Source organism: Malaclemys terrapin, chromosome 12 (assembly GCF_027887155.1).
Source record: "Malaclemys terrapin pileata isolate rMalTer1 chromosome 12, rMalTer1.hap1, whole genome shotgun sequence".
NCBI lineage: Eukaryota > Metazoa > Chordata > Testudines > Emydidae > Malaclemys > Malaclemys terrapin.
Genome location: NC_071516.1, coordinates 36283708 through 36355796, shown reverse-complemented (window position 1 = coordinate 36355796; position 72089 = coordinate 36283708). Strand labels below are relative to the sequence as shown.

At 43.4% G+C, this 72089-nt stretch overlaps 3 protein-coding genes and 4 pseudogenes across 3 annotated transcripts; 1 reads left to right on the top strand and 6 right to left on the bottom strand.

Moving 5' to 3' along the window:
• Positions 1–1426: 1426 nt before the first annotated feature.
• On the bottom strand, positions 1427–2371 carry LOC128846844 (olfactory receptor 1009-like; annotated as a pseudogene).
• Positions 2372–14735: 12364 nt separating this feature from the next.
• Positions 14736–15680, bottom strand: LOC128846695 (olfactory receptor 12-like; annotated as a pseudogene).
• A 12003-nt stretch (positions 15681–27683) lies between these two features.
• Positions 27684–28621, bottom strand: LOC128846606 (olfactory receptor 12-like; annotated as a pseudogene).
• Positions 28622–36760: 8139 nt separating this feature from the next.
• Positions 36761–37530, top strand: LOC128846605 (olfactory receptor 12-like; annotated as a pseudogene).
• Positions 37531–39909: 2379 nt separating this feature from the next.
• Positions 39910–41177, bottom strand: LOC128846604 (olfactory receptor 12-like). The gene is made up of 2 exons (XM_054045829.1): positions 41168–41177; positions 39910–40844 (listed from the first exon to the last, which is right to left on the bottom strand). The coding sequence occupies exons 1-2, from the start codon at positions 41175–41177 to the stop codon at positions 39910–39912; spliced, it is 945 nt and encodes a 314-aa protein (XP_053901804.1).
• Positions 41178–46285: 5108 nt separating this feature from the next.
• On the bottom strand, positions 46286–47233 carry LOC128846824 (olfactory receptor 6Y1-like). Its single transcript, XM_054046062.1, has one exon. It carries the CDS (start codon positions 47231–47233, stop codon positions 46286–46288), a length of 948 nt encoding a protein of 315 aa, XP_053902037.1.
• A 10469-nt stretch (positions 47234–57702) lies between these two features.
• On the bottom strand, positions 57703–58662 carry LOC128846823 (olfactory receptor 6A2-like). Its single transcript, XM_054046060.1, has one exon. It carries the CDS (start codon positions 58657–58659, stop codon positions 57703–57705), a length of 957 nt encoding a protein of 318 aa, XP_053902035.1. The 5' UTR covers positions 58660–58662.
• Positions 58663–72089: the final 13427 nt, after the last annotated feature.

Sequence of the window (72089 nt, the reverse complement as noted above, 5' to 3'; positions counted from 1 at the left end):
ACGGAGACTTGGGAGCTGTCACCTAGGACTGACAAACAAAGAGACAGGGGCAGAGCCAAGATGGATTCTCCAGCAGCTTGGCTTGCGGGGAGCCCTGGTGTTGGCCTGTCTGAACTCTGAACCACCAAGGGACTGTTTAAAAGCAGATCTATGACAGAATCACTGGGACAGGCCCAACTGAATGGTTATTTGGCCTATTAATGCCCTAGGATTCCCACCAAATAAACCACGGTAGAAGTAGCAAGATGGCCATTAGATGCTGTGGTTGATCTCTCGTTCAACTGTTATCAGACCTCTTCTTCTGCAGGTGCACCGGCTACTGACTACAGTGAGAGCAAATAGTTTTCAGAACCACTGAGGGCGAGAACAGTAGTTCACACTTGTACTATGCCTTCTATTTCTGAAATACCCACGTATGTAGCTGTGAAAATAACCAACTTTTCTACTCACTGGCTAAATTGAAAATATGAAAGTAAGTGTTTTAGATGATGATGATGATGATGATGATGATTCAGTGAACCAAACAAGTTGAAAACAAAAAGTTTAGTCAGATTTCCCAAACACAATATTTTGCTTTTCTCATTTTGAAGTTCTTAATCACTCTTAAAAAAAAAGAAAATTGCAGTAAAATTCTAAATGAAAAAAACACATTTTTTGAATGAAACAATTGAAATATTTCTTTTAAAAAAGGTTGAAAGGAACAGTTTTGATTTAAAAACAAATCTGGTTTATTTTCTGTCCAACTGATAAAAATTTGGCAAACTCAACTCCAATTTGCCAAATGTTTTCTTCAACCTAAATCTGATTTTTTTATCCCCAAATGTTTTGTCATTAACTGCAACACGCAGTGCTTCAGAAAATCCTAAATTACCTCCTTTGACAAATAGCATGGATATTATTCACTGGGGTCAGCCAGTAAAGTGTGATATAACCACACACACACACACACACACACACACACACACACACACACACACACACACACACACACACACACACACACACACACATAAAGCCAGAGGACTATACTTGAATTCCAGTGTTTGGATCAGCAATGATAGACCAGTGGTGAAATTCTGACACAGATCTCCAACACTCCCTAAGGTACATGAACAGATAACAATGTGAAAAAATGTAACATAGATACACAGAGGGTTGATCAATTTATATTTAAATCACTCTTATAATGGCATACTCCAGTGTTGGGAGTGGTATACAAATTTAGAGAGAGAGATGGGTACAAATGGGAACTGCTAGTTTAGCTACCTAGCTAGATAAGATAGATAGATAGATAGATAGATAGATAGATAGATAGATAGATAGATAGATAGATAGATAGATAGATAGATAGATAGATTATGACTGTAACAGTACTGGTCTTTCCATAATCCAAAGGATTATTTAGCTCAGTGTTCAAAGAGAAGGTTCATTTTGGAAATACTGAGCTGATGGTTCTTCCAAAAGCTTCTTTCACATCCTTGTGCCTCATGCTGTAGATGAGGGGATTCAACATAGAGATGACCAGGGTATAAAACACAGACACCACTTTGCTTTGAGCTGGAGCAGATAGTGAACTGGGCTGGGCATACATGAAGGTAAGAGTCCCATAAAATAAACTCACGGACATCATGTGGGAGGTGCAGGTGGAGAAGGCTCTGCGTCTGCCCTCAGCAGAGCGAATCCTGAGGATGGCAGAGATGATGTAGGCATAGGAGACGAGAATGACTATGGAGGTGCTCATGATGATGAAGCTGGATAAAGTGAACAGCACCAGTTCATTGATGTCTGTGTTGGTGCATGAAAGGCTTAGCAAGGGCTCAATGTCACAGAAGAAGTGATCTATCTCATTGGACCCACAGAAACACAGTGTAAAGGTGAAGACTGTTTACACCATGGAATTTACACCACCGCAAACATAGGAACCCACCAGCAGTTGAACACAGACCTGCCTGGACATGGCGATGTGATACAGGAGCGGGTTGCAGATGGCGATACATCGATCATACGCCATGGCTGCCAGGATGAACGCCTCGGTAGCGGCAAAGAGACCGAAGAAGAAGAATTGGGTGGCACATCCGAGGAAGGAAATGCTTTTGTTGCTTACTAGGAAACTCGCCATGGCTTTGGGGGCAATGGTGGAGGAGTAGCAGAGGTCTAAGAGCGACAGATTCATGAGGAAGAAGTACATGGGGGTGTGCAGGCAAGAGTTGGTGCTAATGAGGAAGACCATGATGGTGTTTACCAGCACAGTTGTCATGTAAATCACCAGAAATACCACAAAGGGGCCCACCATGAGCCCCAGATCACTTCCAAAGCCCAGCAGGATAAATTCTGTCAGTGCTGTGTGGTTTCTCTCTTTCATTGTCTCCATCTCCTTGGGAAAAGGAATGAGATAAGCATTAAAAAAATGCTAAGGATAATGCATCAGGCTACAGGCCCCACTTGTAGCTCACATTCATTGAAAATGAAGGCACATCTCCCGTTGGCTTTGATAAAAGTTGACTGAATCCTTAGAAACATCATTAAATTTCTTCTTAATAAATCTCCAGAAGTTATGTTAGAAATTTTGACTTTACTACAATAGAGCACATATTTATTAACTTTCCCATATAACAATTATTTACAAGAGGGGAATTTTCTCATAGAGTGCAAGATTCTGCTGCTCTTATCTTGATCTTACTCACTGAGATCCATGGGACTCCCCTTGGAGTGAAGGAGTACTCAACATGAGCTAGTTTGGTGAAATGTGGCCCTCAGTGCACACAGCCCTTTATTTTAAGGCTAGAAGGCAGCAAGATGAGGATTTAGTGTGCATCAAGCCCAAGAGTTTGTGACTGAACTAGAGCATAACTCTGTCTCTCTCAAAGTTAGGAAATGCCGGGATTAAAGTTGGCAATGTAACTTTCATTCACTGACCTGTACGTACATTATAATTGGACTTGGACAGATTAGATTTTTTGAGGTACTTGACAGCAAATATACGCATTGATGAAAAATCGTTTCCATCAATAATCATTGAAATTTACAGACAGCTAAATTAAGTCAGAAAAATGCTGCTTGAGAACCTACTAGAATTTAATTTAAGGATGTTTATTTTGTACATGTTGACATGTGACGCAATTTCTGTTGTAGTGGTTATAAAGCTTTACATTTTTATATCTCAATGTGTACTGTCATTAAATAATTAGAATCTAACCCCCTTTCTTTGAGCCCCCCTTAATTACCTGATCATACATTATTATTTCCACAGTACCCCATCTCATCCAGTGCACAGGATGGATGGGATTCACCTACTGAAGAAAAAGAACAGGAGTACTGGTACTATAGTACCTTACTATATGTTCTATTCTATGCATCTGATGAAGTGGGCTATAGCCCACGAAAGCTTATGCGCAAATAAATTTGTTAGTCTCTAAGGTGCCACAAGTACTCCTGTTCTTTTTGCGGATACGGACTAGCATGGCTGCTACTCTGAAACCTACTGAACAGCTATTCAATATTTTGTTTTGTCTTCACTGTTCAGTGGGTGACCACAAGACTTACTTATTTCACACTATTCAAACCCTGCTCTGGAGAGAGAATTAATTCCCCCAGGGGCTTTCCTATAATGCCCATCACTATAGTATCTGAGCGCTTCACAAACGTCAGTGAATTTGTTTCCACAGCACTGGGGATGAGGGATTTTTATTCTGCCCCAACCTTTCCCTGTCCCAGTCCTGGCTCTTCCTTGGCTGGCTCCTTGTCTCATCCTAGTATCCTCTCCGAGCTAAGCTAAGTCCCCTCTCCTCAGGCTTCCCATATCAGTCACAGTCTCCTTATATCAGTCACAGTCTCCTTCAACATCCAGTTTCACTCACTATTTTGTCTAACTTCCCCTTTCCCACTGGCTTCCAGACCCAGTCTCCCTCTCTAGGCTTCTCATCCAATTTCAGTTCCTTCTCCTAGTCTCTTTGCCCAGACAGTGCTGGTTCTGCTGGTTCATCTGGTTCTGCCCCTTCATCCTCATCAGATTTGTCTACCATGCCTCTTCACCTCCACTCTATTCTACTAGTTCTCACCCCCTGCACAGTCGGTCCCAGTATGCCTTCCCCAGCTCCGCATCTGATCTCAGTCTCCCCCTCACCTAATCAACACTCCACCCCGCTCCATGTCCCTTCCTAGCCTCCAGTCTTAGTCTCCTTGCCCATGTAGTCTCCCTCCCAACTCTCAGCACTAGTTTTATTGCCCAGTTAGTCCCAGTTTACCTCCCAGTTTCATTGTCCAATCTCCCCTCTAGGCCATTTTCCAGTTTTTCTCCCCTAGCCTTAATAAAAAAAAATCCCCCTTGATTTCATCAGGAGACCTTTCTTTCTTATCTTCATGCAGAGCCTAGCACAATGTGACCCTGAACCTTGATTCCGGTGCTATTGTAACAATTGTAATAATTAAGGCCAGTTATCATTTTTTTTTCAGCAGAATAGTGGACTTTCAATTAAATGAAAATGTTCACATTAAGTGTCTGCTTTACTCAAAACATCTTTTTTTTAAATCATTCTCCCTCCCCTGGTTTTCAATTAAGTTTTCAACTGCACATTTTCAGATTTTCAATGAAAACTGAAAACTTCTGGTAGGTGAAAAAGCAGCACTTATAATAACAAAACCAAACAAAAATTAGGTTTAATGACACTTCAGGTTGTATCAGGGTGCTCCCCACCAACCAAAACCTAAAAGCATTGAAATCAGAATTAAAAGAAAAGTCTCCTACATTCCTCGCCACTATCATATTATAGAAAACACTGTTGATAATTCACTGTGAAATTCCGTAAGGCTTTCAGATCGATCTCCAACAGAAGCCTGAAATCAATACATACCCCAGCTTCATTCAACTTGCAGAAACTTAGTAGTTACCTCATGCTCTCTTCTGTCAATGGATCAGCACAGCTGCATATAACACAGCTCAAGTACTTCCAAAGTTCATCTGCTTTAACGTTGCTGAGAGCTGGAATTTGAAAATATTGTCCCAGACTCAAGGCCAAGACTATTGCGGCTGTTAGGGTTCTATCAACAGCCAGAAAAGTCACTTTTACCACCAGCAATATCTCCTCCTCACTGATCTCTCAACGATGAGCACTGACCTCATTGATGAGTCTTTCTGCTTCATTTCAGGACCCGCTGGGACAGGGCTGGCTCTAACTTTTTTGCCGCCCCAGGCAAAAAAAAAGAGCGCCGCCCTGCTGTAACACCCCCCCACGAGCGCGGTGCCACCAAAACCCCGCCCCTCCTCCCAAGTGCCGGGCCGGGCCGCCGAAACCCCCACACCCCCACTGAGCGCCGGGCCGGGCCGCCAAACCCCCCACCTTCCCCGAGTGCCACGCCGGGCCATCGAAACCCCCACCCCCCCTGAGTGCCACGCCACACCGCACCGCCAAAACCCCTGCCCGCCCCTCAAACGCTGAACCGCCCAAACCCCTGCCCTCCCCGAGCGCCGCACTATGCCGTCCAAACCCCCGCTGAGCGCCCCTCCCAGTGACACGCCGCTGAAACAAAAACAAACAAACAAAAAACCTCGAGCGCCGCCCCACCGAACCAAAAAAACCCCGAGCGTCCCCTGCCACCCCAATATTGGCCGCCCCTTCCAAGGTGCCGCCCCAAGCATGTGCTTGGTCGGCTGGTGCCTGGAGCCGGCCCTGCACTGGGACATGGCCCCCAAGTGCTTCATAAAGTTCAAACCTTCATGCAAGATTTTTTTTTTTATGTTGCTTTGTTTTGGGATTACAGTGATTTCCCAGACTGATATATTGGGCTCACATGAACTAAGTGTGTTTTTAGTCTTCTTTCCATAAAGACGCTGGCTACCCTCCTCAAATTAACACGCCCAGTGAAGCCAACTGTGTAACCAGTTCCACGACCCTTACTCTCATTGAGTAGCACTTACTGATGCAAGTTGTTTTGATGAGTAAGGTGTGTGGAATTGGATCCAATCTGAATAACAATTCCTTTTTTCTTTCTTCTTCTTCTTCTTCTATTTTAGAATTTCCCATGGAAAGGGAATTTGAGTTCTAAGACAGCTCTACCACGGACAAAACTAATTCAACAGAGTACATTCATATTCAGTCAACTGTGCTGATGCATTGTGTACACACAACATGAGGATGTATCAGGAAAAGATGTGTTGTACTCTGGGTAGGAATTCCAGTGTCCCCTATTGGAACCTTCTAGCATGTTACCTTGTGGGAGATTTTCACAGTGCATTGTGGAATACCCTTATGTCTCTCAGAAACTTGAAGGAATCCAGGGGAAAATGTTGACAATTCCCTCTGTGCCATAAAATAGCCTGCTGCTCTCAAGCCCTGTGTATGAATTGTCCACTGCAAAGGTGCACGCAGCGCAGAGAAACACAGCAGTCTTCTCCATTTATGTATAGAGAAAACAATCCTGTTTTATTTGCAAGGCCCTTTTGCTCAGACAGAGTCACCTGAGGATGAGGGAACAGACAGTCCGGTGGATACACCCATACAACTTTCCAAGACCAGGTGCACCCAGTAGAGAGGTGGTTGGGGCCATCCAATGATCACCAAGTGCAGGGACTTGGTTATGATGCAAACCTGGGATGACCAGCAGTGGCTCCAGGACGTTCAGGTGTAGAAGGCCACATTCCCGGAGTTGAGGGCCAAGCTCACCCAAACCCTGCAGTGCACAGACACTGAGATGAGCACTATCTCGACAGTGGAAAAAAGAATGCACATTGCCACGTGGAATCATGCAACCTCATATTGCTACTGGCCAGTGGGGACCAATTTAACGCTGGAAAATCAGTTATGGGGTTGGTCATCATGCAGGTATGCAAGGTGCGAAATAATGTCTTGCTGTTCTGGGAAATAATAGATGAATTCAATGACTTTCCTAATAATGCTGAGTCCTTATTGTGTGCCATTTTCCCCAGCTAGACTTTCAGTACATAAACCAGAAGGGTTACTGCTTCACAGTACAGAGGCTTTGGTGAACCCTAGTGGGTGATTTACTGACATGAATGTTGGCTGGTTGGGAAAAGTCCACACCCCTCAAACTTTTAGAAATGTAGGGCTTTTTGCCCATCTGAAAGCTAGGGTGTTCTCCCCAGACTGTCCAACTGACCTTAACAGGGTTTCTGTGCCAGCTCTGCCTCTCTCTTGGTGACTTGGCCCATCCTTTCCTTCTCTGCAAGCCGTACATCAACAACCTGGAAAGAAGCAACGAGAGGTTTAGCAATCACCTGGGCAGGTTCAGGAGTGGACTTTGAAGGGCAGGTGAAAGTGTGTCATCAAAAGGATCAATCTCTGAGGAAGAAAACATTCCAGCAGCCACTGATGCATGCTGTGCAGTGCATAATATCTGTGAGACCAATGGTGAAACCCAACTACTAGGCTGGATGAGTGAGGTAGACAGACTAGAGCTGTAAAAGTGTTTCTTGTCGTAGGCCTACAGTTGCAGTAGCATTCCGACTCTGTTCAATGGCAAGAGAAGAGAGGGTAGAAGTTGATAAAGTACAGTTTGGAGTGGAAGAGAAATGGTCAAATGAAAAAAAGTCCCATTAGAATCATAGAATCATAGAAGAATAGGGTTGGAAGAGATCTCAGGAGACCATCTAGTCCAAGTCCTTGCTCAAAGCAGGAAAAACCCAACTAAATCATCCGAGCCAGGGCTTTATCAAGCCGGGCCTTAAAAACTTCTAAGGATGGAGATTCCACCACCTTGCTAGGTAACTGTAGTGGGATGGTCATCCGCTTCTGCCTGGAAGGGCTTAAAACAGCCCTGGGAGAGGGCTGGGGCAGGGGGAAAAGCTGGGCTGATTGGGAAAGAGCCTCAGCTGTGGCCATGCCCCAAACAGACCCAGCTGGCCCTATAAAGACCACGGAAGCCAGGAGCAGAGAGACTATGGCCTGGTCCCCACTAAGTCCCCACTTCGGACTAAGGTACGCAAATTCAGCTACGTTAATAACGTAGCTGAATTCAAAGTACCTTAGTCCGAACTTACCGTGGTCCAGACGCGGCAGGAAGTCTCCCCCAGTCGATGCCGCGTACTCCTCTCGGCGAGCTGGAGTACCGGCGCCGACTGTGAGCACTTCCGGGATCGATCCGGGATCGATTTATCGCATCTTAACCAGACGCGATAAATCGATCCCAGAACATAGATTGCGTGCCGCCGGACCCTCCGGTAAGTGAAGACAAGGCCTCTCTCTCTCTAGCTTTGAGAGGGAGGGGCCTGGCTGCAGGGAGCTAGAGGAGGTGCCTGGAGTGGAGCAGGGCTGGAGGAAGGCCAAAGAAGCTGGGAGCTCTGGCCTGGAAACCCCCAGGCTGTGGCCTAGTATAAGGCCAAATATGTACTGGGGTTGCAGGGGACAGCCCAAGGCTAGGCAGAGGTAGCAAGTCCAAATCCAACCTTGCCTGTGATGAGTGGATTATACTGCAGTCTGCCCCAGGGAGCGGGAGCTAGTTGGTGACTGGCAGTAGCCTATGACTGAGGCAAGGTGGGTATAGGGGATGGGGATTCCCTGGGGAGGGGAGATCCTGCGACTGAGGTGTGTACTGCCTGGGGGCAGCACCCCAGATAATGGGTCACTGGAGTCCAGAGAGAGACCCGGAGGCCAAGCAGCAGCGGGGCACTGGCCTGCAGAGGGCGCTCTAATGGCTGAAGAGCTAATTCCCGGACGATACTGGCAGGAGGCGCTGCAGGGGTGAGTCCTGCCTTGTTACAGTAATCCATTCAAGTGCTTTAAATTGCATCACGTGAAGGCAGACAACTAAATATTGAGCCATTTTATAAGTGCTTGTACACAAATACGAGAAGTCAAAATACTAAGATGGGTGAGCTTGAGGGGCTGATATTAAAGAAGGATATTGACATAATAAGCATCACAGAAACTTGGTGGAATGATGATAATCAATGGGACATGGTAACACCAGGCACAGAATATATAGGAACGACAGAATAGATCATGCTGTTGGGGGATAGGAACTATTGTGAAAGAAGGCAGAGATTCAAATATAGCTGGGAATGAACAACAAAAAGGATGGATCACTCATTAATTGCTCTGTTCTCTTCATTTCCTTTGATGATCTGGCACTGGCCACTGTCTGAAGACAGGACATTGGCTACAGAAACCATTGGTCTGACCCAGTACGGCCATTTCTGTATTCTTATAGAAATGAAAATCACAGTTTGAAATGCATTTGCCAAACAAGACAATCCAACCCATAATCTTCTCTGGACATTTAAAGCTGGACAGAAAAGGTGTTCTTCCCACCTCCTAGAAAATGGTGAATGTTCATTGAAAAACTGAAAGCCAATCTTTTCAGCTTAAGACTACTGAAAAGTGAAATGCATTTTTTTTAAATCTTCAACTTTTCCATGAAAAATAATATTTTTTTATTGCCCCCAATTTTCAGAGAATATGAGATCATGCTCAAGGGAGATAAGGAAGACAAATGGTCAAACCCAACAGCTAATTCTCAGAGTTAAATTCATCCATTCTGGGAATAGAGAAACCATACTATGTGCCAGGTTACAGAGTGGTAGCTGTGTTAGTCTGTATCAGCAAAAACAACGAGGAGTCCTTGTGTCACCTTAGAGACTAACAAATTTATTTGGGCATTCACTTTTGTGGGCTAAAACCCACTTCATCAGATGCACGGAGTGAAAAATACAGTAAGAAGAATATATATTATAGCACATAAAAAGATGGGAGTTGCCTTTCCAAGTGGGGGGTCAGTGCTAACGAGCCAATTCAATTAAGGTGGAAGTGGCCTATTCTCAACAGTTGACAAGAACGGTTGAATACCAAGGGAGGGAAAATTACTTTTGTAGTGCTAACGATGCCAATGCAATCAAGGTGGCTCATTTCCAGCAGTTGACAGGAAGGTGTGAGTATCAGCAGAAGGAAATTTACTTTTTGTAGTGACCCATACACTACCAGTCTTTATTCAGGCCTAATTTGATGGTGTCCAGAGTGCAAATTAATTACAGTTTTGCAGTTTCTTGTTGGAGTCTGTTTTTGAAGATCTTTTGTTGAAGAATTGCCACTTTTAAGTCTGGTATTGAATGTCCAGGGAGAGTGAAGTGTTCTCCTACTGGTTTTTGAATGTTACAATTCTTGATGTCTGATTTGTGTCCATTTACTGTTTTGCATAGAGAATGTCCAGTTTGGTCAATGTACATAACAGAGGGGCATTGATGGCACATGATATATATCACATTGGTAGATGTGCAGGTGAACGAGCCCCAGATAGTGTGGCTGATGTGGTTAGGTTCTATGATGGTGTCCCTTGAATAGATATGAGGACAGAGTTGGCAACGGTTTTTTTTCAGGGATTGATTCCTGGGTTAGTGCTTTTGTTGTGTGCTGTGTAGTTGCTGGTGAGTATTTGCTTCAGGTTGGGGGCTGTCTCTAAGCGAGGACTGGCCTGTCTCCCAAGGTCTGCGAGAGTGAGGGATCATCCTTCAGGATAGGTTGTAGATCCTTGATGATGCACTGGAGAGGTTTTAGTTAGGGGCTGTACTGACGGCTAGTAGCGTTTTGTTACTTTCTTTGTTGGGCCTGTCCTGTAGTAGGTGACTTCTGGGTACCCTTCTGGCTCTGTCACTCTGTTTCTTCATACAATGTGTATTAGAATACCAATTAATCTAATTTCACAAACACCCTCAGAGAGTGTCTCAGGGTCAAGCTGCAGACTGAGTGTCTGATTCTTCTCTGATGGGTGTAAACCACTCTCCAAGCCTCCTGATTTTTCTACAAGTCTGAATCTAACCCTGTTGATTGCAAAGCCCAGTGACTCTGGGGGAATGCTTAGTTTGGATTTGTCCTGAGGCTCCTGGGTGCAGACATGGGAGGGAGGGGAAATCAAAGACAGTGGACTTTAAGAAGCCTTGTTAGGGATGAGACACTGCACTATGCTACTACACCGTTGTCTGCAGAAGTCACGGGACTGGATGAAAGAGCACTTCTCCTTCCCCAGCAGCCAGCCACCAGTGGAACTGATGGACCCCAGAGACATCAGCAACAGCTAACAATTGCCACAGTCTAGCGGATCATCACTCAGGAGACAAGCCAGCTAGTGAAAGAAGCAGCAGAGATAAAACCACCATCATTGATGGCAAATAACATTCAGAAACACTGTAAGAATCAAAAAGTTAGAAAGACTTTCTTACATGTCAAACCTTTCTTTCATTTAGTTCTTAATTCTTTGCCAGTGGGATTAAATATTGGAGCAATTTGCTGCAGGGTGTAGTGGATTCTCTGGCAATTTTTTTAAAATCAAGATCAGATGTTTTTCTAAAAGATCTGCTCTAGGAATTATTTTGAGGGCAGTCATTTGACTTGTGTTCTACAGGAGATCAGTCTAGATGGTCACAGTAGTCCCTTCTGCCCTTGGAATCTGTGAATCTAAGAAATTAAATTACTCTCTGCTGTAACAAAACCACAGAGATTCATAGTTTTCAAGGCCAGCATGGATCATTTGCTCTTCTAACCTGACCTCCTGTACAATGTCAGCCAGAGAATTTCACCCTGTTAACTCTGTTCTGTTCCCAATAACTTGTGTTTTATTAAAGCATCTTCCAGAAAGGCACTCTGTCTTTATTTAGACAAAAAGAACAGGAGTACTTGTGGCACCTTAGAGACTAACACATTTATTTGAGCGTAAGCTTTCGTGGGCTACAGCCCACTTCTTCGGATGCATAGAATGGAACATATATTGAAGAGATATATATACACATACAGATAGCATGAAAAGGTGGGAGTTGTCTTACCAACTCTGAAAGGCCAATTCTGTAAGAGAAAAAAACTTTTTAAGTTATATATCTAGGTTTATTCAATTTGTCAGTGACTCTGGGTCTCCAACCAGATATCTCTGTGAGTCCAACATCTCATCCCTTCCCTTTAGACTTACGACCTATCTACACTTCAAATGATGCACTTATGCAGCTGCATCACTGTAGCACTTTAATGAAGATGCTCTGTGTGAATAGGAATGATGAAATTATTACTAAAATCCCCACATTTTTCTCAGCATTTACTATTATTAGTGTTGAGTAGTACCTAGAAGCATCCCCTGAGCTTGGGGTTCCAAAATTCTAGCTGTTGGGCAAGACATGAAAAAAATATGTAACCCCCATTTGGTAAAGAGAGCTATGCAATGGTAACTCCTGGCCTTATAATCTCAGAATTGCTATGTTGGGGAAAGGTTTCAGAGTGGTAGCCGTGCTAGTCTGTATCAGCAAAAAGAATGAGGAGTACTTGTGGCCACAAATACTCCTTGTTCTTTATGTTGGGGAAACAGCAATTGCGGTAAAGGTTGTTCAGGCACTGTGTTGAATTTGATGAATTGCTCCATGATGCTGGCTATGGTGATGCTGCCTAGGGTGACCAACAGAACCTCACTGATGTATTTTTGGTGATTCAGTGATCAGGGCTTCCGTATCCATGCTGGGGTCATAGATGGGGCCCGTATCCTCAATCTGTGCCACCCATGCACTCAACTAGCCTCAGAAGGACTGCTTGCCCTAGTCTGGCAGGCTTGTGACTTACTGAAGCTAATCTTGGCTGTTGGGAAAAGTCCATGGTGCTCAGATTTTTAGAAATACAGTACTTTTCAACAGGCTATTTTGACAGGTCTATCCCTGTCTCTGCCATTAGTTTGGCTTGTGTCCTCGGGCAAGTCGCTTCTCCTTTCCGTGTCTCTGTGTCATCTTCCACCTCTTGTTTATTCAGATTGGGGCAGGAACTATCTTCTACCCCGTGTCTTGCCCAACAGCTAGAATTTTGGAACCCCAAGCTCTGGGGATGCTTCTAGGTACTACTCAATGCTAATAATAGTAAATGCTGAGAAAAATGATGGGATTTTAGTAATAATTTTATCATTCCTATGCACACTTCTGTTTCCCTCTATGCTCTGTACTGCTTTACACTTAGGTCTGGCCTATACTACAGGCCTATATCGATATAACTATGTCTCTTGGAGGGGGTAAAAAATCCAGTTACATCAACCTAACGCCCCATGTAGACAGCACTATGTCGATAGGAGAGCTTCTCACACCAACATAGCTACCGCCTCTCACCATAGAGCATCTTCCCATCGCCACAGAGCATCTTCATTAAAGTGCTACAGTGATGCAGCTGCATCAGTGCATCATTTGAAGTGTAGATAAGTCGTAAGTCTAAAGGGAAGGGATGAGATGTTGGACTCACAGAGATATCTGGTTGAAGACCCAGAGTCACTGACAAATTGAATAAACCTAGATATATAAATGGCAGTTCTGAAAGAGGCAATGGAAACACCTAGCACAGCAAAGGCCCTGAGCTGGGGAACAAAGGAGAAAGGTGTCCAGCGATGGCTGTGATAAGAAGTGGGCTCATGGAGACTCAGGAGCAGTCACCTAGGACTGACAGACAAAGAAATGGGGCAGAGCCAAGATGGATTCTCCATCAGATTGGCTTGGAGGGAGCCCCGGCGTTGGCCTGTCTGAACTCTGAACCACCAAGGGATTGTTTAAAAGCAGATCTATGACAGAATCACTGGGACAGGCCCAGAATGGTTATTTGGCCTATTAACGCCCTAGGATTCCCACCAAATAAACCAGGGTAGAAGCAGCAAGATGGCCATTAGATGCTGTGGCTGATCTCCCATACAACTGTTATCAGACCTCTTCTTCTGCAGGTGCACCGGCTACTGACTTCAGTGAGAGGAAATGGTTTTCAGCACCACTGAGGGTGAGAACAGTAGTTCACACTTGTACTATGCCTTCTGTGTCTGAAATACCCACATATGTAGCTGTGAAAATAACCAACTTTTCTACTCACTGGCTAAATTGAAAATATGAAAGTAAATGTTTTAGACGATGATGATTCAGTGAACCAAACAAGTTGAAAAAAATATTTTGGGTTGAACAAAAAGTTTTGGCAGATTCCCCAAACACAATATTTTGCTTTTCTTATTTTGGAGTTTCTAACCATTCTTCAGAAAATAAAATTGCTGTAAAATTTTAAATGAAAAAGCATTTTTTGACTCAAACAATTAAAATGTTTTCTTTAACAAATGTTGAAAGGAAAAGTTTTGATTTCAAAACAAATCTGTTGTTTTTTTTCTCTCCAACTGACAAACATTTGGAAAACTCAATTCAAATTTGCCAAAGCTTTTGGACAAACTAAATCTGAATTTTTCATCCACAAAATGTTTTGTTGCTGACTGCAATTCTGTGTGATTCGGAAAATGGTAATTTACCTCCTTTGGCCAATAGCATGGAGATTAGTAACTGGGGTCAGCCAGTAAAGTGTGATATAACCACAAACACACACACACATATATTAAGCCAAGGGACTATTTTTGAGTTCCAGTGTGTGGATCAGCATTGATAGACCAGTGGTGAAATTCCGACACATAGCTAAAACACTCCCCAATGTTGAGGGGTGTTTGAATCCTTCTTTCCAGACCAGATGCATTTCTAAGTTACATGAAGATATAACAATGTGAAAAAATGTAACATAGATACACAGAGGGGTGCTTGATTTATTTTTAAATCACTCTTATAATGGCATACACCAGTGTTGGGAGTGGCATACAAATTTAGAGAGTGAGATGAGTACAAATGGGAACTGCAAGTTTAGATAGATAGATAGATAGATAGATAGATAGATAGATAGATAGATAGAAATTTTGACAGTTACTGTACTGGTCTTACCATAACCCAAAGGATTATCTAAATCAATATTCATAGAGAAGGTTCATTTTAAAATCACTGAGCTGATGGTCCTTCCCAAAGCTTCTTTCACATCCTTGTTCCTCAGGCTGTAGATGAGGGGATTCAACATAGGAATGACCAGGGTATAAAACACAGACACCACTTTGCTCTGAGCTGGAGCAGATAGTGAACTGGGCTGGGCATACATGAAGGTAAGAGTCCCATAAAATAAACTCACGGACATCATGTGGGAGGTGCAGGTGGAGAAGGCTCTGCGTCTGCCCTCAGCAGAGCGAATCCTGAGGATGGCAGAGATGATGTAGGCATAGGAGACGAGAATGACCATGGAGGTGCTCACAATGATGAAGCTGGATAAAGTGAACAGCACCAGTTCATTGATGTCTGTGTTGGTGCATGAAAGGCTTAGCAAGGGTGTAATGTCACAGAAGAAGTGATCTATCTCATTGGACCCACAGAAACACAGTATAAAGGTGAAGACTGTTTGCACCATGGAGTTTACACCATCGCAAACATAGGAACCCACCAGCAGCTGAACACAGACCTGCTTGGACATGGTGATGGGATACAGGAGCGGGTTACAGATAGCGGTGTATCGATCATATGCCATGGCTGCCAGGATGAATGTCTCAGTGGTGACAAAGACACAGAAGAAGAAGAATTAGGTGGCACATCCAATGAAGGAAATGGTTTTGCTGCCTGTTAGGAAGCTTGCCATGGCTTTCGGGGCGATGGTGGAGGAGTAGCAGAGGTCTAAGAGTGACAAGTTCATGAGGAAGAAATACATGGGGGTGTGCAGGCGAGAGCTGGCTCTAATGAGAAAGACCATGATGGTGTTCCCCAGCACAGTTGTCAAGTAAATTGCTAGAAACACCACAAAGGGGCCCACCTTGAGCCCTGGATCACTTCCAAACCCCAGCAGGATGAAGTCTATCGGTGCTGTGTGGTTTCTCTCTTTTATTGTCTCCATTTCCTTGGGAAAAGGAATGAGATAAGCATTAAAAAAGAACCAAAGGGCTAAGGAGAATACAGCAGGTTACATGCCCCATTTGTAGTTCACTCTCATTGAAAATAAAGGCATGTCTCCCGTTGGCTTAGATAAAAGTAGACTTGACCCTTAGAAATGTCATAGAGCACCAATTTATTAACTTTCTCCTATGATAATTATTTACTAGAGAGGAATTTGCTCATAGAGGGCAAGATTCTGCTACTCTTACTCATGCCCTTACTCACTGAGATCCATGGGACTCCCCTTGGAGTGAAGGAATACTCGACATGAGATGGTGTGATGAAATGTGGCCCTCAGTGCACACAGTCCTTTACGTTAAGGCTAGAAGGCAGCAAGATGAGGATTTAGTGTGCATCAAGCCCAAGAGTTTGTGACTTAACTAGAGCATAACTCTCTCTCTCTCTCTCAAAATTAGGGAATGCTAGGATTAAAGATACCCATGCAATTTTCATTCACCTCCCTGTACTTGCACATTATGATTAGCCGTGGAAAGACTGGATTTTTAGAAGTACTCGACAACAAACACACACATTGATGAAAAAAACATTTCCATCAATAATCATTGAAATTTACAAACAAGCAAAGTCAGAAAAACTCTGCTTGAGAACTTACTAGAGTTTGATTTAAGGATATTTATTTTGTACATGATGACGTGTGACACTCACAATTTGTGTTTTAGCGGTTATAAAGCTTTGAATTTTTATATCTCAATGTGTACTGTCATTAAATAATTAGCATCTAACATCCTTTCATTGAGCTCCCGGTAGTTTCCCATAACTGTGAAAATTTCAATTGATAACAATTGAAAAAAAAGATTAAAAATAAACATTGATATTCTCTGTTGAAATTATATTAAAACATTGAATTATGCCAATCTTAATTATGATAGAGTCCTTAATTACCTGATCACATATTACAGGTCTGTCGCATCTTACGCGCATTTAACATGCGCGATTTCAGCTTTACGCGGTTGGCAAAAAGAAAAAAAGAGAGAAAAATAACAATTTTAATACTGTACCTGTAGTGCGGGTGATTCTGCCCGCCATTCAACTCAATGTAATTTTAACTATATGTGGTTTTCACATTATGCGCTAACCGCGGAACGGAACCCCTGTGTAAGATGAGACTCGCCTGTGTTATTTCCACAGTACGCCTGCTTCATCCAGTGCACCGGATGGATGGGGCTCACTTACTGAACAGCTATTGAATATTTTGTTTTGTCTTCATTGTTCTATGGGTGACCCCAAGACTTACTTTCTGCACACTATGCAAACCCTGCTCTGGAGAGAGAATTATTAATCCCCCCAGAGGCTTTCCCATAGTGCCCATCACTATAGTATCTGAGCGCTTCACAAACATCAGTGAATTTGTTTTCACAGCACTGGAGATGAGAGATTTTTAATCTGCTCCAACCTTTCTCTTTCCCAGTCCTGGCTCTTCCTCAAACCTGGCTCCTTCTCTCATTCTATTTTCCACACCTTCCACATCCAGAGTCACTCACCACTTTGTCTAAGTTCCCCTTTCCCACTGGCTCCCAGTCTCCCTTTCTAGGCTTCTCATCCAATCTCACAATCTTCCCCCCGTCCCCAACTCAGTTCCTTTTCCTAGTCTCTTTGTCCAGCCAGTGCTGGTTCTGACCCTTCACCCTGGATCCTCATTGGATTTGTCTACCATACCTCCTCGCCTCCTCCACCCTGTTCAACTAGTTCTCAGCCCCTGCTCAGCCAGTTCCAATATTCCCCCCCCCCGGCTCATCATTTGATCTCAGTCTCCCCATCACCTACTGGCTATCAACACTCCCCCTGCTCAATGTCCCTCCCTGGCCTCCAGGCATAGTTTTTTAGCCCATGTAGTCTCCCTCCCAACTCTCAGCACTAGTTTTATTGCCCAGTCAGTCCTAGTTTACCTCCCAACTTCCAGTTTCATTGTCCAATCTCCCCTCCATGCCAGCTTCCAGATTTTCTCCCGTCACCTTAGTTACAAAAAAAAAAAATCCCCCTAGACTTAATCTGGAGACCTTTCTTTCTTATTTTTATCCAGTGCTACTGTAACAAGAGTAATAATGACAGCCAGTCAAAATTTTCAGTGGAATAGTGGTGTTTCAATTAAATGAAAATGTTCACATAAAATGTCTGCTTTCCTCAAAACAATTCAGTTTTTGATTGGAAAATCATTCTCCCTCCCCCAGTTTGTAATTAAGTTTTCAACTAAAAACTTTCGGTAGGGGAAAAACGTTCAGAGCGGCTCTTATAATAACAAACACAAACAAAAATTAGGTTTAGTGACACTTCAGGTTGCATCAGGGCACTCCCCACCAACCAGAACCTAAAAGCATTGAAACCAGAATTGAAAGAAAACTCTTCAGAATTCTTTGCCACCATCATATTATAGGCAACACTATTTATAATTCACCATGACATTCCATAAGCCTTTCAGATTGATCTCCAATTGAAGCCTGAAATCAATACATACCCCAGCTTCATTCAACTTGCAGAAACTTAACAGTGACCTCATGCTCTCTTCTCTCAATGGATCGGTACATCTGCCTATCACACAGCACAAGTAATTTCAACGTCGGTCTGCTTTAATGTTCCTAAGAGCCGGAATTTGAAAATGTTGCCCCAGTCTCAAGGCCAAGACTATTGCGGCTCTCAGTTTCTATCAACATCCAGAAAAGTAATTTTACAACCAGCAATATTTCCTCCTCACGCATCTCTCAACAATGAACACTGACCTCATTGATGAGTCTTTCTGCTTTGTTCCAGGACCCGCTGGGACATGGTCCCCGAGTGCTTCATAAAGTTCAAAACTTCACACAGATTTTTTTTTTTAATGTAGCTTTGTTTTGGGATTACAGTGATTTCCAACACTGAAATATTGGGCTCACATGAACTAAGTGTGTTTTTAGTCTTCTTTCCATAAAGACGCTGGTTACCCCCCTCAAATTAACATTTGCAGTGAAGCCAACTGTGTGACCAGTTCCACAACCTTTCCTCTCATTGAGTAGCACTTACTGATGCAAGTAGTTCTGCTGAATAAGGGGTGTGGAATTAGACCCAATCTGAATAACAATTCCTTTTTTCTCTGTTCTTCTTCTTTTTTCTTTTTTCTTTTTTCTTTCTTTTTTTTTTTATTTCAGAATTTCCCCTGGAATGGGAATTTGAGTTCTAAAACAGCTCTACCATGGACAAAACTAATTCAACAGAGTGCATTCATATTCTGTCAATTGTATCACTGTCTTGTGTCCACACAGCACCAGGTTGTATTGGGAAAAGATGTGTTGTACTCTGGGTCGGAATTCCAGTGTCAACTATTGGAACCTTCTAGCATGTTACCTTGTGGGAGATTTTCACAGTGCATTGTGGAATACCCTTATGTCTCTCAGAGACTTTAGGGAATCCAGGGGGAAATGTTGACAATTCCCTCCATACCATCCAATAGCCTACTATTCTCATTCCCTGTGTATGAATTGTCCACTGCAAAGATGCATGCAGTGCTGAGAAACACAGCACTCTTCCCCATTTTATGTATAGACCAAACAATTCTGGTTTATTTCCAAGGCCCCAGTGTTCAGACAGAGTCACCCTAGGATGAGCGAACTGATAGTCCTGCAGATACACCCGTACAACTTCCCAAGACCAGGTGCACCCAACAGTGAGGTGGTTTAAGGCCCATTCAATGAGCATCAAGTGGCTGGACTGGGTTTTGATGCAAACCTGGGATGACCAGCAGTGGCTCCAGGACTTTCAGATATAGAAAGCCAAATACCTGGAACTGAGGGCCAAGCTCACCCAAACTCTGCAATGCACAGACAGCGAGATGAGTGCTGTCTCAACAGTGGAGAAAGGAATGCACATTGCCACATGGAATCGTGCAACCCCATATTGCTATCGGTCAGTGGGGAATCAATTCGATGCCGGAAAATCAGTTTTGGTGTGGGTCATCATGTAGGCATGCCAGGTGCGAAATAATGTCTTGCTGTTCTGGGTAGAAACCCTGGGCAATATGCAGGAAATAATAGATGAATTCAATGACTTCCCTAACAATGCTGAGTCCTTATTGTGTGCCCCTTTCCCCAAATAGACGTTGAGTACATAAACCACAAGGGTTACTGCTCCATAGTATAGAGGCCTTGGTGAACCCTAGTGGGTGATTTACTGATATGGATATTGGCTGGTTGGGAAAAGTCCACACCCCTCAAAGTTTTAGGAATACAAGGCTTTTTGGAAGGCTGAAAGCTAGGGTGTTCTCCCCAGACTGTCCAACTGACTTTAACAAGGTTTCTGTGTCAGTTCTGCCTCTCTCTTGGTGGCTCGGCCCACCCTTTCCTTCTCTGGAAGCTGTATATCAACAACTTAGAGAGAAGCAAGGAGAGGTTCAGTGACCACCTGGGCAGGTTCAGGATGACTAGGGAGTGGACTTTGAAAGGCAGGTGAAAATGTCTCATGAAAGGATCAATCTCTGAGGAAGAAAACATTCCAGCAGCCGCTGATGCATGCTGTGCAGTGCATAATATCGTGCAACCAATGGTGAGACCCAACTACTAGGATGGATGAGTGTGGTGGACAGACTAGAGCTGTAAAAATGTTTCTTCTCCTAGGCCTACATTTGCAGTAGCAATCCCATTCTGTTCAATGGCAAGAGAAGAGAGGGTAGAAGTTGATAACGTACAGTTTGGAGCAGAAGAGAAATGAAAAAGTCCCATTCAATTACATCAAATGAAGGCAGACAACTCAATATTGACCCATTTTATAAGTGCTTATACACAAGTACTCGAAGTTGAAATACTAAGATGGGTGAGCTTGAGGGGTTGATATTAAAGGAGGATATTGACATAATAAGCGTCACAGAAACTTGGTGGAATGATGATAATCAATGTCACATGGTAATACCAGGCACCGAATATATAGGAATGATAGAATAGGTCATGCTGTTGGGGGATAGGAACTATTGTGAAAGAAGGCATAGACTGAAATATAACTGGGAGTGGACAACAAAGAGTGTGGATCACTCGATAATTGCTCTTGTCTATTCATTTCCTCTGAGGAATCTGGCACTGCTCATTGTCCGAAGAGAGGACCCTGGACTACACAGGCCATTGATCTGACCCTGTATGGCCATTGCTATATTCTTATAGAAATGCAAGTCACAGTTTGAAAGAAATTTGCCAAACAAGACAATCCTACCCATAATCTTCACTGGACTTTTAAAGCTGGACAGAAAAGGTGTTCTCCCCACCCCTAGAAAATGGTGAATGTTCATTGAAAAACTGAAAGCCAAATTTTTCAGCTTAAGACTAATGAAAAGTGAAATGTATTTTTCAAAAAAATCTTCAAATTTCCATGAAAAATAATTATTTTTTTTGATTGCCCCCAATTTTCAATGAATATGAGATCACGCTCAAGGTAAAGTGGAAGACAAGTGGTCAAACCCAACACCTACTTCTCAGAGTTAAATTCATCCATTCTGGGAATAGAGAAACCATACTATGTGCATTAGTAGACCAATTAATCTAAATTCATAAACACCCTCAGAGAACGTCTCAGAGTCAGGCTGCAGACTGAGTGTCTGATTCTCCTCTGATGGGTGTAAACCACGCTCTAACCATCCTGATTTTGCTACAAATGTCTGAATCTAACCCTGTTGATTGCAAAGCCCGGTGACTCTGGGGGGACTGATTAGTTCTGATTTGTCCTAAGGCTCCTGGGTGGAGACATGGGAGGGAGAAGAAAGCAAAGACAGTGGACTTTACAAAGCTTTGTTAGGAATAAGTCACCGTGATATGCTACTACACCTTTGTCTGCAGAAGCCACGGGATTGGATGAAAGAGCAATTCTCCTTCCCCGGCAGCCAGCCACCAATGGGACTGACAGAACCCAGAGACATCAGCAATAGCAAACAAATGCCACAGCCCAGAGGTTCGTCAGTCAGGAGATGAGCCAGCTAGTGAAAGAGGCAGAAGAGCTGAAACCAACACGATCCATAGCAAACAACATTCGGAAACACTATAAGAGTCAAGAAGTTAGAAAGACCTTCTTACATGTCAATCCTTTCTTTCATTTAGTTCTTAATTCTTTGCCAGTGGGATTAAATATTGGAGCAATTTACCACTGGGTGTGGTGGATTCACTGGCAATTTTTTAAAATCAAGATCAGACATTTTTCTTAAAGATCTGCTCTAGAAATTATTTTGGGGCAGTCATTTGACTTGTGTTCTACAGGAGATCAGGCTAGATGGTCACAGTAGTCCCTTCTGCTCTTGGAATCTGGGAATCTATTAAATTAAATAGCCCTCCACTGTAACAAAACCACAGAGATTCATAGATTTCAAGGACAGCACGGACCATTTGATCTTCTAACCTGACCTCCTGTACAATGCCAACCAGAGAATTTCACCCCATTAGCCATGTTCTGTTCCCAATAACTTGTGTTTTATAAAAGCATCTTCCAGAAAGGCACTCTGTCTTTATTTAGACATACTCCACTATTCCTCTTGGCACTTCATCCCAACGGTCAAGCACTCTCACTGTCAAAAGCATGTGCCTGATTTTTAATTTGAATTTGTCTGGTTTCTCTTCAAGATACTGGCTCTTGTTATGCCTTTCTCTGCAAAAATAAAGATGACTTTAATATCCAGAATATTGAGAATATTCTCTCTGTGCTTATACTCTGTGATCAAGTCTCACACTCAATCTTCATTTTGATAGATAAACAGATTGTGCTCTTTATGTCTGGCACACTCAGGCATTTTTTCCAGCTCTGACATGATTTTTGTGGCTCTTCTCTGCCATGTCTCCAGCCTTTTGACATGAATTGTGGGGAACTGTGGGGTCACAAACTCTAAGTGTGATGTTGTCACCAAAAAGGCTAATGACCTCTGCTACCAGGCATTTACAGACCATCTCATAAACTTCTTTCTAAATACACTGGTCTCCTTTATTATTTTACAGTGAAACTTGAAATCAATCTTTTATCTCTTCTCTGCACCATTTTCATTTTTTAAATATATCCTTTTTGAAGAATGCACCAGATGCATATATTAGTGGTCTCTGCAGTACCATCTACTTTTTTCATTAGAGTTTTCAAATTGTTGGCAACCATGGTACTTAGGCATTGCACAGGAATTATCAAAACAGTGAAATTGGCCAGAAGGTCAGTCAATAGTCCATCCAAGTGTGGACATTGTCATATGTCTCAACAGCTGTACACACCCCAAGCAGATTTTCTGCTCTTCTGGTCATCGGTGGTGTGGTGTGTCCTCAAGTGAGAACTGAGGTTGGCGAGGGGGGACTTTTTCAGAATGATTTCAGAAGGAATGTTTCAAATTCTTGCTCTTGCAGTTGAAAATTTCTTCCCCTAGCTCTCTGGGTGTATGTCCAGGCTATATTACTAACTATTTCAGTGTTGCTCAGGTCATTTAAATTGAGAGGGATCCTGCAAACACACCCATAGGAAATAGGATTACTGATGCTTCCATTCTTCTTACTCTTGGTTCGTCTGTCCTAGAGAAAACCTGGAAGTAGCCTTCAAACCCTTGCAAATATCAAGGAATGTGTCTGTGCACAAAACATTCTTCCACTAATCCCTGGGAAAGTTTACCCTTCAAAAGACGTACTGCTGTGGGTTTCTGAGCAGGGGTGTTCTTTCAGCACATAAGCTGGCTTCAGACATAACTGGGTAGAATTCTCAAGCCTGGGTTATGCAGGAGGTCAGACTAGATGATCTAATGGTAGAACTGGTTGGAAACTTTCCATTTAAACTCTTTTTTTTTTGGTGGAAAACTGGGTTTTCAACAACATGAAACATTTTGCAGATGTTTTCCTCAAAAAAAAATTTTTGTTTGTCAGAAAACTGAAAACAGATTTTGAAGTCTTTGATATTTTTGTTAAAAGCCAAAAAAAATTCAATAAAATTTACAAATATGAAAAAAAAACCTTTTCATTGATATGTTCCATGAAAAATGTATGTAACCCCCATTCCTAATGAGCACTACCTAATGGTCCCTCCTGGCCTTATAATCTAAGAATTGCTATGTTGGGGAAGCGGCAATTGTGATAAGATTGTTCAGGCATTGTGCTGAATTTTATGAATTGGTCTGTGATGATGGCTGGCTATGGTGATGCTGTCTGGGGTGACGAGCAGACTCTCACTCATGTACTTTTTGGTCATTCAGTGACCAGGGCTTCTGTATCCATGGTGATAGATGGGGCCCAGATCCTCAATCTGTGCCACCCATACACTCCCCTAGACTCTGGGTACATACCCCAGAAGGACTGCTTTGCCCTTGTCTGGCAGGCTGGTGGTTTACTGATACTAATCTTGGCTGTCAGGAAATGTCCACGATGCTCAGATTTTTAGAAGTACAGAACTTTTTGACAGGCTATTATGACAGATCTCTCCCTGTCTCTGCCATTAGCTTGGCTTGTGTCCTCGGGCATGTTGCTTCTCCTTTCCATGTCTCTGTGTCATCTTCCACCTCTTGTTTATTCAGATTGGGGCAGAGATGGTCTTCTACCCTGTGCCTTGCCCAACAACTAGAATATTGGAACCCCAAACTCAGGAGAGGCTTGCAGGTACTACTATTAACACAAATAATAGTAGATGCTGGGACAAATGTGGAGATTTTGGTAACATTTTTATAATTCCTATGCACAGTTGTTTTTCCCTCTGTGCTCTGTAGCACTATGAACTTAGGTCTGATCTACACTACAGACCTATATGAATATAACTATGTCTCTCGGGTGGGGGGGTGAAAAATCCAGTTACACTGACCTAACCCTCTGTGTAGACAGCACTATATCGATAGGAGAGCTTCTCCAGCCAACATAGCTACTGCCTCTTGGGGAGGTGGATTAAGTACGCTCCCTCCTGTTGCCATAGAGCATCTTCATTAAAGTGCTACAGTGGCGCAGCTGCATCAGTGCATCATTTGAAGTGTAGACATGTCATAAGTCTAAAGGGAAGGGATGAGATGTTGGACTCAGAGATATCTGGTTGGAGACCCAGAGTCACTGACAAATTGAATAAACCTAGATATATAAATGGCAGTTCTGAAAGAGGCAATGGAAACACCTAGCACAGCAAAGGCCCTGAGCTGGGGAACAAAGGAGAAAGGTGTCCAGCGATGGCTGTGATAAGAAGTGGGCTCACGGAAACTCAGGAGCTGTCACCTAGGACTGACAGACAAAGAAATGGGGCAGAGCCAAGATGGATTCTCCTGCAGCTTGGCTTGGGGGGAGCCCCGGCGTTGGCCAGTCTGAACTCTGAACCACCAAAGGACTGTTTAAAAGCAGATCTATGACAGAATCACTGGGACAGGCCCAACTGAATGGTTATTTGGCCTATTAATGCCCTAGGATTCCCACCAAATAAACCACGGTTAAAGCAGCAAGATGACCATTAGATGCTGTGGCTGATCTCCTGTTCAGCTGTTATCACACCTCTTCTTCGGCAGGTGCACCGGCTACTGACTTCAGTGAGAGCTAATGGTGTTCAGAGCCACTGAGGATGAGAACAGTAGTTCACACTTGTACTATGCCTCCTGTGTCTGAAATAGTCACGTATGTAGCTGTGAAAATAACCAACTTTTCTACTCACTGGCTGAACTGAAAACCTGAAAAAAAAAAAAAAGAATGTGTTTTGGGTTGAGCCAAAATTATTTTTTTAGATTGAAAATTTGAAAGAAAGTGTTTTAGATGATGATGATTGGTGATGCAGTGAACCAAACAAGTTGAAAAAAAATCTTTTCAGTTGAACAAAAGTTTAGCCAGATTCCCCAAACATAATATTTTGTTTTTCTCATTTTGGAGTTTTTAACCATTCTTCAGAAAATAAAATTGCGGTAAAATTCTAAATGAAAAAGCATTTTTTGAATGAAACAATCAAAGCGTTTCCTTTAAAAAATGTTGAAAGGAAAAGTTTTGATTTAAAAGCAAATCCGTTTTTTTCTCTCCACCTGACAAAATTTTGGAAATGTCAACTCAAATTTGCCAAATATTTTGGTCAACATAAATCTGAATTTTTCATCCCCAAAGATTTTTGTCAGAATTTTTTTCTGCATCTTATCCAGGAGCTGGTTCCCTCCCCTCCTCCATCCTCTGTGCATCCTTATCTATAGTTGTGGTTTACATTAACCAATTACCCAGCCCACAGTGAGAGGATGCAACTCCTTGCTTTGAGTGTCCCTAGCTTCTGTTTGCCAGAAGCTGGAAATGGGAAACAGGGGATGGATCACTCGATGTTCCCTGTTCTGTTCATTTCCTCTGAAGCACTTGGGATTGGCCGAGGTCGGAAGACAGGATTCTAGGTTAGATGGACCATTGGTTTGACCCAGTATGGCTGTTCTTATGTTCCTAAGGTGAGATTTTACACATACTTTAATCTGTGAGAGTTTAGCCCCCCAAGACTGACTACACTAGAGAGGTTATGAATAAGTGGGGTACTCCATGGTGCAGAGCAGAAACTACACAGCACTTTTTCAATAATCATTACTTTTATTGCTCATCCAAACAATACATAAAACACAAGCTGATAAAGGAGAGAGAGAGAGACCAATATTAATGTAAGAAGTCCTGGGATATTAGCACTGTCAAGGCTGCTTCCCCACTCTGAACTTTAGGGTACAGGTGGGGGGGGGCTGCATGAAAACTTCTAAGCTTAACTACCAGCTTAGATCTGGTCCGCTGCCACCACTCTCGAAGCTAATTCCCTTTCCTGGGTAGCCTTGAGAGACTTTTTACCAATTCTCTGGTGAATACAGATCCAACCCCCTTGGATCTAAAAACACGGAAAAATCAATCAGGTTCTTAAAAAGAAGGCTTTTAATTAAAGAAAAAGTTAAAAATTATCTCTGTAAAATCAGGATGGAAAATAACTTTACAGGGTAATCAAACTTAAAGAGCTCAGAGGACCCCCCTCTAGCCTTAGGTTCAAAGTACAGCAAACAAAGATAAACACTCTAGCAAAAGGTACATTTACAAGTTGAGAAAACAAAGATAAACTAACACGCCTTGCCTGGCTGTTTACTTACAAGTCTGAAATATGAGAGACTTGTTCAGAAAGATTTGGAGAACCTGGATTGATGTCTGGTCCCTCTTAGTCCCAAGAGCGAACAACCCCCAAAACAAAGAGCACAAACAAAAGCCCCCTCCCCCCCGAGATTTGAAAGTATCTTGTCCCCTTATTGGTCCTTTGGGTCAGGTGTCAGCCAGGTTACCTGAGCTTCTTAACCCTTTACAGGTCAAAGGATTTTGGAGTATCTGGCCAGGAGGGATTTTATAGTACTGTAAACAGGAGAGCTGTTACCCTTCCCTTTATAGTTACGACAAGCACCAAGACAGGGATTTTCAAAGGGGCCAAAGGGATTTTATCACTCATCTCCCATTGAATGACAATGGGAACTGGGCACCAATAGCACATACCCCTGTCATCTGAACTGAAAGTAAAAAGGGCAGTTTTCAAAAGTGTGTGCGGGTGCGCGCGCACACACACACACAACATTAAGGCAGAGGACTATTCTTGAGTTCCAGTGTGTGGATCAGCATTGATAGAGCAGCGGTCAAATTCCAAAACAGATCTCAAACACTACCATAAGATTCAGGTGCGTCTGAATCCATATTTCCAAATCAGATGCATTTCTAATGTACATGAATAGATAACAATGTGCAAAAATGTAACATGAATACACAAAGGTTTGATAGATTTATTTTTAAATGACTCTTATAATGGCATACACCAGAGTTGGGAGTGACATACAAATTTAGAGAGAGAGATGAGTACAAATGGGAACTGCTACTTTAGATAGATAGATAGATAGATAGATAGATAGATAGATAGATAGATAGATAGATAGATAGATAGATAGAGGGGAGAGAGAGAGAGAAAGAGAGAGAGAGAGAGAGAGAGATTTTGACTGTTACTGTACTGAACCCAAAGGATTATTTATCTCAATGTTCATTGAGAAGGTTCATTTTAGAAGCACTGAGGTGATGATTCTTCCCAAAGCTTCTTTCACGTCCTTGTTTCTCAGGCTATAAATGAGGGGATTCAACATAGGGATGACCAGGGTATAAAATACAGACACCATTTTGCTCTGATCTGGAGCAGATAGCGAACTGGGCTGGGCATATATGAAGGTAAGTGTCCCATAAAATAAAATTACGGACATCATGTGGGAGGTGCAGGTGGAAAAGGCTCTGCGTCTGCCCTCAATAGAGCGAATCCTGAGGATGGCAGAGATGATGCAGGCATAGGATACAAGAATGACCATGGAGGTGCTCACGATGATGAAGCCAGATAAAGTGAACAGCACAAGTTCATTGATATCTGTGTTGGTGCATGAAAGGCTTAGCAAGGGCTCAATGTAACAGAAGAAGTGATCTATCTCATTGGACCCACAGAAACACAGTGTAAAGATGAAGACTGTTTGCACCATTGAGTTTACACCGCTGCAAACATAGGAACCCACTAGCAGTTGAACACAAACCTGCTTGGACATGGTGATGGGATACAGGAGCGGGTTACAGATGGCGGTGTATCGATCATACGCCGTAGCTGCCAGGATGAATGCCTCAGTACTGGCAAAGAGACCGAAGAAGAATAACTGGGTGGCACATCCATTGAAGGAAATGGTTTTGCTGCCTCCTAGGAAGCTCATCATAGCTTTGGGGGTGATGGTGGAGGAGTAGCAGAGGTCTAAGAGTGACAGGTTCATGAGGAAGAAGTACATGGGGTGTGCAGGGGAGAGTTGGCGCTAATAAGGAAGACCATGGTGGTGTTCCCCAGCACCGTTGTCATGTAAATCACCAGAAACACCACAAAGGGGCCCACCTTGAGCCCCAGACCACTTCCAAACCCCAGCAGGACGAATTCCATCACTGCTGTGTGGTTTCTCTCTTTCATTGTCTCTATTTACCTGGGGAAAGGAATGATATAAGCATTTTAAAAAAGAACCAAAGGGCTAAGGAAAATGCAGAAGGCTGCAGGTTCCTTTTGTATCTCACTCTCATTGAAAATAAAGGCACGTCTCCTGTTCACTTAGATAAAAGTGGACTTAACTCTTAGAAATGTCATTACATTTCTTCTTAATAAATCTCCAAAAGTTCTGTTAGAAATTTTGACTTTTCTGCAGTAGAACACCAATTTATTAACTTTCCCATATAACAAATATTTACAAGAAGGGAATTTTCCCATAGAGTGCAAGATTCTGCTACTCTTATCATGTTCTTACTCACTGAGATCCATGGGACTCCCCTTGGAGTGAAGGAGTACTCGACATGAGCTAGTTTGGTGAAATGTGGCCCTCAGTGCACACAGTCCTTTATTTTAAGGCTAGAAGGCAGCAAGATGAGGATTTAGTGTGCATCAAGCCCAAGAGTTTGTGACTGAACTAGAGCATTACTCTCTGTCTCTCAAAATAAGGGAATGCCAGGATTAAAGTTGCCCGTGCAACTTTCATTCACTGCCCCGTACTTATACGTTAAGATTAGACTTGGACAGGTTGTATTTTTAGAGGTACTTAACAGCGAACACACACATTGATGAAAAAGCATTTCCATCAGTAACCATTAAAATCTACAGACAGGAAAAGCCAGAAAAATGCTGCTTCATAATTTACTGGAGTGTGATTTAAGGTTATTTATTTTGTACATGTTCACATGTGATGCTCACAATTTGTGTTTTAGCGGTTATAAAACTTTCACTTTTTATACCTGAATGTGTACTGTCATTAAATAATTAGTGTCTAATCCCCTTTCTTTGAGCCCCCAATAATTTCCCATAATTGTGAAAATTTAAATTGATAACAATTGAAAAAAGGCTTAAAATAAACATTGGTATTCTCTGTTGAAATTATATTAAAACATTGAATTATGCCAAGCTTAATTATGATAGAGTCCTTAATTACCTGATCACATATTATTATTTCCACAGTACCCCTGCCTCATCCAGTGCACAGGATGGATTGGGCTCACTTACTGAACAGCTATTGAATATTTTGTTTTGTCTTAATTGTTCTATGGGTGACCCCAAGGCTTACTTACTGCACACTATGCAAACCCTGCTCTGGAGAGAGAATTATTAATTCACGCAGAGGCTTTCCTATAGTGCCCATCACTATAGGATCTGAGCGCTTCACAAACATCAGTGAATTTGTTTTCACAGCACTGGAGATGAGGGATTATTATTCTGCCCCCAAACTTTCCCTGTCCCAGTTCTGGCTCTTTCCCAAGCCTGGCTCCTTGTCTCATTTTATTCTCCTCACCGAGTCATTCCCCTCTCCCCAGGATTCTCAGACCAGTCCCAGTATCCTTCCACAGCCAGTTTCACTCACCCCCTCCATCCAAGATCCCATTTCCCACTGGCTCGCAGTCCCAATCTACCTCATACAATCTCGCTATCTTCCCTCCGGCCCCATCTCATTTCCTTCTCCCAGTCTCTTTCCCCAGCCAGTGCTGGTTCTGCCCCTTCACCGTGGATCCTCATTGGATTTGTCCACCATGCCTCCTCATCTCCTCCACACTTTTATACAGGCTGTCAACCCCAGTCTTCCTGATCTGATAGTCCCAGTATCTCCCCCAGCTCCTCATCTGATCTCAGGCTCCCCGTCACCTACGGGCTATCAACACTCCCCCCCACCCCTTCCTTTCATGTCCCTCCCTGGCATCCAGTCCTATTCTCTTTGCCCATGTAGTCTCCCTCCCAAATCTCAGCACTAGTTTTATTGCCCAGTTAGTCCCCGTCTATTTCCAAAGCTCCCAGTTTCCTTGTCCAGTCTCCTCTCCATGCCAGCTTCCAGTTTTTCTCCCGTCACCTTAGTTAAAAAAATCCCCATTGACTTAATCTGGAGATCTTTCTTTCTTTTTTTATGCAGAGCCTAGCCCAATGTGACCCTGAGCCTTGATTCTGGTGCTACTGTAACAATTATAATAATTAAAGCCAATCATATTTTTTTCCAAGCAGAATAGTGTAGTTTCAATTAAATGAAAATATTTACATAAAGTGTACATTACAGACAACACTGTTGATAATTCACTCTGACATTCCATATGGCTTTCAGATTGATCTCCAACAGAAGCCTGAAAACAATACATACCCCAGCTTCATTCAACTTGCAGAACCTTAATAGTGACTTCATGCTCTCTTCTCTCAATGGATCAACAAAGCTGTGTAGCACACAGCTCAAGTACTTCCAAAGTGCATCTGCTTTAAAGTTGCTGAGAACTGGAATTTGAAAATTTCACCCCAGACTCAAGGACCATGACTATCATGGCTGTTAGGGTTCTATCAACAGCCAGTAAAGTCACTTTTATCCTGGCAACATCTGCTCTGCACTGACGTCTGAACTATGAGCACTGACTTCAATGATGAGTATTTCTGCTTGGTTCCTAGAAGCTCTGGGACATGGTCCCCGGGTACTTCGTTAGGTTCAAAACTTCAAGATAGATTTTTTTTATTGTTGCTTTGTTCTGGGATTACAATGATTCACCAGACTGAAATATAGGGCTCACAGGAACTGAGTGTGTTTTTAGTCTTCTTTCCATAAAGATGCTGGTTACCCTCCTCACATGAACATGCCCAGTGAAACCGACTGTATGACCAGTTCCACAACCCTTATTCTCATTGAGTAGAGCGTACTGATGCAAGTAGTTCTGCTGAATAAGGGGTGCGGAATTGGCCCCCATGTGAATAACAATTCCTTTTTTCAAATTTCAGAATTTCCCACAGAATGGGAATTCGAGTTCTAAACCAGCTCTACCATGGACAAAACTAATTGAACAGAGTGCCTTCATATTCAGTCAGTTATGCTGGTACCTTGTGTCCACAGGGTGTATTGGGGAAAGATGTGTTGTACTCTGTATAGGAACCCCAGTGTCCCCTATTGGCACCTTCTAGCATGTTACCTTGTGGGAGATTTTCACAGTGCATTGTGGAATACCTTTATGTCTCTCAGAGACTTGAGGGAATCCAGGGAAAACTGTTGACAATTCCTTCCGTTCCATCCAGTAGCCTGCTGCTCTCATGCCCAGTGTATGTATGAATTGTCCACTGCAAAGATGCATGCAGTGCAGAGAAACACAGCACTTTCCTCCATTTTATATATAGAGCAAACCATTCTGTTTTATTTGCTAGGCCCCAGTGTTCAGATCGAGTCACCTATGGATGAACGAACTGATAGTCCTGCGGATACGCCCGTACAACTTCCCAAGACCAGGTGCACCCAGCAGAGAGGTGGTTTGGGGCCCATCCAATGAGCACTGAATGCAGGACTGGGTTATGATGAAAACGTGGGATGACCAGCAGTTGCTCCAGGACTTTCAGGTGTAGAAAACCACATTCCTGGAACTGAGGTCCAAGCTCACCCAAACCCTGCAGTGCACAGACATTGAGATGCGTGCTGTCCAGATGGTGGAGAAAAGAATGCATGTTGCCATGTGAAATTGTGCAACCTCATTTTGCTATCGTTCAGTGGGAAATCAATTTGATTCCAGAAAATCAGTTTTGGAGTACATCATCATGCAGATATGCAAGGTGCGAAATAATGTCTTGCTGTTCTGTGTAGAAAACCTGGGAAATGTGCAGGAAATAGTAGATGAAATCTATGACTCCCCTAACAATGCTGAGTCCTTGTTGTGTGTCCTTTTCCCCAGCTAGACTTTGAGTACATAAATGACAAGGTTTACTACTCCATAGTGCAGAGGCATTGGTGAACTCTAGTGGGTGATTTACTGACATGAATGTTGGCTGGTTGGGAAAAGTCCACACCTCTCAAACTTTTAGAAATGCTGGGCTTCTTGAAAGGCTGAAAGTTAGGGTGTTCTCCCCATACTGTCCAAGTGACTTTAACAGGGTTTCTGTGCCAGCTCTGCCTCTCTCTTGGGGACCCGGCCCATCCTTTCCTTCTCTGGAAGCGGTACAATAACATAGAGAGAATCAAGAAGAGGTTTTGTGGTCACCTGGGCAAGTTCAGGGTGACTAGGGAGTGGACTTTGAAGGGTAGGTGAAAGTGTTTCATGAAAAGGATCAATCTCTGAGGAGGAAAATATTCCAGCAGCTGCTGGTGCATGCTGTGCAGTGCATAATATCTGTGAAACCAATGGTGAGACCCAGCTACTATGCTGGGTGAGTGATGTGGACAGACTAGATCTGTAAAAATTTTCTGCTCCTAGGCCTACAGTTATAATAATATATGGAGATATACCTATCTCATAGAGCTGGAAGGGACCTTGAAAGGTCATCAAGTCCAGCCCCCTGCCTTCACTAGCAGGACCAAGTACTGATTTTTGCCCTAGATCTCTAAGTGGTCCCCTCAAGGATTGAACTCACATCTCTATGTTTAGCAGACCAATGCTCAAACCACTGAGCTATCCCTCCCCCCAATAGCATTCCCATTCTGTTTAATGACAAGAGAAGAGAGGGTAGAAGTTGATAAAGTACAGTTTGGAGCTGAAGAGAAATGGTCAAATGAAAAAAAGTCTCATTCAATTGCATCACATGATGGCAGACAACTCAATACTGATGTATTTTATAAGTGCTTGTACGGAAAAGCTAGAAGTTGAAATATTAAGATGGGTGAGCTTGAGGGGCTGGTACTAAAGGAGAATATTGACATAATAAGCATCACAGAAACTTGGTGGAATGATGATAATCAATCGGACATGGTAATACCAGGCACAGAATATATAGGACTGACAGAATAGGTCATGCGGTTGGGGGAGAGGAACTATTGTGAAAGAAGGCTGTCATAAATATTAAAGGAAGAGTAATGTATGCAGTAACATAAATCCCTCCTGGGCAGAGGTACAGAATCACTTACTTGTAATGGGTTAATCAGTTCAATTAACCTAGTTGGTACCTGACCAGAAGGACCAATGGGGAAAGAAGATACTTTCAAATCTGAAGGGGGGAGGTTTTGTTTGTGCTCTCTTTTTTGGTTCCCTCTCAGGACAAAGAGAGAGACCAAGCAGGCTCTAAGTGGCCCCTCCCTGAATGTTTGTTTAGATCACTTGGTGGTGGCAGCAATACCGTCCAAGGACAAGGAAAGGAATTTGTGCCTTGGGGAAGTTTTTAACCTAAACTGGTGGAATATAAACTTAGGGGTATTTCATGTGGGTCCCCACATCTGTACCCCAGAGTTCAGAGTGGGGAGGAAACCCTGGCAAAGGGTTTATACCTGAAATATAGCTGGGAGTGGACAACAAAGAGGATGGATCACTCAATTGCTCTGTTCTGTTCATTTCCTCCGAAGATCTTGTTACCGGCACAGAGTGCCCGAGGACAGCAACAGTGGGGTTTGTTGCCCGGTGTGCTTCGCGCCAATGAACACACCAGGGTGGAGAAGCAATCAAAGTTTATTTGAGATCTCAAAGTGGTGCAAGGAGACAGGCACGTCTCAAATCAAGCACACCAACATAAGCGGCCTTTGTCTTTTATACAGTTTGCAACTAAGCCTTTCCCTTCTTCCCCCGTCCTTTCTCACCCCCCTCCTCCATTCCCACCTCTCCCCCTTTCTCCCTCTGGCTACATTACCCGACCTTGGCTGTGCAGCTTGTTCTCACTGTTTCTTTCTGCAAGTAATCTTGTCCTTTAGCTAGAAGCATGTAGGTTCCCCTTATCACTACTGCTTCCCAGCTGCTGGCCTGTGAGGTTAGTAAAGTTTAACATGCAAGGGCTTTGATTCACTTTGGCCTAGAGCAGGGGGGCTTCATCGACTCTCAGGTCTTCCAACACCCCGAGTTACCTAGTGGCCTCGAGCGGGGGGGCTTCATCGACTCTCAGGTCTTCCAACACCCCGAGTTACCTAGGGTGATGCCTAGTGACACCAACAACTCCCTCCTTTGAGAATACTCAACAAGCTTTTGGCTGAGTTTTCTCATATTCTGAGGACAAAATGTGATTTAAGGCCATGGTCTTAGGATCATTGATTAAAGGGAAAAAGGAGGTGTCTTGACTTCTAGAGGTGGTACATACTTTAACCATTAAACATTTCAGGCATGAGAAGAGAGCTAGGGTGAGGAAACAAAGTATGAGACCAGTAAGCAGGAGGCAGACAATATCACCTCCCAAGCCCCCGAGGCTAGGGAACCACTCCAGAGGGTATCAAATAGAGTGGGTTCCTGTTCCTGGGCCTTCCACTGATTGAAGGCCTGTTCAGAGGACAGGATGTGCTTGTGGAATGGTGGTAGCATTACTAAATGGCCTCCAGGTGTCATTTCCTAGCAGGCTAAAGGGGGCTTCTATGGTGCAGTTTTGCTACAAGGGGGTACCCAAGGTATTTCTTCCCCTACTGAACCATCCCCAGCAGATATCTGACCAATTTTGGGGGACTACCCTCCAAGGTAACCCTGCCACGTGGTGAGGGATTTGAGAGCATACCCAGCAGTTAGAGAGGTTAAACTCTTGGCAAAGCACTCTCCACTGTTCAACTCTCCTGATTTTGATTCAGATGTCTCAATCTACCCTTGTTGATTGCAAAGCCCAGTGACTCTGGGGGGAATGCTTAGTTCTGATTTGTCCTGGGGCTCCGGGGTGGAGACATGGGAGGGAGGGGAAAGCAAAGACAATGGACTTTAAGAAGCCTTGTTAGCGATGAGTCACCGCCCTATGGTACTGCACCTTTATCTGTAGAAGCCACGGGATTGGATGAAAGAGCACTTCTCCTTCCCCGGCAGCCAGCCACCAATGGGACTGACGGAACCCAGAGACATCAGCAATAGCAAACAAATGCCACAGCCCAGCGGTTCGTCACTCAGGAGATGAGCCAGCTAGTGAAAGAAGCAGCAGAGCTGAAACCAACATCATCGATGGTAAAAACATTCGGAAACACTATAAGAGTCAAGAAGATAGAAAGACCTTCTTACATGTCAAACCTTTCTTTCATTTAGTTCTTAATTCTTTGCCATTGGGATTACATATTGGAGCAATTTGCAGCAGGGTGTAGTGGATTCTCTGGCAATTTTTTAAAATCAAGATCAATTTTTTTTTCTAAAAGATCAGCTCTAGGAATTATTTTAGGGCAGTCATTTGACTTGTGTTCTACAGGAGATCAGGCTAGATGGTCACAGTAGTACCTTTTACCCTTGGAATTTGGGAATATATGAAATTAAATAACCTTCCACTGTAACAAAACCACAGAGATTCACAGATTTCAAGGCCAGAATGGACCATCTGATCTTCTAACCTGACCTCCTGTATAATGCCAGCCAGACAATTTCACCCCATTAACCCTGTTCTGTGCCTGAAAACTTGTGTTTTATTAAAGCATTTTCGAGAAAGGCACTCTGTCTTTATTTAGACAAATTCCACCGTTTCCCTTGGCACTTCGTCCCAACGGTTAAGCACTCTCACTGTCAAAAGCGTGTACTTGATTTTTAATTTGAATTTGTCTGGTTTCTCTTCAAGATACTGGCTCTTGTTATGCCTTTCTCTGAAAAAATAAAGATGCCTTTTATATCCAGAATATTCTCTCTGTGCTTATAGTCTGTGATCAAGTCATCCCCCCCCACACACACATGATCTTCTTTTTGCTAAGATAAACAGACTGTGTTCTCTACATCTGGCTCACTCAGGCTTTTTTTCCAGTTCTGACATGATTTTTGTGGCTCTTCTCTGCCATGTCTCCAACTTTTCAACATGAGTTGAGGGTAACTGTGGGGTCACGAACTCTCAGTGTGATGTTGTCGCCAAAAAGGCTAACGATCTCTGCTACCAGGGGTTTACAGATATGATCAAATCATCTCTTAACCTTCTCTCTAATAAACTAAGTACACTAAATACACTAAATCTCCCTTATTATTTCACAGTGAAACGTGAAATCAATCTTTTATCTCCTCTCTGTACCATTTTCATTTTTTTAAGAAATATCCTTTTTGAAGTATGCACCAGATGCAGATATTAGTGGCCTCTCCAGTGACATATACGGAGGTAATTAACTTCCCTATTCAGAGCTAGCCATTTAATACAACCTCCTATTTACTGTGTTCACAACAGCAAATTCATTAATAGCTCTAAGGTCTTTGAGGAGAGAGGTTGGACTGGGGAGTCAGCATGATCCTCCTCATTAGAGCCAACTCTCGCCTGCACACCCCTATGTATTTCTTCCTCATGAACCTGTCAGTCTTAGACCTCTGCTTCACCTCCACCATCACCCCCAAAGCCATGGTGAGCTTCCTAGCAGGGAGCAAAGCCATTTCCTACAATGGATGTGCCACCCAATTCTTCTTCTTTTCTGTCTTCCTCACTGCTGAAAGGTTCCTGCTGGCAGCCATGGCGTACGATCGGTACATTTTCATCTGCAACCCACTCTTGTACCCCATCACCATGTCCAAGTGGGTTTGTGTTCAGCTGGTGGCGGAGTCATATTTTGGTGGCTGTGTGAACTCCATGGTGCAGCCTGGCTTCACCTTTACACTGCACTATTGTGGGTCAAACGAGATCAATCATTTCTTCTGTGATGGCCCTCCCTCGATTAGTCTCACACCAGTGATATATATGTCAATAACCTGGTGATGTTTACCTTATGCGGCCTTATCATAGGGAGCACCTCCCTGTTCGTGCTTATCTCCTATTCTTATATCATCTCCACCATCCTCAGGATTCGCTCTGCTGAGGGCAGACACAAAGCTTTCTCCACCTGCACCGCCTATAGAATAGCAGTGAGTTTACTTTATGGGTCCACAGCTTTCATGTATGCACAGCCCACCTGGTTAACTTCTCTGTACCCAAGGAAAATGGTGTCTGTGTTTTACACCTTTGTCATCCGCATGATGAATCCCCTCATCTAGAGTCTAAAGAATAAAGAGGTGAAAGAAGCTTGAGGCAGAACTATGGGGAAGAAATCTTTGAAAAGTAGAACCTTGCTTATGAACATAGAGACCAAATCTACCTGTGCAGTGCTTTTGTGAACTTCTGAAATGTGGGGGAGGGGGGGGAGAAGAAATACAAATTTCTGACAAAATATGTCACTATTTTCTTTGTCATTTTTCTCCAGCTATAAACTAATGAATATTTGGGATCAGTGTATGAATGGTTGGAGGATGACATGGGAGAGCAGGGGACTAGCTCAACATATCTATCTAGCCATCTAAGCTGTGGAACTCATTGCCACTGGATAATATGTAATCAAATAAATTTGCAGAATTCTAAAATGGCTTCATTGTTTATAGGGACCTCCTGCTTTGGGGTATGAACCAACTGTTACTCTCTAGTTTAGGAAGATTTTTTCTCCATGATTCAGATTATAATACTGTTGTCTTTGAAACAGCTGACACTGGGCACTACTGGAGATAGGATGATGATGCATGGCAATTCTTCTGCTCCTATAACATTCCAGAGCATTGACTATACAACATATTTGTGACAATAAAGTATTTCCATATTTATTTGTATATTTCCATATATTGATAATAGGAATTACCTCAGTCCAAATCATCAGGTAATATAAATTTGGTTTAGCCAATCTGACTTCAGTGGAGCTACATGGATTTAAGCCTGCTCAGAATCTGGCCCTTGAAGTATCTCTGATGTAATGGTGAGGTAGCTGTTGGAAAATGGTGAAAAATGTGACATCTGTGTCAGGTAATGGAAACAGAGTCTATGTTAGACTGGTTCATCTACGTGCAATACTCCTGTGTTGTGTCTGCGACACACCTCAATAAAGTCAGTGATTTTGATTCAAATCTAATTCCTATTGATGTAAATCAGGAGTATTCACTCATCCTGGTATAAATCACTAGTAGCTGCGTTTATACCAGTGAGCTAGGTTCCATTATCACATACCCTCATGTAAATCGTTAGTAACTCTGTTGCAGCCAGTGGTGATCATTCTCTTCTCACTCACCCAAGTGTAAGTCTGGAGGAAATCTGCTGGTGCCAAGGGGATGGATTTTCCTTTCATCTGCTCATTGTAAAACCGTAGTAATGCCACTGATATCAATGTAGTTGTACTGTTGTAAAACATGCATAAATGAAGGAAAGGTCAAGACCATTCTCTCCACATTTAAAGTTTCATTAACTTAGTAAAAAAATCACATCAAAACCCTTTTCCTGTTTCTTCTGGAGGTGAAATGGACACAACACTGGCTCAATTCTGCAGGCTTTTTATAGGATAAAATCTCCTTGATCTCAGATGAGATTTAGGTGGACTATACGTCGCTGTATCAGACTCACTCTGATCATTTACCATGGAAATCCCAGGATGTTAATCACTGATATCAGTCTCCTGTAAATATGGTGAATGAGTCTCAGAATGTACCAATTTTTAAAAATAAAAATCAAATTATGAAGAGACATACATTCTGTCTATCTGCCTCTTTAGGTGTCTAAATGCCTTTGAAAATATGGCCCTAAGTGACTTGGGAGCCCAAGTCCCATAGTTTATTTCTGTGAGACTTTTACATCAGCATCCATTGAAAGGAGTATGTACAGTTTGACAATGTTCAGAGGAAAGGGTAAGCAACCATGCAAAGTAGAATCAAGAGGCGGGTTTTCTTCACATAGAGGTGGCTGTCACCTGTCCCTGCCAATGCATTTCCAGGGTTTAAAATTATTGTGTTAGCAATAACTACAGATTCCACTTACATTCAGTGTCCCATTTTACCAGATGTTGCACAACACATGGTCAGAAAAAGTCTGTGCTCTCAAAAATGTCACCATGTAAACAGATTGAGCAGGAGAAAGGAAGCATCAAAATCCACATTTTACAGATGGGGACCTGAGAAACGGTGGGATTAAGGTTGAGATTTTCAAAGCTGCCTAAGACTTTGGACACTAAAGTCCTATTAAAGTTAATGAGAACCGAGCACTCAAATCTTTTAGCATCTCAGCGTAAGCAGCCTGCCCAAGTTCACACGGGGAGCTAGAAATAGATCCCAGATTTCGCAAGTCACAGTCCAACATCTTCATCACAAAACCATCCACCCCCATTTTTCCTCTTTCAAGGCACTTAGACTTAGCCTCTGATTCATCACCCTTACATTTTGTCTGGGATTTTAAAATGAGCCAAAGGGAGTAAGATGCTCAATGGAGTGCTTAATTCCCTCAGGCCACTGAATGTCCCTGCCTTTCCCTATAATATTCACCAGCTGAGACCATTGTTCCATGGAAGCGCCCTGTAGAAATTTCGTTGTCTTTGTCACCTATTGTTGCCCATCCCAGTTACCTGTCCACTGTTGAATTGCCTTGCTACTTCAGGGAGCTCAGTGGAAAAAGACTTTCTTTTTTAGTTGTCTTCTCAGGGCCACTTTCACCTCCTTGTTCCTCAGGCTGTAGATCAAAGGGTTCAGCATGGGGATGACAATGGTGTAGAACACAGAGACAACTTTACTTTGACTTGGGGAGGTTATGGCCCCAGGCTGAGCATACATAAAGAAGACTGTCCCAAAGAACAAGCTCACAGCCACCAGATGGGAAGTGCAGGTGGAGAAGGCTCTGCGTCTTCCCTCAGCGGAGGGTATCCGCGTGACAGTGGTGATGATGTAGCTGTAGGAGATAAGGACGACCAGGCCAGTGCTCACTATGATGAACCCGCACACGGCCAGCATCGCCATTTCATTGGCAAAGGTGTCAGAGCAGGAGGCTTGCATCACTGCGGGGACGTCGCAGAAGAAGTGGTCAATTTTCCCCGGCCCGCAGAAGGACAAGGTGAATGTAAAGCCTGTTTGGATGCTGCCATTGAGGCAGCCTGAGAGATAGGAGACCATCACCAGGAAAACACATATCCTCTTGGACATTGTGATTGGATAACGCAGTGGGTTGCAGATGGCAACGAAGCGGTCATAAGCCATCACGGCTAGGAAGAATGCCTCGGTGGTCCCAAAGAGAGAGAAGAAGAACATTTGGGCAGCACAGCCATTGTAGGAAATGGCTTTTTGCCCTGTTGAGAAGCATAACAGGGCTTTGGGGGCAATGACGGAGGAGTAGCAGAGGTCCAGGAAGGACAGGTTCTTCAGGAAGAAGTACATGGGGGTGTGGAGCCTGGAGTCAGCACTGATGATGGTGATCATGCCGACATTCCCCACCAGGGTGACAGTGTACAGAACCAAGAAGAGGACAGAGAGGAAGATTTGCAGTTCAGGATGGCCTCCGAATCCCACCAGGATGAACTCAGCCACCGTTGTGTGGTTTTCCATGGCTCTTTTTGTATATGGAGGAAAGAAGAGACAATTTGGGGAGAATGTTGTTTCCTCAATGAGCTCCAATCACCATGTTGGTATATAGTAGCTGTCAGCAGACACATGCAGTTGAACGATCCATTGCAACCCTGGGCATGGGACAGAGAAGACAATACATAAGAATCACGCTTTCTTGCAACAGATATTGTGCTTCTTCATCATAAGCAAACATCCACATGTGTAGTTTATCATGTTGGAAGTAGACTGGTCCTGAAAGTTGAAAGAAGGTTGAGAATGAATGAGAGAACTTTTACAAGCGAGGAAAACTAATAAACATGTAGACTTAAATACATATATTTCATTAAAAAATCTAGAAAAAAGAGAAAAGTGAGGGGAAGTAGAGAAAGAGATTAGAAAGGGAAAACAGAGGGAAAATGTGTGAGATAGATAGATAGATAGATAGATAGATAGATAGATAGATAGATAGATGTGAAAACTTAAGTATGGAAATTTTGGGGGGAAGTTAGATGGGAATCTGTTAGATAAGAACCCCTACATTTTTACAAGAGCCAATCTCATGACAGTTTCACCATTCATAGTGGCAGAAAACTCAGACTTTCACCTCACAAGAGTTCAGCCCAAGCCAATCCAAGCCAATCCAAGCCAATTTGTCTTCTAGCTAGAAAACTGCCTGATTCATGTCCAAACATCACTTCCTTACTCCTCATTTGAAAGAGGAGAAAAGGGGTCCAAATTTTACTTTTGCTGAGACTGGTGTAAATTAGGAACAGATGTGAAGCCACATTGCTTAATGCTCTATTAGAAAGTGCTTGGATACTAGCATGAGGAGTGCAGTTTAAAAACCTAGCTAGAATAGAATAGAATAGAACAGAATAGAATAGAATATGAAAATATGTGTTAAGCTCATCGGTTTTCTCTTCTCCCCCACCCTGATGTAAATCAGGAGTACCTCCATTGGCATCAGCAGGACTGATTCTGCTCTCACTCACTCCAATGTTATTCTAGTGTATCCCCAGAATAGTCAATGTAGAGCTTTGTTGTAAAGTTGGCTTAAGAGACAACATAATCAGATATCATGTGTCCTTATGTCTAATCATCTGACTTCACCACAGATCCAGTTTCTCTCTCTCTTCCCTCCCATTATGAACTAGTAATTATTTTAAATTAACTATCTGTCTTTTCTAACTTACTTGTCTTCCCATCCAAGAAGGACTAATATTTTGTCACTGAAAACAAATCAGGGTAGCTACTGGAAACATAACACGGTCAGATGATAATAAAATTACTTACTTTTCAGGTATATACATGGCCACAGTGATTCACAGATAATCCATTGGGTTTATTTCATTCAAAAAAAGTGGATCTTAAGAAATATGATAAAGAAAAAAATAAAAAAACAAAACAAAATCCTAAGCTTTGAAACATCCAGAAATCATATGGCAGAAAAGCAATGACAAAAGTGCTTCCTTGATTTCACTGATTTCTTACAGAAGAGAAAAAAATTATGAGTTTTCCATCTGCATACATTTGTGATTATACTTCTGAATGTACTCAGCATTATCTATTGTGCTCTATGGTACCTTAGGAAGCAGCAGCAGCTTTCTTGGCTGACTCAGAATGAGTAACTCTGAGTGTTTCGTTAACTCACCCGTGGTCTGCTTTTTAAAGTGATTTTCCTTTTCCCATAGGACACATTCTTTAAGCAGTCAATTAACTTTGTTTTCCACACGTGGATAAGGGTGCAATCTTTTTAAGAATTAAGAAACTAAGAATTGCTGGTGGTGTAGAAAGAGTAGATCTCACTGGAGAATTTGCTCACTGACTGCAAAATTTCAGAATGTTTTGTAAATAATTATTTGAGTGGCAGGATGGGTCCACGGTTAGGTCTCTCGACTTGGACTTTGGACACCTAGGTTTGGGTCCCCTACTCTGTCATAGACTTCCCGTGTCACTTAGGCCAGTTTTTAAAAGGGATTAAGATGACTACCAATGCAGAGAGGTGCCTAATGCACATTAAAATCAATTTGAAGTCACCAGGAGTTAGGTATGTAAGTGCTTCTGAAAATCTCGCTAGGTTCTTGTCAGCATCTTTAGACACCTAAATACCTTTACAAAAGTGACCCTAAGTGACACAGGAAGCCTGTAGCAGAAGAGGGCCTTGAACCTGCCCCAGCACACACACTAACCACTGGATAACCCTTCCTTTCTTTAGCTCCAGCTCACACACGGGATCCAACAGGTTTCTTGATCACCCCCAGGCTTATCTCTTAACTTTGGCTTCTCCCAAGGAGAGGCGCTGGCTTGAGCAGTTTTGGTGGATGAAAAGTCCCATAACTTTGTTGATTGACTAGGGCTACAACCCACTCCCATTGTTAAAGCTTCCATTGATTGCAACAGGAATAGGACACGGCCTATTGTTATGGAGACTGGGACTGGAGATGTCCCATGGTGCAATACTGTGTTGGGTGTTGTCCCCACCTCCCTGGGAAATTTTGACAAAAATGATTTTTTGGTGAAATATCAAAAAAGCAAAATATTCAAAATGGGGCCGTGTGGCATCATGAGCATCGTGGTAGGTTCAATGCCTTATGCACCCCTCCTTCTCTTGGGGCCACAATCTCCTGCTGGACTACACCTCCAATGATGCACGAGTTTTTCTCCTTATTGTATGGAGTGGGTGTGCACCATGGGAGATGTATTCTGGCCAGAGACCCAAGCCCATAGTGGAAAATGACAACATAGGCCACCCAAACTACAACTATTAAGAGGCACCACTGTGTCGTGAATTGAAATATTTAGGGGTTTGGCTGAAAAAAAAAAACCTCTTCATGAATGGGCGGGGGGGTGGGGGGCGGTTAAGCTTTATTAACTATCAGAATTGTTTGAGAAAATTTTGTTTCGTTGAAAACCCAATTTTCCATTGGTCTAAGTCTGGTGCATGAGCTCAGTTACAATGTAATAACTCCCCCTCCCTCACCATCATCAGTAAAGTTGGAACTTTGGATCATCAGACCTAAATCACAGCCATTTGACACTTGAACTAAAGGAGGATATCTATCTGGTGGCAGAGTAGTAGGCTGTTATCTTCTCTCTGGTCCAGCCCCTACAGGGGGCTCCAGTAAACATTTTGCAAGTATTTTATGGGAAGTGTTTAAGCACTGATTTTGATTGTTTGTTGCATATTGATAACTGTAATTGCTGTTATAGGTCATGACAAAGGCATTTTTATTAAGTTGACAAAGAAAGATTTATTTATTATTACAGTACCGTAGCTCCAATAGACTCAATGTGAGATTAGAGCCCCGTTGCACTGGGCACTGCACAGCCACAGTGATAGGCTGTCCGTACCTCAAAGAGTTTGCATTTCTAATAAACAAGGTAGGTGAAGGAATTGTTATTATTCCTGTTTGACAGATAGAGAACTGGGGCATAGAGACTTTTAGTTGGGATCTACAAAGGACTTGGGTGGAGATTTTAAATGAAAAAGGAAGAATAAGGTACCCAAATACCATTGAAAACCAATGGAAATTGGGGTGAGAGTTATTTTTTTAATGCCTAAGTGATTTAGGAGCACAAGTTCCATTGGCATTTGAAAAATCCCTCCTTGGGTCCCTAATTTCCTTGGGCAATTTTGAAAATTCCTGTCTCAATGCATTTCCAAGGTCACCCAGAGCTGAAAATTGACCCCCAGTATCCGGAGATCTGTTCCAGTAAATCAAGACCATCTTTCTTCTCCTAGAAAACAATATACTGGGTGTTTTACACTTGTTCATTAAATTTCTGCTCACCCTTAAAACCAACTTCCCTCATTAGCTGAGCGTCCTCTGAGCATGGACTCCAAAGAAAGTAATTTAATTTATTTTCCAATAATTAATGCACAATTAAGTCATGCTTCAAAGGCAGTTTCAACAATGGAAGAATCCACCGTCCCAACAGTGTTCAGCCATCCTGCATCTTATGGCTGGTCCTTTCTTTGATGCCATAGCTAACTGTAGGATCTTTGCCATTCTACAGATGTGAATCTCAAGAGCAGAAGGAGTTAGATCTACATGTTCATAAATTGTTGGTTCCTTGGGTTGTGAGAGGATGACTTCAGACACCTTTGGTCTGATTTTTCAGAAGTTTTTGGATATTGAGTAGAACTCATCAGAAAATGGGATTTTTTCAATGACAAACATTTATTTCATCTACGTTTTCCACAGAAAAGTTTGCCTTTTTGGCAAAATATTGAAAATCAATTTCAGTTTTGAAATGCCACCATAGTGCCACATTGCAGTTGCAGTTCAATTGCCTCATACATTCAACACCACTATAACCCGAGCTCCCTGATTGGACTACACCTACCATGGTTTCCTGTCATGGACATGGGAGGCAGTTGCATCATGTGAGACCCCACTTGTGGTGCATTATGGGAGATGTAGTTTGGTTGGTGAGAGCTACCTAAAGAGGACGATGAGGATGTGAGGAAACTGAACCAAACTCCTATTAGGCACTGCCAAAATATTTTCAAGAAGTTGTTTTTTCAAGCATTTGTTGTTTGTTTTTAAAGAAAAATTGAAATTTTCCACAGAATGTAAGCACTTGTGAAAAAAATTGTTTAGTCAAAATGCCAATTTTCTGTCAGAACACACTTTCATGGAAAATTTCTAACCAGCCCGAGTGCTGAGAAGCCACAACACCCATTGATTTCAGATGATTGGGGGGGATAAGTGAGAATGAGAGGAGCAAAGGACTGGTGAACAGAGATGGCACAGGGGGTTAGAAAGAGGACAAGAATTGAGGTGTACTCCAATGGGATAGGAATTTTTTGAATGTGGGAACCCAGAATAGGGATAGAATGGTGGAGAAGTCAGCAGAGGGAGGAGCAGAGAGAGACAGAACAGGTGGGATGTGTGTAAAGGTAGTAAAGCCCAGACACAACGGGTTGGTGTATACTTATATATGTAGACAAGAGAGACATGGCTGTATATTAATGGTTGGTTTTCTCTCCATGGACAGCAGTACCAGAATCAATATGCTTCCAACACAAATCTTGGGTGGGCGGGGGGAATTGTCTTGTGATCCCGAACACTGCCCCAGCACGGCCACAAACTTTTGGTAAACTTTTGAGTAAACTTGGGCTGAGATTTTCAAAGGTGACCAAAGAAGCTAGCTACCCATTGATATTCAGACAGAGCTGGGAACCTAGGTTGGGATTTTTGAAAGAGCCTGCCAGAGCTCGGGACCCAAATCTCACAGAAATTCAAAGTGTGAGGCAGAGAGAAGAACTGAACAGAGATCTGCTCAGCTACAGCCCACTGTCTTAACCACAAGCCCATCCTTCCCCAGCAGCGTGGCTTGCCGAATTTCACCTAGATATAGGATAACACAGGTTTGCTTGTTCCTCGTGTAGCATGACATCCATCCGAGACTCATCAGTAACCCCCTTCTCCAGCAGTCTTTAACTACGTTCCCCAGTGCTCCTAGTTCCAAGCTTTGCCTTTCTCAGGGCATCCTTGACCTCCTTGTTCCTGAGGCAGTAGATGAGGGGGTTCAGGAGCGGCACCACCACAGTATAGAGCACTGACACCAGCTTGTTGGAGTTGTAAGCATACATGGCCTTGGGCTGGGCGTAGGTGAACAGGGTGGTGGAGTAGAACAAGACTACCACGGCCAAGTGGGAGCTGCAGGTAGAGAAGGCCTTTTGCCTGCCCTGTGATGAGGGGATCTTGAGCACAGTGAACAGGATGCAGATGTACGAGGTGACCACGATGCACAGAGGCACCATGATGACCATCAGGGCCAGGATGAAGTCCACCAGCTCGGCCTGGGATGAGTCAGTGCAGGAGACATTCAATAGAGGTGAGATGTCGCAGAAGTAGTGGTTGATAGTGTCAATGCTGCAGAACCTGAGCTGGGCGATGAAGCTCAGCTTGATTGCAGCGGTGATCAAGCCACAAACCCAGCAGCTTGCAGCCAGCTGGGCGCAGAACCTATTGCTCATGATGGACGGGTACCGCAAAGGGTTGCATATGGCTAAGTAACGGTCATAGGCCATGGCAGCCAAGAGGATGTACTCAGTGCACACAAAGGTCACGAAGAAATACAGCTGTGCCATGCATCCTTGGAAGGAAATGCGCTTATCCTGGGTCATGAAATCTGCCAGCATCTTGGGCACAATGACTGTCACGTACCAGATCTCCAGGAACGACAGGTTGCCCAGGAAGAAATACATGGGCTTGTGCAGCTGGTGGTTGGCCCGGATGACAAGGATGATGATGATGTTTTCCATCAGCGTTAACAAATAGGCCACGAGGAAGACGGAGAAGAGGAGCAGCTGCAGCTCAGCAGAAGTGGGGAATCCTAGTAGGATGAAGTGGCTGGCATTGGTTTGGTTTCCTTCATCCATTCCTTACATGCAGTGCCTTCCTTCTCCACCTGTGATGAATTTAATCATGATTAGCCAGATTCCAACCAGTCTAGATCCATGGCTGTTCATTATTTGCTTGATAGTAGCAACTAGCAGCCCAACCCAAGAGCAGGGCCCCATTGTGTGTGACTCTGTATAGACATATTGTACAAGAACAGTCCCTGCACCAAATACCTTTAGAATCTGAATAGACGAGAGGGACTCATATTGTAGATTATTCATGCCAGAGACCATCTTTTTGTTCTGTGTTTGTACAGCACCTAACACAGTAGGATTTCAATTGGAGTTAGGCACCAATGTGCTTTTGAAAACACCACTAAGCATCTATCTGCTTCTTTAGGTACTTAAAGGCCTTTGAAAAGCTAACCTATAGAACCAAAGTTTCACTGAAAGTCAAGCACCCAAGGCCTAGATTCACAAATGAATTAAGCACCTAAAGTGCATATTTAGGTGCCTATATCTGGGTTTGGTTGCCTAAATCCCAGTTTTAGGCTCCACTGCAATTCACAAAACTCCCACTGAACCCAGTAGGTGCCTAAATGCACTCGGCACCTAGGCTTTTGCAGTACAAGTTCCCTGGGTGCCTATGTATCTACCTTTGGCCATGTACACTGCTGCCTCATTCTAGGCATCCGGACACCTATCTCGCACCAAAGCCTTAGAGCGATTCACAAACCAGGGGAAGACAGGTGCTCAGTTGCCTAACTCCCATGCGGGGCCCTAACCAGTAGGTATGTGCTCAGAGGCTGCCTATCAAATTGGGCTGCTCAGGCAAATTCACACAAAAAGATAGGGTGCAAAAAGGAGAAATCCAGGAGAAATCTGTAACTTTCAGCTCAGTGGCTAGGGTACACACCTGGGACAGCCCCCCAGTTCATGTCCCCTCCCACCTGGTGAAGGGAAGGGATTTGCACAAGGATCTGCAAGTCCATAAGTGAGTGCCCTCACTACTGGACGAAGGGATAATCTCTGTTCAACTGCCTCAATCTCTCCTGTTGAAGTGTGGATAAATAATTAAAGAGTCATTAGGCCAGATTAAGCCTGCTAGAATGACTTTCTAGCCCAATGGCTAGAGTACACCCCCCCCCCCAGGCTGAGGGAGACCCAGGATCCAATCCTTCCACTTCAATGACTCATTAATTAGTTATCCGGAGTTGAACCGCTTCAACAGGTAGATCCCTGCATGGATACAAAATGTCTATCCATGGATGTGGATGTCTGCAGATATAAATTGGTATCTGCGAAGCTGCAGGGCTCTATCAGGAAGCGCAATGGCAAAATCAGAAGTCTGGTGGTCTGCCACACCCAGGAGCCAGTGCCCTGCAGCAGCAGCTCTTCCGGTATGGCTGTACCAGTGCCAGCCCTGCCCCCAGCCCTGCCCACTGCACTAGCGCGACCAGGGACAGCTGCCGGTGAGCCTGGTGACCACCCCTGTGGGCAGGGCTGGGGGCGGTACAGCCATACCAGAGGAACTGCCGGCATGGGGTGCTGGCTACTGGGAGTGGTGGCCCACCAGGTTGCTGCTTTCACCGCTACAGTTACCGGTAGAGCCCTGCAGTTCCGCAGATACCGATTTATATTCACAGATATCCGCATCCGCAGATAGACATTTTGTATCTGAGCAGGGCTCTATCAACAGGAGAGACTGAGGAAGCTCTATATCAGAACATCCAAAGCCTGGGGATTAGGGAACTTGCCTGAGAGGCAGCAGCTTATGCTTCAAATCCCTTTGCCTTGTGAGGCAGAGGGATACTTGAATCAGCAGGTTTCCTAGATCCCAGGGGAGTACACTAACCACTGGGCTAACAGTTATGAGGAAGGTCATTCTTCCCTCACCCTCTGGCTTCTTGCAAAAAATGCCTTAGACAACTAACTCCAGAGAGGGATCACAGCTGAGAATTGCTAAGCAGAAACAGGTGCTTCCCTGTGGCCTAGATTTAGGCACCTAGCTCAGAGAGCGGGGTGGGACTAGCATACACCCCTCTCATCAGAATCTCCCATTGGCTAGCTTAGGCTCTTCTCTGGCTAGTATGGTGGCTTTGGGAATCATAGCCTAAGACATCTGATTCTCCCAATTCATTGCGTAGGGAGCCTGGGTGCCAAACGCAGGCTTTGTGAATTGCAGTGTGTGATTTCCTAGGCACCTACCAACTAGGTGTTCATTGTCACAGTGTCCAAGTACCTTTGTCAATATACTCCTAAGTGACTTTTGCTATAGGACTGAGGTTCCGAAATTACCTAGGTGGTTTTGAAGATGTTCAAGTACCTAAGTCCATAAGACTCCTTTGAAAATCCCAGCATACTCCACAAATTGGAAATAAAATAACCTTTTAGGAGAAAGATCAAACAAAGTGACAAAGTGAATACAATTGTGTGTGATGGAGTTGCAACAAATCCTGGTATTGTTAAAGGATCCTAAGGGAGTTAGGCACACAACTCCCATTGAATTGGCATCTAACTCCTTTAGGCTCCCTTTATATATATAGACTTTATATATACAACTCCTTTGGGCTTCTTTGATTATTTAGCTATCTAGCTATCTAGCTATCTCAGAGGATCCTAAAGGAGTTAGAAAGGCTTCTCAAGGAGCTCTATATAATTGATTTTTTTTTCTTTCAAAAATAAAGTGTGAAAAAAAGACAAAAGAACAAAAGCGTAAAGGAATGGAAAGGGAGGGAAATGTTGGCTATGTTGCTAGGACGGACAGAGACCTCAGCATGCAGCACTCTCAAATTTTCCATCGACGTGCAAAGGGGTGCATGCTCTGACCCTGCCTGGTGCCCCCCTCAGTCCTGCCCCAGAGATTCAAAAATTCATAGTATCTGGAAACTTCCCTACATGACTCCAGATAGTGTGCCATCATCCCTGGTCACCTTGGTGGGTTCAATGTGTGTGTGTGTGTGTGTGTGTGTGTGTGTGTGTGTGTGTGTGTGTGTGTGTGTGTGTGTGTGAGACAGGAGAGGAACATCTGAGTTTCTATCCACAGTGCCATCTCTCCTGGTCATCTTGGTTTGGTGGGTTCAATGTATTTGTATGTGTGTGTGTGAGACAGGAGAGAAACATCTCAGTTTCCATCCACTAGGGATTAAACAAAAGTTTCTAGAAAGTTAGGCCAATTTTTCTCAATTTTTGCTGAGGTCCCTGGTTTATGATATGTTACCCGCTCTTTAGGTGCCAGGTCAGCCAAGTCACTGGGCCAGACTTCTATGCCTGGAGCGAGTCTGCTCTCCCACCTAAGCAATGTGAGTCATTTGGCTAGGTAGGATGGTTGCCATGATAATGGATACCTCCTCCTTTAGACTCCTTTGAAAATCCCAGATACCCATAAGGACTGCACTTACATTTCAATGTGGTGTCAATATGCAGCAAGGTGAGGCATTTCTTTCAGTGAAATCTTTCTATATCCAAAACTTGAATCTGTGAATATTTAAAGGAGAGGATTCATTAATAGAATACTTGCATATGGGAAACTGGATGGATGCACCATCCCATGCACTAGTATCTAATCAATAAGCTAAAGATATCTGTAACCAAGTCCTTATTATAGAAAAGACCAATGGCAAGAAGTAATGGGTCATTATCTCATTGATCACTGAAGACATTTGCAATACCAAGTGTCCCTCATCAATCACAATTAATCCCTTCCTGGACATCTGGACACATTCTCCACCGGTCAATCAGGTCAGAGAAAAATCGTATGTACATTCCATCATTTGATCACATGCTAAATTCAACCTAAGTACAGAGTCCCTAGAATTAGAGAAACAAAAACTAGAATGATAGAGACAAAATACTTCGGGCTTGTGTACAGAGTTTCATGGGGTCTTATATACAAAGAGTCACGGGGAGATTGGTTCACTTGCTAACAAACTAATCCCTCATACATCAATCTGTCCAGTCATTGTTTTCTCTTAGATGCCACAGTTTAGATAGATAGATAGATAGATAGATAGATAGATAGATAGATAGATAGATAGATAGGGTGTATGGGATAAATAGACCTCCACGTTATTTAAAAAAACAACAACAACACTGCCATTCTTATCTCCAGTGCTGTTCCATCTCTCTACTTGTCTATGATTTGCATCCAGTGGGCTTCCTTCTCGTTGCTAGGGGGGCAGGTCTCCACATCACAAACCCCAGTTGCAGTAGTGCAACGAGTAGATTTCGGAATGGGGACCAATGGCAACACAACTCATTTTAAACACAATCAATGACTTCTACTATGCACAGTCAGCTACTGCTAATCTTGGCCACCACTAATTGCAAAAGATTTACTTCTGATTTATATTGGGGTGAATGGGAGGCAAATCAGACACAGTGACGCCAGTGGAGCAACTCCTGATTTACACTGTGGTGGCTGAAAGGAGAATTTGGTCATTAACTACTAATTGCCGCTGCTATTGGAAGTATTGGATAATATAAAAATAATTCCCTTGGGCTCCTTTAAAGATTCCAGACAAAGCCTGACACTCTCCCTCTCTTTCTCTTCCTCTCTTTCTCCATTACATAGATAAGGTGGGGGAGGTAATATCTTTTATTGGACCAACTTCTGTTGGTGAGAGACAGACAAGCTTTTGAGCCACACAGAGCTCTTCTTCAGCTCTGGAAGAGATATTCCCAGTATCACAGCAAAATGCAAGGTGGAATAGATAGTTCTGCATAAGTAGTTAGCACAGATGGTAAGGGGCCATTCAATTTTAGTGGTTTAGAGATTGTTGTAATAAGCCATAAATCCAGTGTCTCTGACTCCAATTTTTATTTTTATCACATTGAGAAATAATGTTAATGTTTATTTTTTAAGTATTTTTCCAATGTTTATCAATTTAAATTTTCACAGTTGCACAAAATTATGGATTTTAAGCATTTCTTTATTTTATATTTATCAATTAAACTGTTCACAGTTGCAGGAAATTATGAGTGGGGTCAGACAATAAGTGTCAGGCAATAATTATTTAATGGCAGAAGACACTGAGATTCAAAAAGTGAAAGTTTTATAACCATTGAAAAACAAATAACATCACATGTAAAAATATACAAAGTACATATCTTTAAATCACGCTCTCATAAGCTCTCAAGTAGCTTTTTTTTACTTTGCTTATCTGTAAATGTCAATTACTACCGATGGAAATATTTTTTGTCATTTTGTGTGTGTGTGTGTGTGTGTGTGTGATGGAATCTTTATTTTCTAATATTAAAAAATAAAAATCTAATCCTTCCAAGACTAAATATATGGGGACTATAATCCTAAAGATATCTTAATTAAGGGCATGTATACAGATAAACATATATACATTATGTCTCTGATTTTCAAAAGAGTATGAGTCAGTTAGAGAGACAAGGTAGGTTAGGTAATATCTTTTACTGGACCAGCTTCTGTTGGTAAGAGAGACAAGCTTTTGAACTTACATGGAGCTCTTCAGCTATGGGAAAGATACTCTGAGTGTCACAGCTAAATGCAAAGTGGAACAGATTGTTTAGCATAAGTAGTTAACACGTATTTCAAGGGACCATTCAAGGTGAATTGGACTATCAACACCCCTTCAGTCACTGGGGGAAAGTAAGGAGGAGGGAATGAGTTAGGATGGAACCGGGGTTAGTGGATTAGAGATTGATATAATAAGCCATAAATTTAGTGTCTCTATTCAATCTTTTCAAATGACGAGCCAGGAGCTTAAATTCATAACTTTGCTAGACACTAAAAATCATTGGCAGAATACAGATATTGGATTTACAACAATCTATAACCCACTAGCAACTGCCTCCCGGCGGCCTTTCCTGCTTCCACTTCCTTCTCCCCCTATGACTGGAGGGGTGTTAACGGGCCACTTCACCTTGAAGGGTCCCTTGAAATACGTGTTAAATACTTATATCCAACAATCTGTTCCACTTTCCATTTCTCTGTGATGCTCAGAGTACCTTTCCCAGACCTGCAGAAGAGGTCTGTGTAAGCTCAAAAGCTTGTCTCTCTCCCCAATAAAAGCTGGTCTAATACAAATATTACCTCACCCACCTTGTCTCTCTAATATCCTGTTACCGACACAGCTACAACACTGCATATAAGTGAGTTAGGCATCAAACTTCCATAGGCTTTCCACGGCTTGCAGACCTCTAATTCCCTAGGTCCTTTCGAGAATCCCAGGCTATTTAAAGTTATGTATGGATAAATTCATCCGTACATAATTTCAATATAGGTCTAATCCAGATTTACATTTCAGAAACAAAATGGGAACACTTCAGAAGTACACCTTTGCAATAGAAGGAAAACTTGCCTTAACCTTGTATATTATCAGAACAAAGTTCAAGCCACTTCTGTGTACGCAGCCCTAATCAAACTTGGAGTAGCTGGATAGCAGAGTAGATATGAAGAGCAGAGTTTAGTTCCAGCTACATGAAGTATGCTGGTACACATATTTATGTGCCTCTTTATTTACCTTCAGTGTCCCTCGAGAACTGATCTGAAAATTACACCTGCATCCCAATGGAAGCAATCACACAAAGAACAAACACATTTTTTCCGTGAGTTTTCTCAGTGAGATCAAGAATAGGGACCACTGAAGGCTTCTGAGATAAGCTAAAAATCAAATAAGTAAGATCTGATTTTCCTCAAACGTTTGCAGTGTTGCTGTAGACGTATTGGTTCCAGGATATGAGAAAGACAAGGTGGGTGAGTTAATATCTTTTGTTGGATCAACTTCTTCAACAAGAGCTTGTCTCTTTCGCCTACAGAAGTTGGTCCTATAAAAGATATTACCTCACCCACCTTGTCTCTCTCCTCACTCAGTTTCACAATGCTGTAACTACACTGACTTCAAAATTTCCTCAGCTTTGCAAAAGTTACGGAGTGGTGGCATTAGCCAGTTTTATTGTTCCTATTGCTGCTCATTCCAATGTTGCAGAAGTTTTGATAAGTTACAACGTGGAAAAAGAGAAGAAAAATAAAAGGAAAAAGTAGCAAACAAACAAAACACAACCTAAAAATGGATTTAGTAGTTAAAAAATAAAAAGGTGGGTTTTAAAAAATCCAAAATGTACAAAACGTGAAACAAAATGAAAATGTTCAGCTCATAAGGAAATTGAACAAATATTGTTTCAAATAGGAATATCCTGTAGAAAAACGTTTTAAAAAATATTCAGAAATGACATTTTCATTTGAAAAAGTTTATTTTTGATGAAACCCCATTTCTTGGTGGAAAAAAATATGAAAAATGTTCAGCCAGCTCTAACTCCACTACAGTTACTCCTGATTTACACAGAGGTGAGTGAGAGGAAAAGCACCCCCAGTTATTTCAAAGAAGTTACTCCTGCTTTACTTTGAGGTGAGCGAGCGAAGTTTCAGACTCATTGACTCATATGGAATTACTCCTGATTTATACCAGGGTAAGTGAGAAGGGAATCAGTGCCTTATAAACAGTGTGACTGGGCACATTACAAATGCATACCTCGACCAATATATCGATGCTAGCTAGAGATTATTAGTTGTGGACAGAAGGAGTGGCAGAAAAATGAATGGCATGGTTAGACAGATGAATAATAGCTCATAGACTTCATAGACATGTTAAGGAGAAGATTTTCAATCCATCATGGGCATTTAGACACCCAATTCTTATTTAAATGAGTGAGAATAGGCCAATCTAATACCTTCAGTAGCATTGAAATCTCAGCCTACATGGGTAGACGGAGGGCTATATATGACAATAGACAGCTAGACAAGCAGAGAGACAGAGTCCTGCAACTCTACATTTCCCGTTGCACTACTGGTTATGTCCTGCCCTGGTGAGTAAATTCAACTGGATATCATTGAGTTGCTCTGTTCCCATAACTGCCACGGTGCTGCAGTGTGTGATTCACTCACATCAGAACCCACAGGGGGCACTGAAATTCCATGCCTAAAGATGGCATTTCAAATGTGCCCAACTCGGCTCCCATCAAGGCCAATGAAGGCTTTGCCACTGAAACAGTGTTAGGCCACCACTGAACACCTTCATAAATCCCCTCCTGATGTGGTCCAGGGAAGAAAACCTGAGGCTGAATGATCTCCATCATTCCCTCAGGTAGCATAGATGAAATATTGTTGCCTATCTGGTCCCAACTGAAGTAACCTGGTTCTGAAATCCATCTGCCTCTGCTTAAAGGTCCAGCCAAAATATTCTGCTTAATACAGTGACTGGGATTTTCTAAAAAGAGCCCAAGAGGAATAAGGTGGGTGAGGTAATATATTTTATTGGACCAACTTCTGTTGGAGATAGAGACAAGGAGTTGGTCCATTAAAAGCTATTACCTCACGCACCTTTTCTCTCTAATATCCTGGGACTGACACGGTTATAGCAACCCTGCATCCCCAGGAGGAATAGGCATTCAACTCTCATTGACTTTCCTACTCTTAGTCCAGTGCCTTACCCTGAAAACCATAATACCTCCATGAAACCTGATATCTAGACTGATTACAAAGTCTCTCATGTGTCCAGACAGGACTTTTAAATAAATGGAATAATAAGTCATAATATTAATTAGAGATTGTGATGAAATGGGGGGTCTTAATGATTTGTATGAATATTGTGTGCATGCCTCAGTTTCCCTTATGTGTTGCATGATTAACCAGGCAGTGGGATAACAATGTTTGATCTTTATAGAGACCCTTAGATGATTGGGTCTGACTGTGGCTTAGCTGCTAGGACCCCAGACAATGGCCTCATATTTTGTAACTTAGCAACTGATGGCCAGGGACAGAGGGGCAACTTCTACAAGAAGCCAGCCAGGAGAATAAAGAGAGAGAGAGGTGGAGGCCAGGTGACAAGTTTTGCCTGGGAAACTCAACAAAGGATGGAAGGACAACTGGACATGACTGAGGGTGGGTTGTTGGAAGTGAATCCATCATCTGGTTTTGGGGGCTGTACGGGGGAGCCAGGGGTCTCTGGGTTTACTCAAGATGGGTTTTACTGTAACTTTCTGGCTTTTGTGCTAACAAAGAACTTTCTTACACTGTTTTCCAGACAACTAATAAACCTTCTGTTTTACAGCACTGGCTGTGGCTGGGAGTCACTGCTAACTGCGGAAGTTGGAGGTGTGTGGCCCCTTTGGTGGTGTGTAAGGCTTCCCCAAGTGTCCTATCCATGTGGATTGACTGGGGGGAGCCCACAGCATGAAACAGAGGTGCTGAACACTCCCAGGTCTGTCCCAGGAGGCACTGAAGCCAAGGAGGCTTACCCTAGTGAAAGTGCACTGCGTGGCGTTGTCACACTGAAGAGGGTACTGATTGAGAGCTGTTCCAGAGCACCAAACCTGTGCACCCATGACAAAGATTAACATTTAAAAAAAATGATTTACTTAATATATGTATATATGGTTACAGCTTGCCATTTGCTTGTACGTATTCATGTTTCACAAAATAATTCCCATAGGTAATTTGTGGTCTGTAGACAATGTGAGAATTTTACATTGAAGTATGAGATATCTTTGGTAGCTTTGATTGATAGTACAGGCCACATGATATTGCTTGCTACAGCTGGTTGAAAAATGCCAATTATTTTTCACTGGAAATTTTTTTAAATACTTTCCAGTGAAATTTTGGGGGACTTTGCTCAAGAAGAAAGAGCAAAAACGGGAAATGTTCAAATTTCTAAAATTATTTTCAGTAAAATAACTTATCTGGTAAAATTTTCAATTTTGTGGAAAAATCTTATTTTTAATTGAAAAACTAGGGTGTTTTTTTTTATATTTAAAAAAAAAAACATTTTCCAGTTTCAGATGTTTTGGTTGAAAAAACAGAACATTTAGACCAAAATACAAAAAAATGTTGTTTTGTTATTTATCATTAATCGTGTTTATTATGGTAGCGTCCATGAATCAGCCAAGATCAGGACCCCGTTGTGCTCAGTTCTGCATAAACACAGATTAGCAGACAGTCCCTTGCAATCTAAAGAACAACAAGCAAATCAATCAATAGGATGGCGGCAAACGTCATGTGAGTGCCACCATTTCTTTCTTCCTTGGGTGAGTTTAATTAGGAGGGTATTAGCGAAATGGAAAGACAAGGGGAGGGAGAAGGAACAGGTGGATAGAACAGGGAAAAGGTCCGGGAGGAAAATATGAGGGGCAGGTGCAGAATGAAGCTGAGGTTAAGAGACTGTGAGATGGTGGGAAGGGAAGAGGGTGTTAGAACAAACTATGTCGGAATTGTAGGATAGAGACATGAGAACAATGCATGGGTTGCTGTGTCCCCAGAGAACACAAGGACTTGATGGTGCTACTGCATGCTCAAGTTGAAGTTCTGCTCATAGTGATAGGCTTTAATAGATTCTGAGATTTTAAGGCCAGAAGGGCCCATCATGATCATCTAGTTTGACCTATGGCATAATACAGACCAGAGATTTTCATCCAGCGATCCCTGAGTTGAGTTCAATTTTATTTTTTCCATTTTCTTCCTTTCCCGCACCCTCCATTTCTAACTAAGTGTACTGATGTTTCTGCAGTGGAACTCCTTTTCTGATCAAAGTCTTCTTCGGGGCCTCTTTGACCTCCTTGTTCCTCAGACAGTAGATGATGGGGTTGAAGAGTGGGACAACAATGGCGTAGAGAGCAGAAACAATTTTGTTGGTGTTGTGGGATGGAAGGCCCTGGGGCCGGATGTAGATGAAAATGCTGGCTACATAGAAGATAACGACCACAATGAGGTGTGATGCGCAAGTGGAGAATGCTTTCTGGTGGCCCCGTGTGGAGGGGATGTGGAGAATGGTGGAGAAGATACAAGCATAGGAAAGGATTATTACAGAGAGGGGAATCAGCAGGATAAACAGGACAGCAACAAAATCTGCCAGTGCTGCCTGGGTCATGTCTGTGCAGGCTAAGTTCAAGAGAGGGGACACATCACAGAAGAAATGGTTGATGACATTGGGACCACAGTATGTCAGCTGAGATATAAGAAACACCTTACATGCAGAGATGAAGAAGCCGCAGAGCCAGGACCCAGCTGCCATGCGGATACATAGAGCCTGGCTCACAATGGCCAAGTAACGAAGTGGGTTGCAGATGGCAACATACCGGTCATAGGCCATGACGGCCAGGAGGATGCACTCAGTGTTCCCCAAGCCTAGGAAGAAATAGAGCTGCGTCATACAGCCTGTGAAGGAAATGTGTTTGCTCCCCAACACAAAGTTGACCATAGTCTTGGGCACGGTGACTGTGATGTACCAGATTTCCAGGAAGGACAGGTTACTCAGGAAGAAGTACATGGGACAGTGGAGGTGACAGTTCACCCAGATTGTCATGATGATGATGACATTTTCTAGCACTACTAAGGTGTAGGCAATGAGAAAGCTCATGAAGAAGAGGAGCTGCAGATGAGGAGCTACGGGGAACCCTAGGAGAATGAATTCTGTGTCACTGGTTTGATTTCTCATCTCCATGTCTAGCAGCCAGCTCTGTAATAAATAAATATATAATCAGAACAACAACATATTTACTACTAGTGATTATCAGTATGTTATCTATCGATCAATTGATTTATCCCCTTATACACACATCTATCAACCAATCAACCTATCTGCCAATCTAATTCCATATTTCTCTGTCTCTCCCACTGTCTTTTTACATTTTATTTTTAATCTTTTTCACACTACAGATAATGCTTATGCTAATCAGTGAGATTTTCAAAAGTGGTTAAGTGGCTTACTATTAAAAATTTCATTGAAATTCAATAGCATTTGTGCTCCTAAATTACCTAAGTGTGTTTGGCACCTAACCTGCTTAAGCAGTTTTTAAAACCCCACTCGGTGCCGAGCTGCATCTTTAGGTCCCTAAATACCTTTGAGAATCTGGCCCTTATGCATATTTGAAAAGCAAAACTGCTAATAATACTGGGTATCCTTCGTGCTTATGTCGACGCTGGTGAAGAATATATGACTTTAGTATGTAATAATGATGAAACCAGTACACAGGTCATTACTTAAAGATTTGAACTGAAGAAAAGGGATAGTCTCTAGGCACTATTGTAGCATAAATATTGTAGCATAAAAACAACAATGATAATTGTCTATATGTTTGTACAGAGCCTACTACAATGGAGACCAGAACAAGCTGTACTCTAGGAGTTACTAAAATTAATATAAAAGACAGATTTGCATCCAGGGAGTGAGGGAGTAAAGGAATGCAAGGAGCCAAAATATTACCTTGCACTGGATACCTGTACCAACCTTCTACTCAGTCATTACTTAGTCAATCAAGTTGCTAGTTGGATTCAATAGGTATGTTTAATTGCAAAAGCAAACAAACCAACCCAAACCTGCAGCAGCAAGTTTCAGAGTTTGGATCTGCAGACACAGGCTCATGCTATGGTGCAAAAAATAGCTGTGCAGACATTTGGGCTTGGGCTGGACCTCCATTGTGTGACATGTACTAAAGAGAGTGGATTGTCTTGCTGTGATCTGTATGACACTTCTTAAATAAATGATCAACATTCATTTGATTTCATTTGAAGAATCGGAGCTAATTATATTTTGACTGATCTTTTAATTGCATCTCTTAACCAATTTGTATAAAATAAGAAATTTAAGAAAGACCTCTATAAGATAGATAGATAGATAGATAGATAGATAGATAGATAGATCTACACACCGTACAGTCATCGCCATCAAAATCTCTATCTCTCCCCTCATTATTCCGCGCACTGTCTAATCTCTATTTTAATGCACTCAGCATCCTAGTAACTAGACATTCTCCAGGTATACATGTCATCTATGTATACATTTCTAAAATGTTTCCCTTACACCTCCTGGAATGTGATACCTTTTGGAAGGTTTTGTAAGAAGGCTAGCAAAGTTGCCAACTTTCCCATAAAGAGTTCCCTTAAATAGGGAAGTGTCAAGAAAGAAGACACATTTTGATGAAATACTTTTCATCAGCTCCACGACTCATTCTGTAAAACACTACTCGGTATTCTATGGGAAAAAAATATACTTATTGTAAAGATAACAATTAGAATAAAAATCAACTTGCCCTTAACAGATATGACTCTTCCCAATGGCTTTATGTAGCTTGGAGTGTTTAAAGTGCAGAGAGGATGTAAAGAACTGGCAGTGTTCTTTGCCTCATGCTGATGCAGGTGTAGCTAGCACATTCATAGAATATCAGAGTTGGAAGGGACCTCAAGAGGTCATCTAGTCCAACCCCCTGCTCAAAGCAGGACCAATTCCCAGCTAAATCATCCCAGCCAGGGCTTTGTCAAGCCGGGCCTTAAAAACCTCCAAGGAAGGAGACTCCACCACCTCCCTAGGTAACGCATTCCAGTGTTTCACCACCCTCCTAGTGAAATAGTTTTTCCTGATATCCAACCTGGACCTCCCCCACTGCAACTTGAGACCATTGCTCCTTGTTCTGTCATTATCAGCCCTTCTCTGTCCCATGGGAACTGGTCTGTAAATTATCATTACTCTCCCAATGGAAGCAATCACACAAGATAAACAAATATCATCTCACCCTCCTAGCCATAATGTTCATCAGTCTAGAGAAATCAGCCTATCCTATGTTCTCTCACTAATCTGCTGTGTTACCTTCAGCAGGTTGTTTCCCCTCTGACCCTTTGTCTGCCTTGTCTATTTAGGTTATATACTCTCCACGACCTCTTGTTCTGTATATACAGCACCTGGCAAATTGTGAGTTGATCTTGCGTGGAGCCTCTAGGTGCTACTTTAGTAATAATGAGGGGAAAAACAGCTTCTGAGAGAAGCAACAAGCAGCAGTTGAAATGAATTCAAGATAGAATAGTGTGATTGTGGGCAGGTGTGTAAGACACAGGTAAACGGACACTGGGCAGACAAATGGATGCCAGCTGGATAACAGAAGTGCAGATAAACAAATAGATGAGAGAAGTATAAAAAACAGATAAACCAAGGAGGAAGGGGAAATAGATGCTGTGGTTGAAAGGATGGCTCGTGATTAGGTCTGGGATTTTCAAAGGTGATTAAGGGATTTAGGTGCCCAACTCCCATTGAAATTTATATTCCTTGAAAATCTGACTGTACACAGAGAGATGGGGGGAGGGGGGAGAGAGAGAGAGAGTATCTTGTAGACATAAGGCAACATTTTCAAAAATGCCTAATGGACAGATTTTCAAAGAATTTAGATCCCAAAAGCTGGAGATAGGCACCTGTGGGTCGATTCACAAAGGAACTTAGGTGCCTCAAAAATCACTGGGATTCACAAAGACTGAGTTGGGTACCCAGGTTCCCTCTACAATGAATGGGGAGAGAGAAGCATCTCAGAATGGTATCCACAAAAGCCAGTACGCTAGGCAGGGAGCCGTCTAAGCTAGCCAAAGGGAGATGCCAAGGAGAGGGGTGGTGCTAAACCTTGCACCACTCAGAGAGTGTGGTGTCTTAATCCCAGGCTGCAGGGAGGCACCTATCTGTTTGGGATTCTCAGCCATGAACCATCTCCCGGAGTTAGGCACCTGTGCCATTTTTGCAAGAAGTCAGGAGGAGACTAACTCCCTGAACAGGGATCTGCTAATTCTAGCATGAGGGCCCTAACCTCTGGGCTAGGGGCTATTCTGACATGGGGACCCTAGTCCCGCCTGTGAAAGCTCTTCCACTGTGGATAATTAAAGCATCCTCAGAGCAGGAGGACTAGATCCTTGGTCTCCCACAGCCCAGGAGAACGCTCCAACCACCAGGCTACAGAGTCGGTCTCATGCTCGCAGTCTCTCTCTCGCTCGCTGGTCCATTGATGAATTATTTAGTCAAAGTGGAACAGTTTCAACAATAGCAATTGAGGAAGCGGCACATCAGATTGTCCCTTAGCCTAGTGGTTAGCACAGTCATCCAGCATGTGGCTGAGCCACCAGCAAATCCCTTCTCTCCATCAAGAAGAGGTGGGCCTTGAACCAGTGGTCTCCCAGATAAGTGTCAGTCTCAGGAGAACTGCAGCGGTATTGTCCCCTCCACAAGTGCCCAGTCAGGCCCCACCTGCCACCTGTCTCTGGTCAGGATCCTTGTCCCACTACCTTCTGACCAGGAGATTTTAAGGCTGAACAGCTCCCTGCCTTCCCCTGTGATATCCCAGTCTGTTGAACTGCCACAGCTGGCACTTTGCTTTCTCTCCGAGGGCTCTGAATGGTGTATTGCCAGTTACCACCCATCTCTTTCTAAGCAAGTACCTTTAATCCAAAGGCGAAAGCATTACAGAGAAACTACAATAAAAACAATAAACAGATTGAAACCCACACTGGGCCTCTAGGCACTTGGACATCTACCATGCAACAATGAGCATGGCCAGAGGCAGAAACATAGGTGCCTGGGAAACTTTTACTGCAAACATTTAGGTGTCGAGTGATGTTAGGCACCTTCAGGGTTCAGTGGCAGCTGAGCGGGGGTTTTGTGAATACCAGTGATGCCTACATCTGGGAATTAGGCACCTAAAGTGTCTGTTAAATGAATAAGTCCCTTTGTGAATCTAGCCCAAGGTGCCTAACTCCCATGATTTTGGGAGTTAGGCAGCTAAATACCTTTATATATCTGGCCTTAGGTGCCTAAATCTATTTCAATGTTGATTTGGGCCCTCCCTCCCTTCCACTCCTTTGAAAATTGCAGCCTTAAGACCTTCGAATGGTGGATTGATAGATGGATATCCTTCCCAAGACATCACAGCACCAACGTCATCTACTGATGGATCTTTTTCTGTTTTCTCATTATGTCTAAATGGCAACATAATGTAGGTGTATGAGCCTCACTTTCAGTCTTAAGGAGTCTGTTGTATTAATTTAAATGGAATAAATGGGCCGAAGGTGTTAATATAACCCAGTCACTGTCCAACATTAAACATGTTAAACAAGTTTTGATACACAGAGACCTCAGCCTGCTCAGTGCCATTGCAAACACACCATTAAAACCCCTTTGACCTTTTATGAAAGGTACAGAAAAGAAGGGGAAACAGTTAAAGTCTTTGAAATATAATGTATTAAATAAATCTTTCTTTGAAACATCATCCCTTGTTCCCTTTCCCTGGAGCTGGAGAGAGCTTTTCGAAGGAAAAAAAAACCCTTGTTTGAGTCTCCAAGGTCGTATCAAAGATGGTGATAACTGTCCATGGGCTCACAGCCATGATGGAAAAGCTCATTCCAGTAGCCATTTTTCCCCAAAGTTTCTTTTTTGAAGCACCCCAAAAGGGAGTGATGGGTGGAATACCCCATCCCTTCATTGTTTTTTCTACTAGTCAGTCCTCATTTCTTACATACCAATTTTGTTTCACTGATTTCCACTCTTTTCTTGTTTACCAGGGATAGTCTTAAAACAGTCTCTGCGTTTTAACAGGAGACCTTTTTGTTTGGACTAATTCAGTTTTTCTGATTCCCATTTATACCTTTTCCCATCAATGTTTCCCCATTGTTATTAGAGGTTATTGTGATATCTTATGATCTTTCACATACTTTTTACAGTTGAGCTCACAATTAGAGTAAATTTTTATGCCTAATTATTATAACAGGTCCCATGTTCAACTCTGAAATGAGCCCAACTTTAAAAGGCTGGGATTTTCAAAGACACATAAGGGAGTTAAGCACCCAGATGGAATTAGGCACCTAATTTCCTTAACTTCCTTTGCAAATCCTTAGGCAATTGTTATTCTTATGTTTTCCTCCAGAGCATCTGGCAATGGTGACATTTCCAAATTCCTGTAGAGAGAGAGAACTAGAAACTACTATAAATATTTATGCTGGAACTTTTAAAGTAGTCTATGGAAGACAGGTAACCCACTACCACTGAATTTCAAAGGATTTTAGCACCTAACTCCCATAGGCACCTTTTAAAATCCCAGTCTTATGTTATGGTAGCATCCAAAATTATTCATTGTCCAAACACAGAAGGATGTGTAATATACAAAACCAAGGCAGACCAAGAGGGACAGTCAGGGATGTAAACAACAATCAGTGGGCTCGAGTCGGCTTTCACACACCATGATGTAAACAAGCATAAGTGGAGTATGGCCAATGGACTTGATTCTGCTCTCCTTTAAAGAGTTTTAAATCCAGAGTAACACAGTTTTAGTCAAAAGTCCTGATGTTAGCCAAATGGGCTCGTTTCCCCCTGGAGCTGCCCAATTACCCCAAGGAGGCACGGGAGTCTAGAAGACGGCTTTAAGTTTTTATTGACCAGTCAGCTGAGTGGGTGCTCCCCTCGGCTAATGCCAGAGAGAGAGCCCCTTACAAGTGTGGAGCAAGCCTTTTTATACCTAGCAACAAACAACTTAGCATGCATACGTTATACGCGTATGCGGAAGGAACATTTCAAAAGGCCTTGTATGCAGATTGAGAGAGAGGCAAGGGAATGGATACATAACAGGATGCGGTTTAACATTTTACTTGAACTTATCACCTCTTTCCTTAGCACCCTCCTTCTCTCCCCCCTGCACTCCACTCTGAGGCATATGTTAGACTGAAAAAGCAGTGCCTGTCTGTCTCACCTAGGCTGGTGGTTTGGCCACCTTGTCTTATCGCATAATCTTGCTGCACAGAGGGCTGCAGCGGGTATTTTGCAGAGACAGCCGTTGCTCCTGATATGACAGCTGGGCTTATAAGCAAATAGTTGACCTGTTGCTCTAACAGGATTCTCCCCCTTAAAAGCATTTTGAGAGCTTTATGGCCCCCAATCTTCAGCCTTCACTGGCTGGTACAGTGCTATCATTTGCTGGTATACAATTTGATTAGTCATTCGTCTGATCAGTGCCACTATACAGGGAGCAAAGCAAGCTAGGATTAATAGGGTTACAATAAAGAGTACAAAGAGGAGGAAGCCTTTTCGAAGCCATCCCAGTTGCGGTAACCAGGAAGTAAACCCAGTCCATATTCCACCCTCCCCAGGTTTGGACGGGGACATGGGCTAACTTTCTCATTTCCTTTGTTAGATGCTTTACTGCTTTTCCATTATCGTCAATTTGTAAGCAGCAATTAGACTCATTTAATTTCACACAAACCCCTCCTTCCTCCGCCAGTAAATAGTCAAGGACTATATGGTGCTGATAGATTGCACTCTTCATTTGGGTTGATTGATCGGCCAAGAGATCGAGAGCTGCGGCTGTTTGGTTAGTTAAGATTTCTAAGACAGCCTGTAACCTAATTATTCGATTTAGGTTATAAATAGGTTCTCTGGCCCCGGATAGTAACTCATTGGGATTCCAAGTGGCTGGTCCATAATGTTGTATAATCCTTTCGGGTGGCCACTCCTGAGCTCCCCACTTTTGGGAGCTTCCAGCGGTCAGGGTGGAATCCACAAACCGCCTTTCTCTAATTAAATCATCATACATCTTAATTCCCAATTTATTTCCCTGCATCTGGGGTAATAGAAAGAACAAGGGTCTTATATATCCAACATAACATATCCCAGACCAATTTGGAGGCAATCTTCGGTAGGCATAGGACCCGCAGATCCAATAATGGCCTTTTAGAGCCCAGGTTCCATTAGCAAAGGGGCCATCCCAGGTTTCCTCTTTCTCGTCGTCCTCTAGATGGTCAAAATATAAAGGATTACCTGGCCCTAAAGGTCCCCCCACAATTCCATCAGCTGAGTTGCAATAATTACATCTCCACACCCCAGCTCCTGCTTTCCAGACACAATCGCAGCCCCATTTTGGCTGATTGGTGTTAGACCAGAATTGTTTAAAACCCCATACTCGAGTTCCATTCTGATTCTGCCATGCCCACTGAAACCACCGTACCACGTGGTCCTTACTAGTGGTGTTGTCTAGCTGGCAACTCGGGAATAGGACATTGAAGAACCCATCCCGTCCTACCGCCCTGCAACCCTCGGCCGTAGGGTAGTATTGTTTGGAGCATTTCACCCAACTATTATTGGTGAGCCTCACATGGGTCTGGTTCCATCGCCCCTGATATCTAGAACAGTCATACGGACGACAATAAGGGTCCCAGCAATCAAACCCTGGGGATAGAGTCCAATCACACTTGCTTTCTCCCAAGTACACTCCCTCCCGCCTTGTTCGATTAAGGCAGAGAATACCCATTCCAGAAGAATACAGTCGCCAGGGGCTACTATCCTCAGTCCAAACCCCCGTTCCGTCGTGGACTATACTCAAATTGCTGAGCCACCATTTGGGCTGTACCGGTTGGGCTACCCAAGGCCATTCATTTAATTCCCCTGGGCCTCCGCATACCCAACAGTTACTGAGGTTAAAGGATTTTGCTATTGTCTCCCCCAGCTGTAAAAAACCTATTTTCCCAACCATAATAGTGGTGGAAGCACAGAAACAAAGATATTAACAATAATTTCATTATCTTTTTCTAAACAGTCCCTTTAGTCCGTCCAAGTACTGATACTCCCAGGTGGAGTCTTCACCTGTGCCACCCCAGGCGTCCAGAGCCGGGACGGTTAGAGGGCTGGTGTCCTCTTCCGCTGGTTCAATCTCCGGGTTAGGGTTCAGAAACCGCTTTACCCGTGTATGGTGTGCCCATTTGTCACTCCCAAGAACTTTAACTGCAGCTTGGCTGATGAGCGAGACAGTGTGTGGGCCGTCCCACCGTGGTGTAAGGGGGTCACGCTGCCACTTCTGGAAAGGGTATGTGGCCCATGGCCGGCCTCCCATTGGGGTGGGAGGGCCACACCCCTTTTGGTTGGTTCGTTGACAAACAAGGCAATTACTAACAATTCTCTGGGCTTCCATGTGCATGCCCAGCCCCTTAAAGGATTGGGTGGCCAAATCAACCATTGCCCTGACCCCATATGTCCCTCCTTATGTATGTGCCAAAGAATTTTCTGAAGCACTGGTCGGGGGACAAAAATCTCCCCCCCTGGTAATTTCTACCATCCAGAGGGAACCTGCCGGGCCCCCGCAGCCTGCACGTGGCACACTTCGTCAGTTGTGTATTGGGGAGGGGAGTTTTGAACTTCTGTATCTTGAATCAAGAGGAGCCATGAGGCCCCTTCCCGTGCGGCCTCCTTTGCGGCCTGATCAGCCAATTGATTATATCTACGTTGTTCGGCCTCCGGGGCCCTTCCATGGGCCTGCACATGTATTACGGCGACCCGGAGGGGAAGCATTAGGGCCTCAAGAAGTGTTTTGATGAGACTCCCATGTGCGATTCTTTGACCTGACGCTGTGATAAATCCCCTTTCTCTCCACAGGGTCCCGTGAGCATGTACCACCATGTAGGCATAGCGACTATCAGTATACAGGTTAATAGTTTTCCCGGTCCCCAACCGGAGAGCCTCAATAAGAGCCACTAGTTCCGCTGCTTGGGCGGACAAATTAGGACTAAGTTTAAACTTGTATACTTCTTTGTCCTTAATTACTACTGTTGCTCCGGTATACCTTTTTCTATCTATCACATAACTGGACCCGTCAACGTACCCCTCAATTTCAGGATTGGGCCAAGGCAAGTCCGAGAGGTAACGGCGGGGTTTGGTTTCCTGTTGTAAAACTTCAATACAGTCATGAGTGGGACCAGTCTCATGGGAGACTCAAGGATCAGGCAATAGGGTAGCTGGATTGAGGGAGCTAACTGTCCTAAAGGTTAAGTTAGGGGCTAGTAAGAGCCCTACTTCATATTTGGTATGTCGGCTGGGATTTAGATGCTTTTCCCCAGCGCCTGTCCCCGTATTTGAGGCACCCCGTGGGGAACCAGAACCTCAGTGTTCCCCCCCAGGGTCAACTTTTCAGCCTCCTGTACAAGAAGAGCGGTGGCTGCCATGGCCCGTAAGCAGGCAGGCCACCCCTTGGCAACAGGGTCCAACACCTTTGAGTAATATCCAATGGGTCGCCAGGTTGGTCCCGACCTTTGACACAGAAATCCAGAAGCCACCCCTCCCCTTTCATGAAGGTATAGGGTAAATGGTCTCCGGGGGTCTGGCAGGGCTAGAGCGGGAGGCTTAACCAAGGCCTTTTTTAGCTCTCGAAATGCTTTTTCCATCTCTCTGGTCCACGTCCAATGGAGCAGACCTTCTTTAGTTAAAGATTCATACAGTGGTTTGGCTCTTCCCCCGTAGTCAGGGATCCAGAGCCGACAAAAGCCAGTCAATCCCAGGAAAGCCCTTAATTCTCGGGGGTTCCGGGGTTGGGGACAATTAAGTATCACCTGGATTCTTTCTTTACCCAGATTACGACTTCCCTGACACAAATAATACCCAAGGAAAATGACCTGCTGCTTAACCAGTTGTGCTTTTTCCCTTGAGACCTTATATCCCTGTGCCCCAAGGTAATTAAGGAGTTCTATAGTTTGCTCTTCACAGGCTGCCTCTGTTTCAGTACTTAAGAGCAAATCATCACAATATTGGACTATATTACATGAAGGGTGTTTAGCCAGGAATGGGGCGAGGTCCCTTCTTAACTGGCTACCAAAAATCTCGGGTGCACAGGTAAGTCTTGTGGGACAACGGTCCAAAGGTATTGAGCTTTGTAGTGGGTATCTGGGTCCTCCCACTCAAAGGCAAACAGTCTCTGAGACTCCAGATCAAAGGGGATGGAAAAGAAGGCATCTTTTAAATCTATGACAGAGAACCAACTGTGATTTTTGGGAACTTGGCCCAGAATAGTATGGGGATTCGGGACAACTGGATAGGGGGCCTCTATTAACTTGTTAATCTGTCTTAGGTCCTGGACCAACCGATACTGGCCATTAGGCTTAGGCACCCCCAGGATTGGGCTATTGTATGCGGACGTACCTTCCCTGAGCCATCCATACTGCAGAAACTTTTGAATCAGAGGTTTTAACCCAATTCTAGTGGTCAACTTAAGAGGGTATTGTCAAATTCGGACCGGCCTGCTTCCTTCCTTGAGGGAAATATGCACTGGGGAAGCATTCTGGGCCCGAGCGACGCCTCCCTCCTCCGCCCAAACCTCAGGGTTAACTCCTGCCAATTGGCTCCCTCCATTCCTTCCCGGACATTCCGGGGACTGATTTCTAGCGCTTCTCAGGGCCATCTGGTAATTGGAGGATTGCTGTTTAAGAAGTGTCAGGGCTGGATCCCCACTTTGAACTTTAGGGTACAAATGTAGGGGCCTGCATGAAAACTTCTAAGCTTAACTACCAGCTTAGCTCTGGTTCGGCTGCCACCATTTCAATGGATTCCCTCCCTGGGAAGCCTTGAAAAACCTTCACCCATTCCCTGATGAAAACAAATCCAAACCCCTTGGATTTAAAACAAGGGGAAATTAACCATTCCCCTCCTTCCTCCCACCAACTCCTGGTGAATCAGTTCCAACCCCCCCTGGGATCTACAACAGGGAGAAATTAACCATCCCCCCTCCTTCCTCCCACCAACTCCTGGTGAATCAAGATCCAAAACCCCTTTGGATCTAAAACAAGGAAAAATCAATCAGGTTCTTAAAAAGAAGGTTTTTAATTAAAGAAAAAGGTAAAAATCATCTCTGTAAAATCAGTATGGAAATTAACCTTACAGGGTAATCAAACTTAAAGAGCTCAGAGGACTCCCCTCTAGTCTCAGGTTCAAAGTACAGCAAACAAAGATAAACACTCTAGTAAAAGGTACATTTACAAGTTGAGAAAACAAAGGAAAACTAACACGCCTTGCCTGGCTATTTACTTACAAGTTTGAAATAGGAGAGGCTTGTTTAGAAAGATGTGGAGAACCTGGATTGATGTCTGGTCCCTCTCAGTCCCCGAGAACGAACACACTCCCAAACAAAGAACACAAACAAAAGCCTCCCCCCCCCCCAAGATTTGAAAGTATCTTGTCCCCTGTGGAAGCAGAGAAAAGAACTGACAGAAGGGAACTGCAATGCATGATGGTTGTTAGCAAGAGTCAGGCTTCGTTAGCAAGAGACAGTCTTTGTTAGCAAGAGTCAAGCTAGCTGTGACCCTGATAACCCTGATAACGCGAGATTTGTAGAAGCGAGGATTGTGTGAGGCGGGTGAGAAAGAGCTGTGTAAGAAGTCATTGTGACCTCAGTATAGATAAGGTGTAGAAGACCTTGTGTAGATAAGGTATAGAAACTAATTGTATGTAGGCAAGAGTCAAAACAAGTGAGGAAATGAGATATCAAGATGGCCTATGTATAAACAAAATGCAGCTGTCCCTCATTATTTCTGTAATGAAAGGTATAAATGCTTGCTGTAATTAGTTACCAGAGAGAGACCTGCTTTGCTCTCTCTTCTGCACATGTGAGAGTTAATAAAGCTTCTGACTTGCTGTACCTAAACAAAATAGTGAGAACTCAGTTTTTCTCCGACAATTTGGGGGCTCCTCCGGGATGGCAACGCCCACTGAGGCAACGGCAGCTGCTACGGATCGTTCCCCTTCGAACCCCATGGCGCCACAATAGAGGTAAGAGACCTTTTGAAATCTCTATTGGGGTGTCGGAGGAGGACTGTCCGTGGGGCCGTCTGCCCCTGTTGGGCTCACGCCATCCGAACTTATTGACTGTGCAGCAAGGTCAGATGCTGAGCGGCGTAATAGGGGAATTGTTTGCCGCCCCCTGTAAGCATATGCTAGGTGCATAGGGTTTGCACCTGTATTGAGGAGTTGTTACTGCCTCAAGAGGGGTTTTTACCGCCTCAAGTGATGCATCAAGGTACTTGGGAATAGTACCTGGAGGTACTCAGGAGTAGTACCTGGTATAAGGCCTTGGTATGTTGGTGTGTGTGTGTGTGTGTGTGTGTGTGTGTGTGTGTACACAGTGTGAATTGAGTGTTACCGGAAGACGCCCAGAGTACTCTGCGAAGTCTTTTGGCTCGTGACCAGAACTACTCTAACGCAAGCCCGGTAACTAGAGGATCTTTTAGGAGATCCGACCCATGTAGGTTGACTCGGCCTGGCATCGTCCGGCGAGGAGGCTACCTGGGTCTAGGAGTGTGTGCACCCATCTTCCCTCCCCTTTTCCTCTCCGTGTGAGCCACTGACAGTCTGACCATCTCACTGGATGCAACAGAGTAAGCGGCACTTTCTCTCTGAGATTAGCCGACGCTCTTTGCTGAAGGGAGGTGTAGGGGGTCATGGCTATCCTCGTTAGTCACTCCTGTGTGAATACCCTGTAGGGAGAGATCCTTAGTTTATGAGCCGCTAGCGCGGACAGGGCATCCTTCCCCTTTGAGTGTGTGATTGGAAAATGGGTGGGGGACAGTCTAAGTCTTCCCTCTCACCCCCTAAGGGTACCCCAGCTTATTTCATGTACGTACATTATGGCCCGAAAACCTGCAGGTATTTAGATAATTGGAATCTTTACACGCGTGCAAATCCATCTAAACAATGTCCACTAGAAGGTACCTTTGATTTAGACAAACTTAAATACCTTAAAGAAACTCTGGCTTCACCAAAAGCCTCTGATACACAGTGGGAGCAATTTGTCTGTTGGTGGGAGGAAGCAACAAAGAGACTCCACGAGTCTCGAGTGCGGAGTCTAAAGGACTCCCAGGAAAAGTTAAAAGCCCAAGTGCAACATTTACAGCTTAAATGCAAGGCATCCAACTGTCTACCCCCTAGAGCGATTCCTTCTGCTCCTGTGTATCCTAATCCCGTTCAAGCAATTCCTTCTGCTCCCCTTTATCCCCAATTAGTTAGATCTGACAGTGAGGAGGAAACTGCTGAGGATATTTTAGATTTCTTCAGTAACATTCAGCAGCAGCAGCAGCCCGTGCTGCCTCCTCCCCCTGCACAGCCTGGGTCTGCTAACGAATCTCACCCGGCAGTGCCAGTTTCACCACCGCATGTATCAGCTGCATACATTGTTCTCTCTTCCCCTGGGAGAGAAGCCTCCTCTTCACCACAAAGAGGTGATTCTGAGCCTGCCAGTAGCTCCCCTGATACTAATCCCTCTGAGGAAAGTACCCGTTATCTTACTAGAAGTGTGGCACATGCACTCCAGGTTCCTTTAAGAGGCC

Bases quoted from the DNA above. Each gene is read 5' to 3' on its own strand.
- LOC128846823 (XM_054046060.1), bottom strand. From the start codon at position 58,659: ATGGAGATGAGAAATCAAACCAGTGACACAGAATTCATTCTCCTAGGG.
- LOC128846824 (XM_054046062.1), bottom strand. From the start codon at position 47,233: ATGGATGAAGGAAACCAAACCAATGCCAGCCACTTCATCCTACTAGGA.